Raw genomic sequence first — 72,089 nt, forward strand, 5'->3', positions numbered from 1 at the left:
TTACCTCTCCTCGACCCGTTATTGCCGAGGCCAAATGAGCCAAAGCCATGCCACTCTGCCTCAGATCACTCCATCAAAGACCGATCATTTGACAACCGCTCCGCTAGGTAGAGTCTCCCTTTTATGCCTGAAACTTCTCTGCTGTTTACCTTACGATTTTTGTTCCGGTTAGAGCTGCTGATAGGCCAGATACAATAATCTAACGATCTCGAAGCTCTTTTTTTTCTTTTCAATAACCGCCGTCGAACCGCGAGAAATTGCTCTTGGAAAAGCTTTCTTGACGCACTGCTAGGCCACGTACAATGCACTAACATACTCGAAGCTCCCTTTGTTTCAAATAACTGCAGCCGACCTGAGAAAAATCCCTCTTGATAAAGCTGCCTTGACGCCACTGATAGGCCACTTCCCTTTCGGCGTCCTTTCTGCACTTATGGGTGCGCATTTTGTTCATCAACGTGAGTACTGATTAGTGCGAGTTTAATAATGTGATAATATGATATGTGTTTTTAAACAAACATTCGGATGATCTTTTTCGCTCCTTTCCTGATTTTTCTTTGCCGTTTTGCAACAGTTTTGCTTTATTTTTAGGAATTTTACGAAAACTGTTGTAAGGTAGTAATACTTACAGAAGGCGTTAAGTATTTTTTTAAATATGTGTTTGTCAATATTATCGGTGCCAGGACGATTACAGGTGTGAGTATTTTTTATTTTTATATAAGCGTTTTTTTTTACATCAGATATTTGCATATCTTCAATTTTATGTGTGTTGAGTACCTGCCTAATCAAGCATGTCTCTTGATCATGAGGCCTGTTACCGGTCCAGATTTTAAACATGGAGTACACAATCTCTGTGTTGGTGAGTAATGCATTGCTCCGGTTGCTAGCGTGTTGATGATTAGAATTTTGTACCAACGTCCAGTATAAATACGTTGATGGAGATTGTCAGTAACCTTACTCATTTTATTTCAAGCAGGAGAAAAGAATGGCAACTGGACTTGCTGCATTGTCCAGAAATGTTTTCGCCACTTATTAGAGAGGCTTCTTCAGTTCATCCCATGGCCTGTAGATTTCAACGTTATGTGTGTTCGTCCACTGTCGACGTCGATGAGGACCTCAACACCATTATGATGGCGTCGAGCCTAGCGCGTCATTTGGATTTCAGTGAGGGAGAGTTGTGTAGCGTCAGCCTTGCTCTATCTTCCCAATTCCCATCTGGATCCAGTGGCGAGACAGAGTCGCGGAGGCTGGAGATGGGATTAGGCGCAGTGGATCACCAGGACCTGATCTGTGTCTTCTCCTGCTCTACACGTACACGACTCTTGCAGAGACCGCCTTTTTTACCGTTGGGCCTTCCATTAGTCTCGTTCGCTCAGTCCGCCAGAGTCTGCCTTCGCATGCTAGAAAAGACAGCTCCCAATCTCACCGAGGGTTTGAGAGCCGTCGGCTACCCTCACTTGGTTTAGCCGACATGGCGAAGCCGTTGGCCGTGGTGTGGCCGCTGTCGCATGCAAACAACTACGGGGAGCCACAGGTCAGAAATGAGTGCCAGTTGGGGACCAAATGTGGACGAACCGCCTTGAAAAGGACGTGACCTGTTTCCGCACCAGAGGTGTTATCCCTCCCTGTCACCCCATTACCTCAGATTTCAACGATATAAAGCTATAACAATCACATGAGCATTGCTAAGAATCTCGAACGTGATGAGAGGGTCATTAATCTCATTAATCTTTCGATGAATAGGCATGTTTCCATGCTGTGCAGATTTCGGGGAGAAGATTTAGGACGGCATTGTAAATAGCTGAAAGGTGATATCGAACCTTAGTTTGACGAATATGACTGATTTAACCCCTCTTTCAAACCACCTGCCGTCCCTGTCCCAATTATGGACATTGCTATCATTAAAGATTGTGTTCAGGCAGGACAACTGGTTACAAAGCCATTTTGCCATCTTTGTCAAATTGGAAAACCCATCCTTGAACAAAGGTCGGTGTGAGGTGTAATTGTTGATCTTTCATCAACTCACAGAGTTCATAAGCGGAAGAAATACCCACCATGGATTTAATTCCTATTCTCTTCCCTCTTAACTTTTCTCCTGTCATTATCCCTTTTATAAACCATTTGGTTTCCTACGCATGCTCTTAAAGTGTTGTTATTGTTTTTTTTTTCTGAATCTATCTGCTCTTTACTGCTCTCCTTTCTTAATTCAGTGCCTCTGTCGCCACTGCATCACACTGCTGAAAAGGCTGTGCAGTAAGTTATTGTGTGATTTTGCCTAGGGCTGCAAATGTGTAATTATTCCCCTACATATTGTCATAATGTACTATTCTTCAGACGATTGACAATTTCCGCCAATGTTGATGACGTGGTGGTGTCTTTTTCAATGATCATTGTCATTTCAATCAACAATTTAGTTGATGGCATCTTGAATATTTTAATTGTTATCACTCTATGTTGTTCGGAGCTTCGTTGTGCAGTTCATTGCATGAAAGGGTATTGTTCTCTGAACTGTTAATGACTTTTTTTTTACTGTATGTTGTCATATTAACCTCGCGTTGCTTTACTCGAACAAAATAGAGGCAGAATAAACGTGCTAAGTTCTAATGAGTATTTCGTGCTTGTTTTCTTCGCTCTTAAACGCTTCAATGCTTTCAATTGCATGCGGACTTCTGCCCTGAGAAAACTTGCAATTGTCGCAGCTTGAGGTGTTGGTGAGCCACGTTGAATGCCGGCTGCATCTTTCTCCAATTTCCCGGTGACTGTTGGTCTACTCAACAGTTATCCGCGAGCAGCTTGATTACAGCTAAGCCCAGTGTTAGCCCTAGTTCTATAATAATGAGAGCATCCCGAATCACGTTTAAATACCGTTTCTGTCTCAGCGTTAATGTTTTGGTGTGCCACACTTGTTCCACGATCAGCAATACCCTGAGGTATAAGAATAACGAATATAATGTATATATTTTGAAATATATTAAATATCCTCTCATTTACTTAAACTATTTTTTTCTCATAGACACCAATTACTTCCTTCTTTGTCAGAGCCATTTCCATCCTCATTTGTCTGCATTGCCTGGAGCCTCTCTTAAATCATGTAACCAACTAATTTGCATTCCTGTGTATCGTCGCTGATGTAATTTACGTTGAGTTGTCATTTGGGTGCAGGCGAGATCACACCCCGTACATTCCTCACAGCTCAGTAGTGGATAGCAGAATCGGAGGGAGTTGATAAGCTTTTCTACGAGACGAAAATACCAGGGAAAAAGAGAGATTATTCGTTGATAAAACTTGTTTGATTTTTTTTTGTTTGTTTTTTTTTAACATTTGCAATTGGCCTCGTCTAATCGAGAAACAATTATGGAAATGTAAGAATTCCACAAAGTTACTGCCTTTTATGTTTAACTGCAGAATAAGTGGAGATTAGTAATCTGTTTGGGCTTCGTATCCAATTTTGTTCATATTATCTTGTTCGCAAGACGTATTTCTAGCTGTCTGAAAATTGGATTTATAGTCTTCTCTGTTCCCCTGTTTATTCACTAGGGTGAAATATTACCAAATGAAAGGGTTTGAAGTAAGCGAACACCTCCACGTTGAAGACAGAGAACAATCTACACAACCCTAACAAAACAGTCCACATGAATGTTTTACGTGATTATTTCACCAGACAAAATGTTGTTACGTTCTCTGTTTTATCGGAGACCAAGTTAAGATCAGGTTCATTATCACTGGCAAATGTGGTCGACATTGCGGCAGCATTGAATTTAAATATAGAGTAATAATCTTGTGAATAATTCTGTGAAATGCGTCTGTGTGTGTGTGTGTGTGTGTGTGTGTGTGTATGTGTGTTTGAGAGAGAGAGAGAGAGAGAGAGAGAGAGAAGAGCAATTACTTAGTTTTCATAGATTCATTGTCCATTCATAAATCTGATAGCGGTGTCAGGAACGTGTTCCTGACTCGGGGAATGTTTGCATTCAAGCACCTGAACTCCTTCTTGATGGCAAAACTGACAAGTATGCAAGTTCTTTCAGGGCGATGCACACCCTTAATGTTGGAAGCTGCCTTTCTGATGCATCAGTCCTGAAGATGTCCAGGGCGATGTCTGGGCCAGTGCCCGCGATGGAACTGAGTGGCTTTACAACTTTCTGCAGCTTAGATCGAGCACTTGCATTTGCTCTTCCATCGTAACAGACGCTGATGCATTTCGCTATAATGCTTCCCCGGATATCTGTAGCAATTAGAAAGTATCTTTCACAACCACGATTTCAGCAGAGCAGCAGATACGGCAATTGCGCTCGTGAATATGCAAGTGTCAGCTGATGGTTACTTCTTTGTGATAGTATTTAACTCCATTCATTATATCGTTCTATTTGCCGAGGCTTGGACACGGACACAGCAACGTTTGCAGCCTGCATTCTGCCTCGCCTGAAAAATTGTACAGTCATGTCAGCTGACTCTGAAGACTAAGGGTATTCGATTTATTCTTAGTAGTTCTTCTCTACCGCAGTGTAGCTAGTTCACCGTTTGAGACTTTTAGCTAACGGTACCGCATTGGCATGGAGTTCATTGTTTTCTTTTCCCTTTAACTCTGTTCGCATTAAAGTCTGTGAAATATCGACGTACTTCAGTGTCTTTCCCTCCGCACGTGGACCATATCCGAACTGCTTACAGTATCTTTGGAAACATACAAAATCTCCTCGACCTGTCGTCCTTTCTAAATAACTGCTTCAATATGCTGAGGCAGATTAGATCCCCAGAGATAATGACACAATGGGGCTTGCATTTAAGTCAATTTTCCAGTTGTGATTCGAAAATAACAAACTGTCTATGTTTATTCGTCTTACCCTTTCCGAAGCCCACGTTCCATTCATTCATCTTACAGACGATGAGAGCAGTTTTGTTGCTGCGACGCAACCCAACTAGCTTCTTTCATTTCAAATCTTTTTATTGTATATAGGAAAAATAACGAGTAAATCGAAGTAACAACACATAAAATGCCTCATAAAAACATAATCTTAAAGACGGAAAACAATGTTTTGTGATAAGAAAAAAAAACGTACACTGCAGAAAAGTGAGAGAAAAAAAAAAGTGAGAATCCATTAGGAGTACATTCCGGAGCTATGCGTCATACAAAAAGCTTCTAACAAAAAAAAAACAAAAACAAAAAAAAAAAAACGCCATCAAGAAAAGAAAATATACTAAAAAGGATTATAATTAGATCTTGGAAAAACTGTACCAACTCAAATGATAATAACGAGCAAATGAGTCCCATCTTTTCTCAAAAAATCAAATAAAGATTCAAAGATTCGACTTCTCATTTTCTCCTAACTAAGGCATAGCATCACTTGAGAGAACCATTGTGACAAAGTGGATGCAGAAATACCAAGAATATTTTGATGAACTGTTCCGAAAAGGACAGTTAATCTATTAGGTTGTAAATTATTTTTAAGCGTTTTAGAAATTGTTGAGAAAACCAACTTCCAGAACTGTTCCAATATGGAGCAAGACCAAAACATATGTGTCAGTGTAGCTATCTCAGTTTTACATCTATCACAATGACTATCAGCATACGGAAATGTTTTAGAAAGTCTGTCCTTTGTCAAAAGATAACGATGTACAATTTTAAATTGAATCAATGACTGGGTAGCACAAATTGAAGAAGAACTAACCAACTTCAATATCCGCATCCAATCCTCCGTCATAAAAGTCAAATTAAGTTAACTTTTCCCAATCCGGTTTAATCTTAGATAAAGGACGCTTATCCCATTGTAATAATAAATTATGAATTCTTCCAATAGAACCCTTAATCAAAGGATTCATACTCATAACAGTATCCAACCCAGCTAGCTGATATAGTGGTTGAGCCCAGGGGCTTTTCAGCAATGAGCCAGATTTCCTGAGACAGATACGGTAGAAGATCCTTTTCTGAAAAATCATCATAATATGGCCTAATTCACCCTAATCCTTGAGACTGAGAAGCACAATTCATAAGTATCAGTATTAGGTTTGAATAACAAAAAAAAATATGGAGCTATGAGAGACGGTAAAGATGTAATACAAAAGTAAGCTAAGAAATAAAATTGAATAATTAAAGCACATTTCTTCAGGTATAATAATTTTAAACGAGAGACAAGAGTGGAAAACGATGCCAGAGAGGTTGCAATGTACAACAGTGAAATGACGAACGACCTGCATAAGTATTTTGCAACAGTATTCACTATGGAAAATACTAGCAGTATGTTGGAATTTCCAGGAGTCCGTAGTCATGAAGTCTGTGAAGTTACCATTACCTCAGAGAAGCTACTTGGAAACTGAAAGATCTGAAGGTAGATGCTACTTGGAACAGAGTCTGTACACACAAGCTTTCTGAGAATGGTCGCCTCAGAGATTGTGGAGGCATTAGTAATAATATTATAAGAGTCGCTTGGCTCTGAAAAAGTTCTGCAAGACTGTAATGCAGCAAAAATCGCTGTACTCTTCTGTAACGGAGAGAGCAGCGGAAAGGATATGATAGGACATTTTGTTTGAGTTCAGGTCTGAGCCTTTCGGCGAAGATGTTGCAGAAGATTATTAAGGATTAGCTCTCAGGTTTATGGCAGTAATCTTTGCTCCTTAAGGCAAAATCTGGCAAATCTGTAGCAATTAGTTGAAGAAATAACAGGCAACATATACACAGTAGAATTGATCAGAATCGTGCGAATCAAAATGAGGTTTATTATCAGGGGCATGTGTCGTGTAAAGTGTTAACTTAGCAGCAGCAGTTCATTGGAATTCATTAGCGAAAGAATGAAAACATAATAATATAGCATTAATAATAAAAATGAAATAAGTACATTAATTTCAGTATACGTGTATTCAATAGATTAAAGTTTTTGCAAAAACAGAAAATAAACATATATATATAATGTGAGGTGATTTTCACTGTTTCAATTAGAAATAGGATGACAAAGCTGATTTTGAATCCCTGCTTTGTACCTCTGACCCAACGGAAACAGCGAGAAAACGGCATGTCCCGTGTGCTTGAGGTACTAAATAATGGACACTGCCTTTTTGAGACACCTGTTTGTGAAGGTGTCCAAGGTACATTGTAGGCACCTACCAGGGATGGAGCCGATTCAATTTACAACATTCTGCAGCATCTTTCGCTCCTGTGCAGTAGCCCCTCCATACCAGACAGGGATGAACCGGTCGGAATGCGCACCACGGTTCATTTATTTAAGTTGTTGAGTGTATGTATTGATATATCAAATCTCTTCAAACTCCTAATGTGTGGTAGTCGCTGTCTTGTCTTCTTTATAACTGCGTCGATATGTTGCGACCAGTCCACAGAGATCTTGACTGCCAGGAATTTGAAACTTATCAGTCTCTCCACTGTGATCCTTCAATGAGGATAAAAAATACAGTAGACTTTACGAGCAGTGCCCTTTCGGCAGGAAGAAGGGTCTCAGCCCGGAAAGTCGAATTATTATTTTTTTTTTTTTAGATGCTGCCTTGCCTGCTGAGTTTCTTCAGCATTGTATGTCGGTGTGTGTGTGTGAGGGGATGAAAATTTCTAAAACACTGGTGAACCTCAACTGGAATACCGCGAACAGCTGTGGACCTCTCATCTTGATGGCTCTGGCCTAATTTCAACACCTTTCAAAAACGGCGAGGGAGTGAATATGCAGAGGACGTATACTTTGTTGGCAAAGTTTAAAATCGGAGTCCGCAGCCTAATAATATATTGCCGTCCTTGAGAACGGAAATGAAGAAGTATCTCTTGATCCAGAGATTGCCTTGTCTGTGGAATTCTTTTCACAGTCTGTTGTGGAGGTCAGCTCTTCATGTGTATTTAAGTCTGGGGTTGATAGATCATTGTTTGGTTAGGGCATGAAGGGATACAGCAACAGGCAAGATATTAGAGATGAGTGGAAAAAAAAAACAGATTAACCATAATGAAATGGAAAAGCATACTCGATGAGCCAAATGGCTAAGTTGTGCTCCTAATCTTATTGTCATATGGTCGAAATCTTTCTCCTGTACGCCATACTGTCGTTTTGTGAAAATTTCCAAAAAACAGCTGTATCGTTAGCAAACTTTTAAGGACATTTAAGGTACTCCCAGTCATACAGGTATTGGGCAGAGTGCTAGAGCAGAGTATTAAGTACACATCGTTTGCATGCGGCTGCGTTTATTGTGAGCGAGGTAAATAACTTATTTCGGATTGGTACAGACTGCGTTGTTCCGGGGTGATTTTCTCTGATCCTATTGCAGGGTGAGACGCAGAAGCATAAGCTTTGGAGCTTTTTGATTAGATCTGTAGTCATGATCACGCTTAAGGTTGAGCTGTTCTGAATAATCTGCATAAATATTGGTATTATCCGGGTGATTCAAGTCCGCAAATATAACAATTAGATTGCCTCCATTCCAGGCAAATTGTATCGATAGGCAAATTACAGTTGTTCCTGGGTCTCAGAAATCGAAGACGAAAAGCCTCTGGAGGTCCGAAGCGGCGACATGCAAATTATTCGACTAATATGGCGTTGTATTTTACATTTAGCACGCACACTATATTCATCTAATGCTCATTAAGAGAAGCTGCATCAGTGCGAATTGATTTGCTATTGATGGAGGAGGGACATCGACTTGCTCTTCGGAGCTCAGATTGGTTCACGATGGACATATGTAGTAGTGACTCCTTAAAATAAACTCAGTCTGGCATTGTGTCATAGGATCGAAAAGGATGTAGACAGGGGCAATTTAGAACCCAAGTAAATAGAATAATGTTTATGTATTCCGTGGGGATTTCACCTGAGACGGAGTGCAATATCAGTAAAGACAAATTTAAAATTTTGCCTATCTCCTTCTTTGTTTCTGGTTGGCGATATTTAAGTAGCACATCATATCAGCACAGGTTCACTATTATAAAACAGAATTCGAAAAAAAAATGTCATGCCACATATTAACATAGGCTGGCGTATTTGATACCATCAGTATCGATCGAAGTGCTGTGTGATATAGGATTTGCCTTTCTAGACTAATTTTTACAGAAACACATCAAATATCTACACGGCCGACACGCCATAGCAACCGCTTCTCCCGTCGTGCTATAAATGGCAATCTGTTCTTTCTGTTTCTTGGTTACAACTGTGTTGCAGAAGAAGCCTTCCATTCCGAAGGTATCTAAAATGATTTTCTTTTCAGGAAAACATTGCTCCTCTACCAACCTTACACTGGTTGATGAAACACTCATTCGCATCTTGTCCATACATCGCAAGCAAACGACAAAACTAAGCAATTACCTTCTATTTGGGTTTCTATCTCACAGTCCCCACATCGAGAAAATCGTGTTTCTGTTATCTGCAGCTCTTTTCGCCATTTAATGTACATGCATGCATGCATCAGATTTTTTTTTAATAAACTGTGACCACTTATACTAATTTCCAAGGGGTTCCCAATAACCACAGTAATTGCAACAGCTATCCTTCATATACAAATTAGCAAATTACCTGGGACTTCCACAACCCAATATCAAGAAAATTCAATTCACCAACATCATTTAATTTGTAGCCGTGTTTTGTTCTTCTTCATTTTTTCTGCGCACAAGTGTTTCTGCACACTTGAAGGTCACTCGACACTTTTTTCCCCTTTTTTCCCCTTTCTATTACTAAATTTATTTGCCTTTCGCTGATACCAGAAAGCAATTTGTCTCTTTTCCAAATGTTCCATCTGCTCAGCCTCCATTTCTTTTCCAGAAGCCCACTCAACCTTTAAAAAAAAACGATTTACTGAACCTGCAGTTAATCATAATAATCACCTTCATGTTCCCGCGTTGTCACCAGGCTTCCTTTTGTAACGCACATCTATATTGGCTCGTGTATGTCTAGGGGAAATCCCGCCCAACACCTGCCTGAACGCTTCCCACGGAGTTGGTTGCTGTACCGCTGCCGACCGAATCAATCCCAAACATCAATCATGAGCCAGCACACACAGTACGTTTTAACAAATACACTTTATAGATATTACTAAGTCTGTGAAAATAATGAAATTCGATACAGAAAAGGAAGTAATGGGGAAAATAAAAAACGCCAGACTTATCAAAGTCCAAGTTCTTCGTGCACCAGTTCGAGCTCAGAAATTCCTGACGACCACCCAGATCCTGTCGACTGACTGCTCAGGAACACCCGGAGTGATCGACCGGAGCTTTTTCGCCCGTCCGTGGTCCTCTCCGACTCTCCGCCAAAAAACCCCGTTCCCAATCATATGAGACAGCATTATCAGCCGAAAAAAGAACATGACAGAATGATCACCCATTGGCTAATAGCACCCTGCTCTCTGTATTAACCCAAGCAAATGTCTAGCTAGAGACTTTCTCAGCATTTAGCATAACATAGAAGCCATTTTAATCCACATACGCAGAAATTTAAAAGATTAACATAACAAAGAAGTCATTTTAAATTTAATATACAAAAAGAAAGAGACCCCATACACTCTCCGCCCCACCAAATAAAAGTGATGCCCTCATGACGTTAACAGGGTTCACCAGTGCTCCCTGCAAAACACAAAACACAACCCAGATGCATAAAGCAGTGACATAACTTCCCAGGACTGTAGCGATCACACCTTGTTTTGCCGGCGCTGTACAAGTCAACCTCTCCGAGGCGGGGGACTACTCCTCTGAGACCTCTGTACTTCCTCTGCTGCCTCTTCCGGTTCAGACACCCCAGGGGACACCCCGGGCCTACCTGTCGGACCCTGACCCTCACGGCGAACCCTCAGCACCTGTGAGCCCTCTGTCTCAGGTTCTGGCTCCACCCTCTCCTCTCCCAATCCCTGGTGTATTACATGCGGCTCTGCAACACCCTCCCTCCTCTCCTAACGCAGTGAAGGAAGGGCCAGGAGCCTCTTCTCCCGGCACCGGGGAATCATCGAACGGAAACAGGTAGCACACGTCCGAATCATCGTCTTCCCATGACGTATCTATTTTCGGGGTGGGGACCGGCCCCGTCTCTTTCGCACTGGGCTCCTTCCGCTTCCCGCGCCCTCGCAGAGTCCTCGTAATAGGAGTAAACTCCCATTCCGGCTCTGGGTCCACCTTTACCTTTCGACCCAGAGGCAACAGGTGGTTCAGATGGAGTACCTTGACAGGCCCCATCCCGCCCTCTGGTCTCACCCGGTAACCAGGGAGATTTGGCAGCTGACTCTCCACCACATAGTGGGTGGCTGCCCAACGGTCCGCCTACTTGTGCTTACCCGGTAGTCCTAAATTCCGGATAAGGACTCCGTCTCCCGGCAATAGCTGGACGAACTTTACTTTCTGATAATACCTCTTCTTATTCCGCTGTTTCTGCTTGGTGGCCGCCGCCTCAGCCAACTCGTACGCCCTTTTCAACTGTCTCCTCATATTGGACACTTACTTCAGACATGGCTTCGAAGGTATTTAACCAGCTTCAGTCCCAAAATTCAGATCAATGGGCAACCTCGCTTCCCGTCCGAGCATTAGATAATAGGGCGAGTACCCCGTAGCGTCATTGCCAGTGCAATCGGAAGAGTGAACCAAATGGCCAATGTGCCGACTGTACTTACTCTTCTCTGCGATCTCCAAAGTGCCGAGCAGGTCCAGCAGCGTCCGGCTAAACCTCTCGGGCTGAGGATCACCCTGCGGGTGAAAGGGGCTGTTTCTGGATTTCTCAACCCCAAGCATACCGAGTAATTCATGGATAAGCCTGGTCTCGAAGCCCCGTCCCTGATCACTATGGATCCGCCGGAGAAGGCCATAATGCGCAACGTACAAAGTACTCTCCCACAACACCTTAGCCGCTGTAGTCGCCTTCTGGTCCTTAGTAGGAAAGGGATGCGCATATCTAGCGTAGTGCTCCGTGATGACAAAGACATTGGTGGTGTTGTTGGTGTCTGGCTCAATAGACAGGAAATCCAGACACACCATGTCCATGGGTCCCGCACTCTGCAAGTGGGACAAATGGCCCGCCTGCGCAGGCAACGTCTTCCTCCTGAGGCAACGACTACAGGTCATGCAGTATTCTTCAACCCGCCCCCCCCCCCCCACCCCATCCGTGGCCAGTAAAACTGGCCCTTGAGTAATCCATAAGTCTTTTCTACCGCTACGTGCCCGGAATCATCATGTAGTGCCTGGAGCTGAGTCGTCCGATACTTCTCAGACATGGCCAGTTTCCAGCGCCGTGGGTCGTCAAGCGGCAACGTGGTTCTTCAGCTTCAACCGAGACCACTCGTTCAGTAGTAGGGGAACGGAGGCATATTTCGCCTCTCCACCTGGGCCATATCCCCCTGTCTAACCGCGTACCAGATAGTAGCAATGCTCCGGTCATCACGCTGAGCAGTCCCCACTTCCTGGGGGCTCAACTCCGGCAGCTGCCTGTTCCTCACTGCAGTTAAATTACAGTAAACAGTGGGTATCGCGTCATCGTCTACCCCAATTGATCCACTACCCGATCCGTCCCCATCGGGGCTTCTGCTTCTCCGTCGCTCTCAACTTGACACCTGGCCTTTACTCCCGGGGCAGGGTCACTCTTCCACTCCTCAGCCGTGCCCGACTCGTCATGCACCCGACGAGATCGAGAATCTGCATCGATGTTCCGACTCTCCGGCCGGTACTCAGGCTGAACTCACAGGCAGACAAGGCCGCTAATCACCGGTGCCCTGTAGCGTCCAGCTTTGCCGCGGTCACGATATAAGTGAGGGGGTTGTTGTCAGTTCTCACCTCAAACTGGGCCCCGTATAGATAGTCACTCAACTTGTCCACCACCACCCATTTGAACGCCAAGAACTCCAGCTTGTGAGTGGGATAGATAGCGACAAGCTCCGGCTGACAAACACAACCGGCCTCAATCCGTTGCCCTGTGCCTGGTACAGCCCCCAGACCCTCGTGACTGCCATCAGTGTGCAGAACATATGGCTTCTGGGGATCAGCAAAAGCCAACACAGTGGCCTGTGTCAGCGCCCTTTTTAGAGATTGGAACGCCTCTTCACATTGAGCATCCCACCTCGTTTCAAAGGCTCCCACGGGTTCAAATATCATCCTGCCTCCGGCCTTCTGTCGCACTTCCTTTTCTTCCCCACAGGCGAATAATCACACAACAGCTGGTTCAATGGGCGACTGATTTTCGCATATCTTTTCATGAATCGCCGGTAATACCCACAAAACTCAAAAAAAACGAGCATAAGGCGCTCACCTTCTGGGGTAAATATGTATTTATCAATAAACGGGGAATATTGTATTCCTAAACTGTGCGGAGAAGTGAATATGCTACTTTGCTATGTAAGTCTAGAGCAGAGAAGGTATTTTCAATCCGTGTTTTTGTGAATCTATAACTAAGATATATAAATTAAGGCAAATGGACCAATAGTTGACGAAAAAATGTCAAGGGTTCCTTTCTGGGAGGAAACTCAAGTTTGTGCATTTAATTTTCTGCTCAGTAAATATAGTCGTCCGTATCATATTATTAGTGGACCTGTGGAGGCAAAAGATATGAAACTTAAGGAAGGATATATGGTAAGATTCAGGTCTCAACTCAGTCAATATAAGATCAGTTTTCTGATTAGACTAGTCTGACTGAACACTGTTCTTTTAACATGACTTTCGCGCAAGTGCAAGAGAAAGAATATATCTAGAAACGTTTATATCATTCATTATTTCGTTAATCTCTTTAAGTACACGTCAGTGCATGAAACCTCAGTAAAATGCAAGTACATAAACATTAGTTGAGACATATACATAAGTATGTTTAAGCGTACATCAGCATTAGGGTTACAGAAATGCAAACATTCTCACTTTAAACTTTCATTAATACAACAGACCATCATGTCCCTTTACTCTTATTATAGCATACACACAACCAAAATTACCACACCTGTTGAATATTAACAGACAAATTTCAGAGCGGACATGTTTGGAAGTATGTGCACAAGGACACCAGTCTGTTGCACAAGTCCACGTACAGATACACGTCGGTGAATAAATATAGAAACATGCATCCCTATGAAAAAAATATCAATATTCACATTAGCCTACACTGAAAGAAAATGCTTCATCGCAATTCCCGACGGATGGATTTCGGACTGAGTCTTACAGCAGATACACACACATTTGATAATATACACAACATTTCACTAACTTATATTCAGCAAAAGCATTATCCAAATAGCACTATTTTACAAATTCCCCCTAATATCTACTTTAAATCGTAATGTTTTTTTTTCAAACTTAATTCGCTCTCTATTTCTGTACATCATATTGCGTCAACGACTTCTCAGGTGTGAATTTTGAAAATTAATATTATCAAACGTAATAAACCAATGATCTATTGCGCACAACAACTTTCATATAACTCTCAGAAATAAAACGTGTTAAGTCTTACACACAATGTTATACAAATAGGACTGTTCAAGAATAAGAACTTTATAAATTTAACAACTCATTCATTTTCTGTGCAATTCAGACATCAACTTCGAATTGTTTCAGCAACTAGTGTAAATGATTACATTGATACTGACATTTCATGGGAAATTAATTATGTAAATACAACTATATCGTGTATAAAATGAGCAAAATAAGAAATAAATAACATCCTGCAGTGACAACAACGTGAATATATGTCATTTCTGCTCTCGGTAGATTTTGCTGAAGACATGCGGATTGAAGACGATGGGGAAGACATAGACAACTTATGGACAATTGCCTCCACATTCATCATCCTGTTCTTCCTGAGTATTTCCTACAGCGCTGTCCTAACGTTAGTGAAGGTGAGAACATTTAGTTCACTTATCTTTCACGGCATTTGGAGATGATGACTAAATGTTCATGACGTTAACTTCTTGCGGGGGCTGAAATCTCACAACCATTACTTCATTTGTATTTTCTCTATTTCTCTTGTTTTCACAGGTGAAGTGATAGTATGAACATAGGAAACAGTGGATTTTTCTTACTGAAGTAATCACACCTGAGTTAACATGCAAGAATGTGCCACCTTTTGAAGCTAGAAAAGCCATGGACTGATTTTCTGTTTTAAAGCTGGAACGTTCATCACTGCACATTTACAGTTATTCCTTAAAGCTTTTTAACATGCACACATACGTCGAATCTTTCCATGATTGATGTCACATGATCGTTTTCTTTTAACTTTTTTAATCACGAGTCTCTTCCTGTTTTCTGGCATCCAGTGCACTTGTGCAACAACAACAACAACAACAAATAATAATAATAATAATAATTTTCCGAAGCAGCATCTTGGATTGGTCCATTCCTTTCGCCTTCGAGGAATAACACTCAATAATCACAATTCGTTCTCAACATATTGTTTTAATTTTCGCCAAAATATAGAGAAGTATCATAGTAGTCAGTTCGTTGGCACTAACTCCGGCTGTATAGCAAAGTGGAGATGCGAGAGGAAGCAAGACTAACGGCATTAGACGATTCATTGGTTCTTAGATTAGATTCCATGAACGGTCGCGAAACTCCAGAATGATATGTTGCTCTCAGGGCTAAAGGTCGGGGATATATTGGATCGATGACACTGCATTCTTGAGGCGTGTGGGATGAGACGGACAGCATGGTATGCATCAGTAGAAACGGCATTACTTGGATAACGAATGCTGTTTTGAATTGAGAATGCAGTTAACGAGAAAGGAAGTAAGCACAGGATCTCGTGGGTAGTAATCTCCTCATTGAAATTTGTGGCATGCCCCGGTAATGGTAAGGATATAATTATAATGCAGGTAAATGTATTGCTGACCCTTTGGTTCAGGGCCCAGTGTATCAGATTTGTGGATCAGAATGTATGGCCAGAAATGTTGATGCTGTCGAAAGTAGTGAAGGGACATGAGATTTACCGTTGTGCGAAAAAGTCGGGTACTTGAAGATAACAACCTATACACTCAAGCTAGTCTCATACGGCATGCTCCCTAATCTGGGCAACATCTTTGTAAATCTCCTCTGCACCATTTCTATCGTTTCCATATCCTTCCTGTAATGAGACAACCAGAACTGCCAAAAACCTCCTTGTGGCCTCCGGGATAAGGAGGAGCAGATAAGCAGCCAAATTTTGGGAATTTGCGAAAATAGCATGGTTGATGACATTGGGACTGCAATTTCTCTACTAATTATGTTGGGTCCTCAATATCCCTAATAATTATTGACAGTTCCTTAGCACAAAAGCTGCAGATGTGGCTGATACAATGAGGGATACCCATGCTGTCGGTGACGTAGAAGATATTAATGTTATTTCCGGTTTGCTAAGCTTGCTTTCTCAATAGCAGCTGTCATTGGAAAGGGCACCAGCAGTTGTAAGTGATTTCGAGCAATATTGCTTTATTTAACATAGGGGTTTAAACAGAAGTCCGTCTTCAGTTTTTTTTTAATGTAGATAGACACATTGGCATGCAAAAGTGCGTATATATATATATAAAACAAAGACACAGACAATCAAGTTTGGAAACATCTTTTGGAAATATAGATCTTTGCGATATAATAATATTGCTGTCAAGCTAACTTTGTTGAGTACAGACACTATTCCACTGCATACAATGGCATGCAAAGGTTTGGGCACCACTGGTCAAAATTTCTGCTCCTGTGAATAGACAAGCAAGTGAAAGATGAAAACAACAGGAATTCTGCAGATGCTGGAAATTCAAGCAACATACATCAAAGTTGCTGGTGAACGCAGCAGGACAAGCAACATCTATAGGAAGAGGCGCAGTCGACGTTTCAGGCCGAGACCCTTCGTCAGGACTAACTGAAGGAAGAGTGAGTAAGGGATTTGAAAGCTGGAGGGGGATGGGGAGATGCAAAATGATAGGAGAAGACAGGAGGGGGAGGGATGGAGCCGAGAGCTGTACAGGTGATAGGCAAAAAGGGATACGAGAGGATCATGGGACAGGAGGTCCGGGAAGAAAGACGGGGTGGGGGGTGACCCAGAGGATGGGCAAGAGGTATATTCAGAGGGACAGAGGGAGAAAAAGGAGAGTGAGAGAAAGAATGTGTGCATAAAAATGAGTAACAGCTGGGGTACGAGGGGGAGGTGGGGCCTAGCGGAAGTTAGAGAAGTCAATGTTCATGCCATCAGGTTGGAGGCTACCCAGACGGAATATAAGGTGTTGTTCCTCCAACCTGAGTGTGGCTTCATCTTTACAGTAGAGGAGGCCGTGGTTAGACATGTCAGAATGGGAATGGGATGTGGAATTAAAATGTGTGGCCACTGGGAGATCCTGCTTTCTCTGGCGGACAGAGCGTAGATGTTCAGCAAAGCGGTCTCCCAGTCTGCGTCGGGTCTCACCAATATATAAAAGGCCACATCGGGAGCACCGGACGCAGTATATCACCCCAGTCGACTCACAGGTGAAGTGATGCCTCACCTGGAAGGACTGTTTGGGGCCCTGAATGGTGGTAAGGGAGGAAGTGTAAGGGCATGTGTAGCACTTGTTCCGCTTACACGGATAAGTGCCAGGAGGGAGATCAGTGGGGAGGGATGGGGGGGGGGGACGAATGGACAAGGGAGTTGTGTAGGGAGCGATCCCTGCGGAATGCAGAGAGAGGGGGGAGGGAAAGATGTGCTTAGTGGTGAGATCCCGTTGGAGGTGGCGGAAGTTACGGAGAATAATATGTTGGACCCGGAGGCTGGTGGGGTGGTAGGTGAGGACTAGGGGAACCCTATTCCTAATGGGGTGGTGGGAGGATGGAGTGAGAGCAGATGTACGTGAAATGGAGGAGATGCGTTTAAGAGCAGAGTTGATAGTGGAGGAAGGGAAGCCCCTTTCTTTAAAAAATGAAGACATCTCCCTCGTCCTAGAATGAAAAGCCTCATCCTGAGAGCAGATGCGGCGGAGACGGAGGAATTGCGAGAAGGGGATGGCGTTTTTGCAAGAGACAGGGTGAGAAGAGGAATAGTCCAGATAGCTGTGAGAGTCAGTAGGCTTATAGTAGATATCAGTGGATAAGCTGTCTCCAGAGACAGAGACAGAAAGATCTAGAAAGGGGAGGGAGGTGTCGGAAATAGACCAGGTAAACTTGAGGGCAGGGTGAAAGTTGGAGGCAAAGTTAATAAAGTGAACGAGTTCTGCATGCGTGCAGGAAACAGCGCCAATGCAGTCGTCGATATAGCGAAGGAAAAGTGGGGGACAGATACCAGAATAGGCACGGAACATAGATTGTTCCACAAACCCAACAAAAAGTCAGGCATAGCTAGGACCCACCCGTATGCCCCAAACAGTCCTTCCAGGTGAGACATCACTTCACCTGTGAGTCGACTGGGGTGATATACTGCGTCCGGTGCTCCCGATGTGGCCTTTTATATATTGGTGAGACCCGACGCAGACTGGGAGACCGCTTTGCTGAACATCTACGCTCTGTCCGCCAGAGAAAGCAGGATCTCCCAGTGGCCACACATTTTAATTCCACATCCCATTCCAATTCTGACATGTCTATCCACGGCCTCCTCTACTGTAAAGATGAAGCCACACTCAGGTTGGAGGAACAACACCTTATATTCCGTCTGAGTAGCCTCCAACCTGATGGCATGAACATTGACTTCTGTAACTTCCGCTAGGCCCCACCTCCCCCTCGTACCCCAGCTGTTACTCATTTTTATGCACACACTCCTTCTCTCACTCTCCTTTTTCTCCCTCTGTCCCTCTGAATATACCTCTTGCCCATCCTCTGGGTCACCCCGCCCCCCGTCTTTCTCCCTAGGCCTCCTGTCCCATGATCCTCTCGTATCCCCTTTTGCCTATCACCTGTCCAGCTCTCGGCTCTATCCCTCCCCCTCCTGTCTTCTCCTATCATTTTGCATCTCCCCCTCTCCCTCCAGCTTTCAAATCCCTTACTCACTCTTCCTTCAGTTAGTCCTGACGAAGGGTCTCGGCCTGAAACGTCGACTGCGCCTCTTCCTATAGATGTTACTTGTCCTGCTGCGTTCACCAGCAACTTTGATGCATGTTGCTTGAATTTCCAGCATCTGCAGAATTCCCGTTGTTAGCGTTTAAATTCACTACTGCGAAGCCTCTTCCGGTGATGCCTACACCGAAGAAGTTTAGATCCTCTCTTCGACGGGAGTTCACTGAAACCATCTCTCACTGCTCCCCATCTGTAATTTCTTCGGCTCTTCAATTTTCGACCACATTTTGACTCAGACTCGCTATCACAGCCATGTATCCTTTCTTGGAACGTGCCTCCGTCGCCAACTTACTCCAGTTGGCTTTAGGATTCGTTTCCAAGCCTCTCAATTTGGACCTTCTGAGGATCCCAGGTACTCACATTTTATTGACTCTGCCTCTCGCCGCTTCTCCCGTCAAGCTCTGAAGGCGACGCTGTCCGCCATGAGGAGGTACTTGGTGTCCCTATCCCAGACCCTTCCACACCTTCGGGGCACTTTCTTCGCCGTCTGTAATGGTCCTACCCGCTATTTCATCCTCCGTCGGATCCACGCCTGCAATCGCCGTTTTTTTGACTTTGTCATGTTAGGCAAAGATCGTAAGATCTTACATCTACGGACTCCAGAGCCTGCCGGCCCCGACGCTCGCAGGCATGAACTTTCAATTGCGGCGCCTGCCATTGATCTCGGCGGCTCCAACACCTCAGGACATATTCAAAACTCGGACTCCAGCAACGACCATGGACACATTCACAGCGATTACGCAACCACCAACTGCGACTCCAGCCTTGAACTCCAGGCCGGGTCTTTATGTGCTGCTGTTGTGACTCCCGTCTCCCCTTCCCCCACCACTACTCCGCAGCCCCGTCTTCCTCAGATCCCACCGTCAACTCCTGGGCCCTCAGAGGCTCCATCTTCCTCTCACCCCAACCCTCCCCTCTCCATTGACACACCCAGTCTCCCCCCTCACCCCTCTGATCCCAGCTCTCATCCGTGCCGGGTCTTTACCATCCCCTCCGACCTTCAACTGTAGGAGGCAGAACGCTCTGTTCCCAGTAAGGGCCTCACGTTTGTCCCCCTTCGCCCACACCTCAGCGAGTTCCGTGTTCGCCACGATGCGGAACTTTTCTTCCGCCGTCTCCGTCTCCGAGCCTACTTCTTCGGCAAGGACTCTTCCACCCCCACCGATGACCCCTTCTCCCGTCTTCAACCCTCCTCTTCTTCATGGACACCCCGCTCTGGTCTTCTGCCTGCTCTGGATCTCTTTATTGCCAACTGCCGACGGGACATCAACCGTCTCGACTTCACCGCACCTTGTTCCCATTCCAACCTCACTCCTTCGGAACGCTCTGCTCTCCACTCCCTCCGCACTAATCCTAACCTTATTATTAAACCCGCTGATAAAGGGGGTGCTGTTGTAGTCTGGCGTACTGACCTCTACCTTGCCGAGGCACAGCGACAACTCGCGGATACCTCCTCTTATTTACCCCTCGATCGTGACCCCACTAAGGAGCACCAGGCCATTGTCTCCCACACTATCAACGACTTTATCCGCTCAGGGGATCTCCCATCCACTGCTACCAACCTTATAGTTCCCACACCCCGCACTTCCCGTTTCTACCTCCTACCCAAGATCCACAAACCTGCCTGTCCTGGCCGACCTATTGTCTCAGCTTGCTCCTGCCCCACCGAACTCGTTTCTGCATACCTCGACACGGTTTTATCACCCCTTGTTCAATCCCTTCCGACCAATGTTCGTGACACTTCTCACGCTCTTAAACTTTTCGATGATTTTAAGTTCCCTGTCCCCACCGCTTTATTTTCACCATGGATGTCCAGTCCTTATATACTTCCATCCCCCATCAGGAAGGTCTCAAAGCTCTACGCTTCTTTTTGGATTCCAGACCTAATCAGTTCCCCTCTACCACCACTCTGCTCCGTCTAGCGGAATTAGTCCTTACTCTTAATAATTTCTCCTTTTGCTCCTCCCATTTCCTCCAAACTAAAGGTGTAGTTATGGGCACCCGTATGGGTCCTAGCTATGCCTGCCTTTTTGTTGGGTTTGTGGAACAATCTATGTTCCGTGCCTATTCTGGTATCTGTCCCCCACTTTTCCTTCGCTATATGGACGACTGCATTGGCGCTGCTTCCTGCACGCATGCAGAACTCGATGACTTTATTAACTTTGCCTCCAACTTTCACCCTGACCTCAAGTTTACCTGGTCTATTTCCGACACCTCCCTCCCCTTTCTAGATCTTTCTGTCTCTGTCTCTGGAGACAGCTTATCCACTGATATCTACTATAAGCCTACTGACTCTCACAGCTATCTGGACTATTCCTCTTCTCACCCTGTCTCTTGCAAAAACGCCATCCCCTTCTCGCAATTCCTCCGTCTCCGCCGCATCTGCTCTCAGGATGAGGCTTTTCATTCTAGGACGAGGGAGATGTCTTCATTTTTTAAAGAAAGGGGCTTCCCTTCCTCCACTATCAACTCTGCTCTTAAACGCATCTCCTCCATTTCACGTACATCTGCTCTCACTCCATCCTCCCACCACCCCACTAGGAATAGGGTTCACCTGGTCCTCACCTACCACCCCACCAGCCTCCGGGTCCAACATATTATTCTCCGTAACTTCCGCCACCTCCAAAGGGATCCCACCACTAAGCACATCTTTCCCTCCCCCCCCCCCTCTCTCTGCATTCCGCAGGGATCGCTCCCTACACAACTCCCTTGTCCATTCGTCCCCCCCCCATCCCTCCCCACTGATCTCCCTCCTGGCACTTATCCGTGTAAGCGGAACAAGTGCTACACATGCCCTTACACTTCCTCCCTTACCACCATTCAGGGCCCCAAACAGTCCTTCCAGGTGAGGCATCACTTCACCTGTGAGTCGACTGGGGTGATATACTGCGTCCGGTGCTCCCGATGTGGCCTTTTATATATTGGTGAGACCCGACGCAGACTGGGAGACCGCTTTGCTGAACATCTACGCTCTGTCCGCCAGAGAAAGCAGGATCTCCCAGTGGCCACACATTTTAATTCCACATCCCATTCCCATTCTGACATGTCTATCCACGGCCTCCGCTACTGTAAAGATGAAGCCACACTCAGGTTGGAGGAACAACACCTTATATTCCGTCTGGGTAGCCTCCAACCTGATGGCATGAACATTGACTTCTCTAACTGCCGCTAGGCCCCACCTCCCCCTCGTACCCCAGCTGTTACTCATTTTTATGCACACATTCTTTCTCTCACTCTCCTTTTTCTCCCTCTGTCCCTCTGAATATACCACTTGCCCATCCTCTGGGTCACCCCCCCCCCGTCTTTCTTCCCGGACCTCCTGTCCCATGATCCTCTCGTATCCCCTTTTGCCTATCACCTGTCCAGCTCTCGGCTCTATCCCTCCCCCTCCTGTCTTCTCCTATCATTTTGCATCTTCCCATCCCCCTCCAGCTTTCAAATCCCTTACTCACTCTTCCTTCAGTTAGTCCTGACGAAGGGTCTCGGCCTGAAACGTCGACTGCGCCTCTTCCTATAGATGCTGCTTGGCCTGCTGCGTTCACCAGCAACTTTGATGTATGTCAAGTGAAAGATGAACTGATTCCCAAAAGGCATGAAGCTGAAGATGACAACTTTCTTTAATATTTTAAGCAGGAAGCTGTTTTTATTTATTTATTTATTTATTTATGTATTTCTAAATAATGTGAAAAATAACAAAAAAGTAAAAGGGCCCCGAGGAAAAAGTTGGGCAACCTGCATGACAGTACTTAGTAACACCTCCTTTGGCAAGTATCACAGCTTGTGAACGCTTTTTGTAGCCAGATAAGAGTGTATCAATTCCTGTTTGGGGGTTTCTGCCCATTCTTCCTTGCAAAAGGCTTCCAGTTCTGTGAGATTTTTGGGCTGTCTTGCATGCACTGCTCTTTTGAGATCTATCCACGGATTTCCGATCATGTTCAGGTCAGGGGAATGTGAGGGCCATTGCAAAACCTTCAACTTACGCCTCTTGAGATAGTCCATTGTGGATTTTCAGGTGTGGTTAGGTTTACTATCCTCTTGTAGAAGCCATCCTATTTTTATCTTCGGCTTTTGTTTTATACTCAGTGTGATGTTTGCTTACAGAATTTGTTGGTATTTAATTGAATTCATTCTTCCCTCTACCAGTAATTGTTCGCCGTGCCACTGGTTGCAACGCAAGCCCAAAGAATGATCGATCCATCCCCATGCATAACAGCTGAAGAGGGGTTATTTTCATGAAATTCTGCACCTTTTTTCGCCAAACATATCTTTGCTCATTGCGGCCAAAAAGCTATATTTTAACTTCATATGTCCACAGAATGTGTTTCCAACATACATCAAGATTGTTTAGATTTCCCTTTGAACCTTTTGAATCAAACTTCTTGGCAGCAATTTTGAAAATTGTGTTTGTTTTTTTTTCAATCTACTTTATCCTTTGTGTACTAGAATCATGAAAACACAGACAGTTAGGAAACCTACAGCACAATACAAGCCCTTCATCCCACAAAGCCTTGCGGAACATGTCCTTACCTTAGAACTACCTAGACTTACACATAGCCCTGTATTTTTCTCGGCTCCATGGATCTATCCAGGAGTCTCTTGAAAGACGTTATTGTTTGCGCCTCGGCCAACGCCGCCGGCAACCCATTCCACGGAATCACCACTCTCTGCGGAAAAAAAAAAAAATCGTATCCGTGATATCTGCTCCGTTCCTACTTCCAAGCTCCGTAATCGTTTGCTCTCTAATTTTACCGATTTTAGCCCTGGGTAAAAGCTTCTGACGATCCATGCGATTAATGCATCTCGTCCTCCACACCCCTATCGGGTTACCTGTCATTCTCCGTCGCTCCGAGGAGAAAAAGAGCGTATTTTCTCAACGTATTCTCACAAGGTATGCACCCCAAACCAGGTAACATACTTGTAACTCTCCACTGCACCTTTTCTGTAGTTTTCACATCCTTCCTGGGCTGAGAAGTAACTGATCTGAGCCCAGTACGCGCAGTGGAGTCTGACCGATGCCCTATAGAGCTGAAACATTACCTCTCGGCTGTTAAATTCAATCCTATCGTTGTTGAAGGCCAATGCATCGTATGCCTTCTTAACCACAGAGTCAACATAAGCAGCAGCTTTGAGTGTCCAATGTACTGTTGCCCCAAGATTCCACTGATCTTCCACACTGCCAAGAGCCTTACCATTAATGCTGTACTCTGCCATCAGGTTTGACCAACCAAAATTAACCAGCTCAAACTTCTCCTGGTTAAGCTCTATCTGCCACTTCTCAGCCTAGTTTTGCATCCTATCAAGGTCCCGCAGTAAATTCTGACAGCCCTCCGCATTCTCCACAACACCCCCAACATTTCTGTCATTAACAAATTTACTAATCCATCCCTCCACTTTCTTATTCAGGTCACTTACAAAAATCACGAGAAGCAGTGGTTCCAGAATAGATACTTGAGGCACATCACTGGTCACCGAGCTCTATGCAGAATATGACCTACCTGCAACCACTCATAGCCTTCTGTGGCTAGCCAGTTCTGTATCGACAAAGCAATGTTCCCTTGGATCCCATGCCTCCTTATTTTCTCACTAAGCTTTGCATAGGCTACCTTATCAAATGGCTTTCTGAAATCCATATACACTACATCTACGGCTCTACCTTCATCAATTCTTTTAGTCACATCCACACAAATGTCAATATAGCTCGTAAGGCACGACCTCCCTTTGATAAAGTCATGTTGTCTATTTCTAATCATATTATGCCTCTCTAAATGTTAATTAATCTTGCACCTCACGATATTATCCATCAACTTAACAGCACTGAAGTAAAACTCACTAGCTCTATAATTTCCTGGGCTATCTCGACTCTCTTTCTTGAATAAGGAAACAACATGCTGAACCCCCCAATGCTCCGGAACCTCTTCCGTCCTTATTGATGATGCAAAGATCATCGCCAGAGTCTCAGCAATCCCCTACCTCGTTTCTCATAGTACGCTTGGTTACATCCTGTCTGGTCGCAGTGAAATCCAACCTGATGCGTTCCAAAAGCTCTAGCTCATGCTCTTCCTTAATATCTACATGCTCAAGCTATTCGGTCTGCTGCAAGTCATCCCTACAATCGCCAAGATCTTTTTTTTTTTCCATATTGAAAATTGAAAGAAATTATCCATTCAGTACCTCTGCTATCTCCTCCCGTTCAATACGCACTTTTCCATTGTCACTCTAATTGTTCCTATTCTCTCAAATTTTATCCTCTTGCTCTTGAGACCCTTGTGGAATGCATTGGGGTTTTCTTTAATCCAGTCCACAAATAGCTGCTCATGACACCTTCTGGTTCTCCTAATTGCATTCCAAAGCTCCTTCCTGCTCGCCCTCTAATCTTTTAGATCTCTATTATTACCCATTTTTAACCTTTCCTCGCCTCTTCTTTTCTTCTGGACTAGATTTACAACAGCCTCTTTGCACCACAATTCCTGTATCCTACCATCCTATTCCTACTTTCTTGGACGTACCTATGCCGAAGCCCATGTAAATATCCCCAGAATATCTGACATATTGTTTCCTGACGTTTCGCTGAGAACATCTGTTTCCAATTTAGGCTTCTAAGTCCCTGCCCGATAACCTCATATTTCCCCTTACTGCGTATAAACATGTCCGTAACTTCTCTGTTCCTATCGCTCTCCAATGTTATGTTAAAGGACATAGAATTGTGATCACAATCTCCAAAATGCTCTCCCACTAAGTGACTTGACACATAGAAGGTTTAACTTCCCAAAACCAGGTCAAGTACAGCCTTTCCTCTTGTAGGCTATAAATGTATTGTGTAAACAAAAAAAAACTTCCTGATTACAGCTAGCAAACTCCACCCCATCTAAACACCTCACTCGATGATGATGCCAATTATTATTTGGGAAATTCATGTCTCCAACCAGAACAATCCTGTTAACATTGCACCTTTGCAGAATCTGTCTCCCTTTCTGCTCCTCGATGTCACTGTTACTATTGGATGGTCTATAAAAAATACACTCAGTACAGTTATTGATCCCTTCCTGTTCCTAACTGTCTCCCACAGAGACTCCCTACACAGCCCTTCCATGATTTCCTCCCTTTCTGAAGCCATGATACTATCCCTGATCAACAGTGCTACGCCCCCAACTGTTTTGCCTCCTTCCCTGTCCTTTCTAAAACATCTAAAGCCTGGTAGTTGAATTAGTCATTCCTGTCCTTGAACCATCCAAGTCTCTGTAATGGCCACAGCATCATAGCTCCAAGTGCGGACTCACGCGCTGAGCTCATCTGCTTTGTTCATAATTGTCCTTGAATTAAAACAGACACATTTCAAACTATCGGTCTCGGCGTGTCCCTTCCAAATCACCCGCCTTTTCGCAATGTCTTCAAGCTTTTTCTATTTGTGAGCCAAAGCACCTTTCTTCCGTCACTTCAGTTTCGTTCTCACCCCTCCTCCCCCAGTAATTGTAGTTTGAACTCTCTCCAATAGCCTTAGCAAACCTCCCCGCCAGGGTATTGGTCCCCTGGGATTCAGTGGCGACCCGTCCTTTTTTGTACAGGTCACATCTGCACCAAAATAAATCCCAATGATCCAGAAATCTGATCCCTGCCGCCGCTCCAATCACTCAGCCACGCATTTATCCTCCACCTCCCTCTATTACTAGACTCATTGTCACATGATACAAGCAGTAATCCCGAGGTTACTACTAACTTTGAGGTCCTTCCTTCCTGTAGTCTGTTTTCAGGAGCTCCTTGCTTTTCCTACCTATGTCGTTGGTACCACAATGTACTACTACCTCTGCATGTTCTCCTTTCCACTTCAAGATATCATGGACATGATCAGATCAGCCCGGACCCTGGCAACTTTTTTCTTTTCTTTCCTGCGTCCACGGAATTGCCTGTCTCACTATAGGGTCCCATGTCATTGCTGGCATCCTCTTCCTTTCCCGACCATTCTGTTCTGCAGGGCCAACTCTGTGCCTCAGGCCGGACCACTGTTTCTTCCTCTAGGTAGGCCGTCCCGCCTCCCAACAGTATTCAAGCAGGAAACTTATTGACAGGGTGTGTTCATGGTGTGCACAGTGGTGCTCTCTACCCTCTGACTTCTGTTCTTCCCTCTCCTGACTGTTAGCCACTTATTTGTCTGCTTAGGCCCCGGAGTGACTCCGTGCCTATAGCTCCGCTCTATCAAATCCTCACTTTGATTGACCGGACAAAATTCATCGAGCTGCATCTCTAGTTCCCTAGCGCGGTCACTAAGGAAATGCAGCTGACGCCACTGGTGCCGATCAGTACGCTTGGAAGGCTGGGTGTCTCCAAGACCTCCCACGTCTGACACCGAGCGCAGAAAACCGGCCACACACATACGTCCTGTCTGAATTCTACACAGATCAGCTACATCGCGTCGACCCTTTATTGTCGAAGCCCCGTTGAGCCAAAGCCTTCCTACTCTGTCTCCCTCTACTCAGTCGTCCGCTGTTCCGACGCCCGCTGTTTAAATATGTCTCCTTTTTCAACTCTTCTTGTTGTTCTCACTGGATTACTTGAGAAACGTGAGAACCCCCAAAGTCCCCCAGCTGCCCCCTCCAGCGCGTAAGCGGCAGCAACCAACAATCTCCCTCACCCCAGAAGCGAAAACAAAAAAAAACACACGCATCTGCACTACAACCAAGCCAAGCGTGTGCTAAGCAATACCAAAGACACTGACCAAAGTTATCACAAAGTCTTTGCATTTAATCCCAAATTCGACAACCAACAGGCTGTGTCTCTCCCTGGCAAGGGAAAGAGAGGTTTCCTCCATGTTCACAGCGATGGGGAGACATAACAACTCGTTTTGAAAAGGACGCATAGTCGGTTTTCCCTAGCTCTATGTCGAAAGATCGCAAAGACTTAGGGCCTTCGGGACCACAGCGAAAATATTTTCGGCATCCACGATGGCACAGGTGTCTCCTGCCATGAGACCGACCCTAGATCCACCCGTCTCCAGAGCCCCAAGATCTTATACCATAACACCATAAAGTTTATCTGTAAAATTAGTGCATTCGGCCCATCGAGACTGTTCCTCAATTCAATCATGGACTGATCCACTTCACCAGTGATCCCCAGACCCCTGCTTTCACCTTACACCTTTTTATGTTCTGGTAATCAAGAGACTATCTATCGCTGCCTCAAATACGCACGGTGTCTTGTCATCTATAGCCGCTCGTGGCAACAAATTCCACAGATTTACCACCCTCTGACTAAAGTAATTTTAGGCTTTTGAACACGATCCAGATTCTCAGGCCAAAGCCTTAGCATGTCCAATAGTGAGCAGTTCTGGAACTCAGACAGCGAGTCCCATTCCCACAAAAGAACCGAAGCCTTCGTGTAACTCCACGTCAGGGTCTTCACAGAACCCTGAAAGGGAACAATAGAGATATTGAAGATAGAAATAGAGTTGTGATATTATATAAATTCCCTATCAGTTTTAAATGTAGTTCCATATGCTCTTTGGATTGACGCGTCTATCACTGAAGAAAAAAAAAGAACACTGTGTTTTTACCTACCTTGTTAGACTGAAGTATCTTCTGCATGGTGAAGAGAGACGCATTGATCCAATAGTGTTCAGTAGCAGCAAAACTTATTGTGGCGAAAAATAAAATGAGGAAAGTAAGCAAGCCGTTGTCTTTGGGGGTTGCGTAGATATGTTATTATCTCCTTTCAGCTAGTATACCAGTGGTTACTTTAATTCGATCTAGGTTAAAATCCTCGATTGTCTTTAGCACTTTGAGATCAGCATTCCCAATACCACCAATTAGCAGTAGTCCAAAACAGAGAGATTTCAACATCTACGACGACTCAACAACCAGAAATATAAATTGTTTCACTTCGGGGTTTCCAACAGTTCGGCAAGGACATGCTCATGAAGTAGCAGGAATGTGGGGCATTATCCAAATGTCACGCATCTAATCTAGATTAAGAGTTTATCAATCAGGTCAAATATTGTAATAAAGAGATGGAACATAGTGTAAAATGCATGCATTTTGATATGCCAAACTTCGTATTGTTGTCAAAATATTGCACTGACTTGTTGTTACAGTAACCGTCATTACAACAAATGCTGTGGGGATTGACTCTTTCAAATGGATAGATGATGCATTGAGCTGACCAATGGACTTTGGTCACACTTACTTTCTAACTCACTTTCTAAAGGTGAAATAAAGTGTTTCGGAAATTATCATTAAAAAAATGTTCTCGTAGGAAAGAAAGTAATCCTGGCTTAGCAGTGATCATCAATTCTGCAAGGCTTACAAAACACTTTGGGCCTTTTGAATTGTGAGTTATCTTTCAGACCTGTCTGTAGACAGTTGGTAAAATTAGAAAACGACAGATGTAGATCAGCAATAAAATCCTTTTTTCGCCAAAAATAACATGAGAGCACAACGTGATTTGATTAATACCTTTTAACAAGTGGATACTGCAGTGATCGCATTGATTTATTTTCACACGTGGGCAGCTCCTGTAATGAAATTACTGGAAAAAATAACGTGGCTTGGAATGGAAATCAGAGCACACCCACGCTATTACAGCCCCGAAGCAAGCATTAAGCACTGCACCTGCTCTGAAACCCCCAACTCTGAATGAATCATTCGCATTGGATTTGGCCACAACTTATACCACACTGGTCAGGAGATAGATACAAAATTAAGAGCTCAGCATATGTTTCATACTTGCTCCCGCCAGTAGACCTGAGGTACACTGTATGTTAAAAAACAAACAAAAAAATAAAATCAAACTCCTTGATTGAGTCGTAGAACGTGGTTTGCCACCGACAATATTTTCCACCTGGATAAGCCAAGCTCACTGACCGTATGCATGTTTGTCATAGCCTTACAGAACACTTACTACTGAGGAAAGCACTAAGGTTTGTTTTATCAGATGGACACTTTTCTAATAATCCAGAGTGTTGCGGTATATATTTGAAGAAGCAAAGGGGAAAAATATGGAGTCATAATGGTAAAACCCCACTCAAAATTGCACTGTGAAAGGAATAAGAAGGTAGTTGATTTTGCGAAACAAGGTGCTTTTAGCGGGTGTACACGGCAGCCGCAAATTGGGAAGATAGGAAGACAGAAGAAACAATAGTTTAAGATTATGCATTTAAGAAAGGAGAAGAAGAACTGTAACGAATCCAAACAATTAGTTAACGGAGGCAGGGTAACTTTTGTTTAAAGAACACACGGCTACACAATATAAGGGTGGAGTAGTCCTGTATGAAGTGAAGATTTTGATCCCAGGCAAACGATTAAATCAGTCGACCCACTGGTACGTGATCTTTTCGGAAACCAATAAACCAAGGCACCTGGGGAGATATAAAGGCCGTAAGTTGCTGTCTTAAGAGCAAGGGCAAAAAAAGAAGAACACCCTGTCAAGAAATGGTTGATCTGTAGATAAAATAATCCTGAGATAAATGCATAAAAAACGATCCCTTGGAAATACCAGACTTTTGGAAGGCCTCTGAAATAATTCGCAGATACATTATGATGCACTGTTGCCACCTAGTCAAGTACGGCAAAAGCTTTTCAGCCTGAGACTAACACGGCCAAAGCAACGGGAGAATTTGATACTGTGGAGCAATGATGCCAGCATCATCAGGTAATTTTTAATTGAACTGAAGTAATGGTGCTTGAAAGTTGCTCAACTACTACATTATTAACTTACCTTCTTGGGAGACAGCTAAGCGGGAGTGACTTTAAGCCTGTCATAAATTAAAGGACGTGAGAAATACCAAAATACGTGGGAACAGATTACGTATCAGTATTACCAACGGGCAATACCTTCGATGTCGTAACATTAGAAAATCAGATTCATTGTCTTCAGCTGAAAACGTTAGATAATACTCTCGGGATCAGATACAGACAAGTAAAATTGGTAAGTGTGGATCACAGCTAACGCTGGATTCACATCAATTGCTGAAGCCACTTCAGGTTACAACAAATTCGATAACTGACAGCCTTGACCTCATATCTAAAGGAACAGATAGAGCTGTGAAACAGAAACGATTTGGTTCGTTTAACATGGTTGTTGCGACTGCTTACAATAAGATACACACCCAGTACCGAATCTAGTACCAAATGAACAAATAGGAGAATGGGTTAGATAAAGGATTATCTTGTGTCATTTCAGAAGCCCTACGCAAGCCAATAGAGTGCTGATGACTTGTCAAGTCAAGTCAATTCATGTTTATGGTCATTTCCGCCATAACTGGTGGTATAGTGCACAGTAAAAACGAGAAAACATTTTTTTTTTCCCGAGCATGGTGCTGCATGAAACAATACAAAAACTACACACAGCAACACACATCAAAGTTGCTGGTGAACGCAGCAGGCCAGGCAGCATCTCTAGGAAGAGTTACAATCGACGCTTCGGGCCGAGACTCTTCGTTAGGACTAACTGAAGGAAGAGCTAGTAAGAGATTTGAACGTGGGAGGTGGAGGGAGAGATCCAAAATAATAGGAGAAGACCGGAGGGAGAGGGATGGAGCCAAGAGCTGGACAGGTGATTGGCAAAAGGGATATGAGAGGATCATGGGACAGGAGGCCCAGGGAGAAGGAAAAGGGGGAGGGGGGAGAAACTCAGAGGATGGGCAACGGATATAGTCAGAGGGACAGAGGGAGAAAAATGACAGAGAGAGAGAGAGAGAGAGAGAGAGAGAGAGAGAGAGAGAGATAATGTGTGTATATAAATAAATAACGGATGGGTACGAGGGGGAGGTGGGCATTAGCGGAAGTTAAAGAAGTCAGTGTTCATGCCATCAGGTTGGAGGCTACCCAGACGGAATATAAGGTGTTGTTCCTTCAACCTGAGTTAAGAAAGCTTTTAATTGGTGTAAGAGGAAATATGAGGTCATCGGGCAGGAACTTGGAAATATAAAGTGGGAAATGATGTTCGGAGGGAAATGTGCGGCTGAAATGTGGGAAATGTTCAGGTGATATTTGTGTGTCTTTCTGCATAGGAATGTTCCAATGAGAGAGGAAAGGAAGGTCGCGCACTGGAACCGTCGAGTGCAAAGACTGTTTGAAATCTCGTCAAGAAGAAAAGAAGAGATCAGGACATGTTAAAAAAGCTAGATAATGAGAGAGATCGAGAGGATTATAAAGCTGGTAGGAAAGAGGTTAAAAATGAAATTGGGAGAGCAGAAGGGGCCATGAGAAATCTATGGCGGCAGGATGAATGAAAATCGCAAGACGTTCTACAAGTATGTGATGAACAGGAGGATAAGACCTGAGAGAATAGGGCCAATCGAGTGTCACAATGGAAAAGTGTGTATGGAACCGGTGGAGATAGCAGAGATACTTAATGCTTACTTTGTTTCAGTATTCACTACCGAAAATGATTTTGACGATTTCAGGCATGACCATAGAAACTACAGCACAGAAACAGGCCTTTTGGCCCTTCTTGGCTGTACCGAACCATTTTCTGCCTAGTTCTACTGACCTACACACGGACCATATCTCTCCATACATCTCTCATCCAGGTATCTGTCCAATTTATTCTTAAATTTTAAAAAAGAAACCGCATTTAACACCTCGTCTGGCAGCTCATTCCATAATCCCACCGCTCTTTGTGTGAGGAAGCCCCCCCGCCCCGCCTAATGTTCCCTTTAACTTTTCCCCCCTCAACCTAAACCCATGTCCTCTGTTTTTTTTTCTCCCCTTGCCTCAGTGAAAAAAGCCTGCTTGCATTCATTCTATCTATACCCATCATAATTTTATATACCTCTATCAAATCTCCTCTCATTCTTCCACGCTCCAGGGAATAAAGTCCTAACCTATTCAACCTTTCTCTGTAACTGAGTTTCTCAAGTCCCGGCAACATCCTTGTAAACCTTCTCTGCACTCTTTCAACCTTATTTATATCCTTCCTGTAATTTGGTGACCAAAACTGAACACAATACTCCATATTCGGCCTGAACAATGCCTTATACAAACACATCAAATCATTCCAGCTCCGATACTCAATACTTTGATTAATAAAGGCCAATGTTCCAAAAGCTCCCTTTACGACCCTATCCACCTGTGACGCCACTTTTAGGGAATTTCGTATCTGTATTCCCAGATCCCTCTGTTCCACTGCGCTCCTCAGCGCCTTAACATTAACCCTGTATGATCTACGGTGGTTTGTCCTTCCAACGTACAATACCTCGCTCTTGTCAGTATTAAAATCCATCTGACATTTTCAGCCCATTTTTACAGATGGTCCAAGTCCCTCTGCAGGCTCTGAAAACATTCCTCACTGTCTACTACACCTGCAACCTTTGTATCATCAGCAAACTTCCTGATCCAATTTACCACATTATCATCCAGATCATTGACATAGATGACAAATAACAATGGACCCAGCACTGATCCCTGTGGCACAGCACTAGTCACAGGCCTCCACTCAGAGAAGCAATTCTCTACCACCACTCTCTGGCTTCTTCCATCGAGCCAACGTCTAATCCAATTTTCCACCTCTGCATATATGCCTAGCGACTGAATTTTCCTAACTAATCTCCCATGCGGACCTTGTCAAAGGCTTTACTGAAGTCCATGTAGATAATATCCACTGCCTTCCCTTCATCCACTTTCCTGGTAACCTCCTCGAAAAACTGCAATAGATTGGGGAAACATGACCTACCATGCACAAAGCCATGTTGACTCTCCCTAATAAGCCCCTGTCTATCCAAATGCTTGTAGATTCTGTGTCTCAGTACTCCCTCCAATAATTTACCTAGTCCCGCCGTTAAACTTACTGGCCTATAATTTCCCGGATTACTTTTCGATCCGGTTTTAAACAACCGAGCAACATGAGTCATTCTCCAATCCTCCGGCACCTCACCTGTAGACAGCGACATTTTAAATATATCAGCCAGGGCCCCTGCAATTTCAGCACTGGTCTCCTTCAACGTCCCAGGGAACATCCTCTCAGGTCCCGGGGATTTATCCACTTTAATTTTCCTCAAGATAGCAAGTACCTCCTCCTCTTCGATCTGTACAGTTTACATGATGTCACTACTTGTTTCCCTTAAATACATAGACTTCATGCCAATTTCCTTAGTAAATACAGACGCAAAAAAAAAAGAAGAAAAAAAAAACTATTTAAGATCTCCCCCATTTCCTTGGGTTCCGCACATTGCCGAAAATTATGATCTTCAAGAGGACCAATTGTATCCCTTAAATTCCTTTTGCTCGTAATATACCTGTAAATGCTCTTTGGATTATCCTTCTCTTTTACTGCCAAGGCAACCTCATGTCTTCTTTTAGCACTCCTGTTTTCTTCCTTAAGTGTTTTCTTGCACTTCTTATACTCCTCAAGCACCTTATTTACTTCCTGCTTCCTATACACGTCATACAACTCCCTCTTCTTCTTTATCAGAGTTGCAATATCCCTTGAGAACCAAGGTTCCTTATTGCTATTCACCTTGCCTTTAATCCTGACAGGAACATACAAATTCTGCACGCTCAAAAATTCTGCTTTGAAGGCTTCCCACCAACCGATCACATCCATGCCAGAGAACAACCTGTCCCAATCCACACTTTTTGGATCCTTTCTCATTTCTTCAAATTTGATCTTCTTCCAGTTAAGAACCTCAACCCTAGGACCAGAGCTATCCTTGTCCATGATCAAGTTGAAACTAATGGTGTTATCATCACTGGAACCAAAGTGCTCCCCTAGACAGACTTCTGTCACTTGTCCTAATTCGTTTTCGAACAGTAAATACAATATTGCATCCCCTCTAGGTGGTCCCTCCAGATATTGATTTAGAAAACTTTCCTGAACACATTTTACAAACTCTAAACCACCTAAACCCCTAACCGTATGGGAGACCCAATCAATATAAGGAAAATTAAAATGCCCTACCACCATAACGTTATGTTTCCTGCAGTTGCCTGCTGTCTCTCTGCAGATTTGCACTTACAATTCTCGTTGACTATTGGGTGGTCTGTAATACAATCCCACTAAACCTTTCCTGTTTCTCAGCTTCACCTACAAGGACTCCGTAGACAAGCCCTCTAATGTGTCCTGTCTGAGCACTGCTGTAATATTTTCCCTAACAAGCAATGCCACTCCCCCACCTTTCATTCCTCTGCCTCGATCACATTTGAAACATCGGAACCCACGACAATCTTGCGTTCAATATCATTAAGACCTAATGGCCTACTCCTGCACCTATTTTCTATGTTTCTATGTTTCTATGTTTCTAAGACCAATGGACCATTTCAGGACGAAAATAGACGTAACAAACCTGTCATTACCAAGGGGTCAACTTTTGTACTGGTGAGCAGTTCCAAGTCGCAGAGTGTCAAAATATCTAAAGATCTATCTACAAACCAACATATTGATGCAATTACATGAACGGTCTGACAACTCGCTATATATAATTAAAAGCTTAGAGAAGAATTGAAGTGCTACCAAAGACACACGGCAATTTCAACAGAGTCATATGAACAGCGTTCTAATAGGTAGCATGGCAGTCTCGACTCCGGAGGCCGTTGCATAGTTTATGGAAAAGCTGCAGAAATACTGCAACACAGTCAGTTCCATCATGTGCTTTAAAATCCAGGACATCGAGGAAAAGTAACCTTTCAAAAGTGATACTTCAAAAAAGAAGGCATAGATTATTAAAGACCCTCGTCACCCAGGACATGCACTCTTCTGAACGTTAACATTACGGAAGACGGACAGGAGGTTTAATACACGAACTCAACGTTTCAAGGACAACTCCTTTCCCTCGGTAATCTAATTTACGATGGTCAATGAAAACGTTCATGCTATTTGACAATATGTTCTCTATTTTGCATTACGTTATTTAAGACTCATTTAAATATACTTGCAAATAGTATTTTTTCAGATTTTTAATTATTATCTATTTCAAAATACTGTTGGCACACAAACAAACAAAAAAAAACTATATATGCCAGTGATATTAAACTTCTTGCTCGGTGTAATTTGTACAAAATGTAGACTCTGTGACGTATAATGAGCGCCTAAGCAGAAACTATACCGACCTGGGTAGAAAGCTGTAGTGCTTGACTTTTACATTTTGCTATCTCTAGACCACTCTGCCCGTGCTAGGCACCATTGAAGATAATAGCGGTATAACTTGGCAATTGAATGATAGCCGAACATTCGTCGGAGTGGATGTATTTTGTGATTTCTGATTAGTACGATCTTTTCAGGATAAGCAATGTCGTTTCTGATAGGAACGGGTAGCAATTGAAGTGGTGGGATCAATCGTTTTCTTGAGAATAGTAGACTTTGTCAATAACTTAACCTTCTGCGTAATAATGGGGCAGGGAACCTCCATAACCCACATTTCCAATACCATCTTATTGATTACAACACCTGACCTCGAAAGGATTTGTACAGGCATTGCCGCTGGGGTTCAACTACTTTTCAAATTACATGTACGTAATATTGGATAATTTTCGCAATGAATAAATGAACAAGTATGTTGTGTTTTGTGTTTGGGACTTACATGAAGATCTGATCACATTTATGTCTAATGACGCAGAAATAGTGAAATTCTGCAGAGTTCACAAGCTCACTCGCACCACTCTATCTATAATGATATCAGACCTTAATCAGGCTCATTCTTTGTTTACTATAAACGAGACGTTAATTAGCTATCAGGTGAGGCTGAAGTAAATTCCTACGATAGTTGACCTAAACTTGCTTCAAATTGCTTTCGGGCGTGTTACAATAGACCAATACTCTTAACATCCGAAAAGTCTATATATACATTTAACAGAGGAAAATAGGAATTAGCCACTGCAATTCCACGTTAATGGCTGGAAGCTTGTGGTAAAGACACCGAAACAAACAGCAGCTGTGCCTCAAACACCGTTCTGCAGTTTTTGTACGAGGATAGAATCTGTTTCCACCACTGTGAGTAACAGCACAATAATAAGTTGCCATATCATACAACCGCATCGCCGGAATTGTCAAACGATACTCCATTTGGCTCTCCTGGACAACATCAGCGAACCGGCCTTTGGCAAAATCCGCCTGAATGTCGTTGTCACCACGTGTGTTTCGCCGAGCCACAAACTCGATCTGTTCACCAAGGTTTTGGCGATACCAAAATAAGTAATTAGCATCACTGGTGTAGGTGCACGTGAAGGTAATGCGTTCGCCCTCAGTCCCGGTGAGTGAGGATTCCCGCTGAGTCACTGAAACGCCATCACTCAGATCTAGAAACAGAGAGAATTAGTATTTCATATTCAAAACCAATTAGCTACACACAGCGTGGTTGTTAACATAAAATAATATCAACATAGTAGAGAATTGTACGGTGTGTTGTCTGCCTACTGAAACTTTCACGACACTTCTTCTCTTCAAATTTAGATCCCTCAAGTTCTTGTTTTCATTTATTCTTGTAATTCTCATCCAGTACTTCCGATGATGCAGCATATGCATCTGTATCATTATTAGATGACGAAATGTCAACTGTCAACTTTGAATCAGCAATGAACATAAATCTAATGTTTTAGTTTATCTGGAGTCAGCCATACAAATATAGATGCAGTCTTTCGAACTCTATTCTTTTTTGAATAGAAAACGAATATAGACTCTACTTTCTACTTTCTTATGAAGAAATATGCAAACCGAAGTCCCCGTGCTGACCGTTAAAATCTCAAGCATTCAGTTTATACATGCATTATCTTAATTTCATGTATGACTCTAAAAGTCTAAAACCGTTCGATTCGATGCATCCGAATAATTTAGTTACCATTAAACACGGTTTTTCTGCTTACCAATGATCAATGAAACCCACAACGCAACGAGTGAATGGTGTCGCATTTTCTACGACAAAAATGGCGACACTTCTGAGCTTTAGGGGCCAGTGTGACATGGATGAAATAGAGAGGGAAGCGCCGACTGGGTACTAATGCGTCATTTCCTGAAGAGCTGAGAGCTGTACTTATTTTTATAACTTGGTTTGTTGCGGCATGTGTGCCGACGCGATAGCGAAACTTATTCTGATTTCATCGACTTCAAACAGTAGGTTGGTGTTTTAAAATGCAAAATGTCAAAAGAAAGCACGAAATGTTTGTGTTAGATATCTGAGAATACCAGAAATCCAGAAATGGCTTCGATTTTTCTGCTTTTTTAATTGACACTTAGATATATATTATTTTATTTTAAATTAATACCATTCTTATGAAAAAAATAGAATAATTATTGTAATGATTATACATAAATATGGCTGATCTGGGATCCCACTCAATCCCACACACCAGACTTGTCTCCGTATTAGGTTATACCCTGGCCAATCAGGAAACTGCCAATTTCCGATTTAAATATGTCCACAGTCTTCACCACCACAGTCTGTAGCAGAGATTTCCGAAGATTCAGTACCGTGTGGGCAAAAAAAAAAATCTTCCTTTCTTGTACCCCAAAAGGCCACCCTTAATTCTGAGGCAAGTTAGTAAACATGCACTCCACAGCCATCTTATTAGTCTATTCAATATACCATATCGGTTTAAATTATAATTTGTGGCAATCTGACTCTAACACTGGATGAGGCTTGAACTTATAGAGAGGTATAACTTATTTCATGGGTTTTTATTTTAGAGCATGATTTTGGTAAAGTATATTTGAGATTTGATTGTGTCGATGCACGCCGTCAGTTTTGATTTATATTGCAGCAGATTTCTGTAATGTATTGGTTTGTTCTTTCCCTAAGCATTTTCTACATGTTTATATATGTATATATATTCCGAGATAATCAATATATGTCAATTTCACCATACAGGAAGGCACACCAGGAGAACCGGATAGAGTGACCCCAATATGCTCACTGTTCAAGTGTCGCCTAACCTGGAAGGATTGTTTGGGGCACTGAATAATTGAAAGGGAGGAAGCATAAAGGCAAATGTAACACTTGCTCCACCTCTGCCAATAAATGCCAGAAGCTAGGCCAGTTGGGGGCGGGTGGGTTGTTACTAATGCGCAAGTGAATTACTTTGGGAGTGATCCATACGGAAAGCAGTAAGCGAGGAGGGGTGGGAGATGTGATGTGTTTGATGGTGGGGTCCCGTTGAAGATGGCATAAGTTCCGGATAATTCCGGAGAACAGAAAAAGAGCTATTATAATATGAAGCAGAACAGCACGATGTGTAGAAGTGATGGGTGAATATGATACATAAACGTATCTGAAATACCTGCAAGTAAGGATCACAGAATATAGTCCGACAAAGGAAAAGCTATTGGCAGAATTTACTTCAAGGCATAAGAAAAAAAAAACTATTATACAGGGCTCAATAGTACAGCATTATTTCAAACGAAGTAAATACTCAAGCTATCCGTATTGACGTATTATTTTGGCATCATATCTTTATCAAAAAGCAAATTATAAAACTAACAAAAGAAAAGAGAACTGAAGTTGCATATGTCAGAAAACAATATGTGCGCTGCAACGCACTAAGATTAACACGACAAAAAGAAAAAAAAAACAGAAGGCGGAAGTGGAATAACAGATGTTCTAATTCTATGCCAGAGTCACATAAAACAGTATATATTTTCATTAAAGAAAACAGGATTTAGCATACCGTTCGAGTGCATGCAATTCTGAATATAGGCCACAGCACTAAATTCAACTGAGAGATTAAAAATTCAAAGATGAAAGAATACCATCCAGCTGATAAGAATTATCTTCCAAGAAAGACATCGCCATAGCCCGAACACACTAGATGTCAATGAGAAAGCGTCAAACACCAGGTGCAAACTTGAAGATCTCTTCTCCAAAAAAGAAGGCTTCCTTATGGCAATAGAGGACCAGCTGTTGACCACACACAGTCATATATAAGTAGAATGTAGAAACTGCTAAATGAAAGAACAACGCAACACATTAGGAGCATAGAAATATAGAAAACCTACTGCGCAATACAGGCACATCTGCCCTTAAAGCTGTACCGAACATGTCCTTACCTGAGAAATTGCCTCGGTTTACCCTGGTGCCAGGGTCCGGGATAGTTTTGATCGCGTCCAATATATCCTGAAGTGGGAGGGTGTAGAGCCAGAGGTCGTGGTACCTATAGGTACCAATAACATAGGTAGAAAAAGGGAAGATGTCCTGAAAGGAGAATATAGAGTGTTAAGAAGAGAGTTGCGAAAAAAGACCGCAAAGGTAGTATTCTCGGGATTACTGCCTGTGCCACGCGACAGTGAGAGTAGGAATGCAATGAGGTGGAGGATAAATGCGCGGCTGAGGGATTGGAGCAGGGGGCAGGGATTCAAGTTTTTTTGGATCATTGGGACCTCTTTTGGCGCAGGTACGACCAGTTCAAAAAGGACCGGTTACAATTAATTCCGAGGGGGGGCAATACACTGGCGGGGAGATTTGCGATTGCTACTGAGGTGACTTTAAACTAGAATGGTTCTGGGGGGGATCAAATTAAAGAGACTAGGAGAGAGCAGGTTAGTTCACAGCAGGGGGATGGGAACAAGTACAGAGAGACAGAGGGATGTAAAATGAGGGTAGAAACAAAAAGTAGTGAGATGAAAAGTAAAAGTGGCAGGCCGGCAAATCCAGGGTAAAAATCAAAAAGGGCCACTTTTCAACATAATTGTATAAGGGCTAAGAGTGTTGTAAAAGCGAGCTGAATGCTTTGTGTGTCAATGCAAGGAATGTTCGTAACAAGGTGGATGAATTAAAAGTGCAGATTGTTATTAATGAATATGATATAGTTGGGATCACAGAGACATGGCTCCAGGGGGACCAGGGATGGGAGCTCAACATTCAGGGATATTCAATATTCGGGACGGATGGACATGAAAGAAACGGAGGTGGGGTAGCATTGCTGGTTAGAGAGGAGATTAATGCAATAGAAAGGAAGGACATTAGCCGGGACGATGTGGAGTCGATATGGGTAGAACTGCATAACACTAAGGGGCAGAAAACGCTGGTTAAAGTTGTGTACAGGCCACCTAACAGTAGTAGTGAGGTTGGGGATGGTATTAAACAGGAAATTAGAAATGTTTTCAATAAAGGAACAGCAGTTATAATGGGTGACTTCAATCTGCATATAGATTGGGTGAACAACATTGGTAAGGGTGCTGAGGAAGAGGATTTCTTGGAACTGTATACGTGATATTTTTTTTTAAACAACTTGTCGAGGAACCAACTAGAGAGCAGGCTATTCTAGACTGGGTATTGAGCAATGAGGAAGAGTTAATTAGCAATCTTGTTGTGAGAGGCCCCTTGGGTAAGAGTGACCATAATATGGTGGAATTATTTATTAATAAGGAGAGTGACATAGGTAATTCAGAAACAAAGGTTCTGAACTTAAAGAAGGGTAACTTTGAAGGCATGAGACGTGAATTAGCTAAGATAGACTGACAAATGACACTTAAAGGCTTGACGGTGGATATGCAATGGCAAGCATTTAAAGATCGCATGGATGGACTACAACAATTATTCATGCCAGTTTGGCAAACGAATAAATCACGGAAGGTAGTGCACCCGTGGCTGACAAGGAAAATTAGGGATAGTATCAATTCCAAAGAAACAGCATGCAAATTAGCCATAAAAAAAGTGGCTCACCTGAGGACTGGGAGAAAATCAGAGTCCAGCAGAGGAGGAGAAAGGGCTTAATTAGGAAGGGGAAAAATATGAGACAAAACTGGCAGGGAACAAAAAAAAAAAGACTATAAAAGCTTTTATAGATATGTGAAAAGAAAAAGATTGGTTAAGACAAATGTAGGTCCCCTACAGACAGAAACAGGTGAATTGATTATGGGGCGCAAGGACATGGAAGACCAATTGAATAACTACTTTGGTTCTATTTTCACTAAGTAGGACATAAATAATCTTCCGGAAATAGTAGGAGACAGAGGGTCCAGTGAGGTGGAGGAACTGTGGGAAATACTTGTGAGCAGGGAAGTGGTGTTAGGTAAATTAAACGGATTAAAGGCAGATAAATCCCCAGGGCCAGATGGTCTGCATCCCAGAGTGCTTAAGGAAGTAGCCCAAGAAATAATGGATGCATTAGTGATATTCATTCAAAACTCTTTAGATTCTGGAGTAGTTTCTGAGGATTGGAGGGTGGCTAATGTAACCCCACTTTTTAAAACTGAGGGAGAGAAAAACCGGGGAATTATAGACCGGTTAGCCCGACAGCAGTGGTAGGGAAATGCTAAAGTCAGTTATCAAAGATGTGAAAACAGCACAATTGGAAAGCGGTGAAATCATCAAACAAGCCAGCATGGATTTGTGAAAGGAATATCACGTCTGAGGAATCCCATATAATTTTTTGAGGATGTAACTAGTAGACTGGATAGATGGAGAACCAGTGGATGTGGTATATATTTGGATTTTCAAAAGGGTTTTGACAAGGTCCCACTCAGGAGATTAGTGTGTAAACTTAAAGCACACGGTATTGGGGCTACGGTATTGATGTGGATAGAGAATTGGTTGGCAGACAGGAAGCAAAGAGTGGGAATAAACGGGACCTTTCCAGAATGGCAGGCAGTGACTAGTGGGGTACCTCAAGGCTCAGTGCTGGGACCCCAGTTGTTTACAATATATATTTATTACCTAGATGAGGGATTTAAATGCAGCATCTCCATGTTTACGAATGACACAAAGCAGGGCAGCAGTGTTAGCTGTGAAGAGGATGCTAAGAGTATGCAGGGTGACTTGTATAGGTTAGGTGAGTGGGCAAATTCATGACAGATGAAATTTAATGTGGATAAGTGTGAAGTTATCCACTTTGGTGGCAAACATAGGAAAACAGATTATTATCTGAATGGTGGCCGATTAGGAAAAGAGGAGGTGCAACGAGACCTGGGTGTCATTATACACCAGTCATTGAAAGTGGGTATGCAGGTACAGCAGGCGGTGAAAAAGGCGAATGGTATGCTGGCATTCATAGCAAGAGGATTCGAGTACAGGAGCAGGGAGGTACTACTGCAGTTATGAAAGGCCTTGGTGAGACCACACCTGGAGATTGTGCGCAGTTTTGGTCCCCTAATATGAGGAGAAACATCCTTGCCATAGAGAGAGTACAAAGAAGGTTCACCATATTGATTTCTGGGATGTCAGGACTTTCATATGATGAAAGACTGGATCGACTAGGCTTATACACGTTAGAATTTAGAAGATTGCGGGGAATCTTATTGAAACATACAAAATCCTAAAAGGATTGAACAGGCTAGATGCACGAAGATTGTTCCTGATGTTGGGGAAGTCCAGCACGAGGAGTCACAGTTTGAGAATAAAGGGGAAGCCTTTTAGGACCAAGATTAGGAAAAATTTCTTCACACATGGAGTGGTCAATCTGTGGAATTCTTTGCCACAGGAAACAGTTGAGACTAGTTCATCGGCTATATTTAAGAGGGAGTTAGATATGGCCCTTGTGGCTAAAAGGATCGGGGGTTATGGGTGTAAGGCTGGTTCAGGGTTCTGAGTTGGATGATCAGCCATGATCGTACTGAATGGTGGTGCAGGCTCGAAGGGCCGAATGGCCTACTCCTGCACCTATTTTCTATGTTTCTACGTTTACCCATAGCCCTCTATTTTTCTCAGCTCAAAATACCGGTCCAGGAGTATCTTAAATGACCCAATCGTATCTGCCTCCACCACCAGCGCCACCAGCCCATTCCACGTACTCACCACTCTTTGGGTATTAAACGTACCACTGATATCTCCTCTGTACTTACATCCAAGTACCTTAAAATTTTGCACTTTCGTGCTAGCCATTTCAGCTCTGGGCAAAAGCCATTGTCTATCCACCGATAATTACCTTTCATCATCTTATACACATCTATCAGGTCAGTTCTCATGCTCCGTTGCTCCTAGGGGAAAAAAAAAAGGCCGACCTCACTCAAATTATTCTCATAAACCATGCACCCTAATCAGGCCACATCCCTGCAAATCTCCTCTGCACATTTTTTCCGGCTTCCACGTCCTTCCTATGCAGAGGTCAACAGAACTGAGCGTAGTACCGTTAGTGAGCTCTGCAGAGGGTTCTATACAGCTCCAACATTGCCTCTTGGCTACTAAACTTGACCCCACGATTGATGAAGGCCAATGCACCGCATGCTTTCTTAACCACATCGTTAACTGCGCAACAGCCTTGAATGTCCTATGGACCAGCACCAAGAGATACCTCTGATCTTCCACACAGCTAAGACTGATATTATTGATACTGTATTCTGTCATCGTATTTCAGCTATCAAAATGAATCATTTCACACTTCTCTGGGTTGAACTCCAGCTGCCTCTTTCAGCACATTTATGCATCCTATCAATGTCCTACTGTAACAACTGACAACCCTCCACACTATCTACAGCACTTCCATCCTTTGTGTCACCAGCGCATTTACTAGCCCATCCCTACACTTCTTCATCCAGATCATTTGTAAAAATCACGAAGAGTAGCGGTCCCAGAAAAGAGCCTTGAGGCACACCGCTGGTGACCGAATTACGTACCAAATATACCCTGTTTACAACTATACTTTGCCTTCTGTGGGCAAGCCAGTTCTGGATGCACTAAGCATTTCCCCTTGGATATCATGCCTCCTTAGATCTTCATTAAGCCTTGCATGGGGTACCTTCTGAAATGCCTCGCTGAAATCCATATACACTACATTTACCGGTCTTATCCTCAACTAATTCAATCAGAACGAAAGGCATAAGCTGCATTTCACACAGCCATGCTGACTAATCCAAATGCTATTATGCCTCTCCAAATGTACATCAATTCTGACTTTCAGGATCTTCTCCATCAACTTAACAACTACAGAATTAAGACTCACTGTTCTATAATTTCCACGGCTATTCTACTCCCGTTCCCGAGTAACTGAACGACATTCGCTGGCGTCCAATTCTACGGAACCTCTCCCGTCCCCACTAATGATGCAAAGATCATCGTCAGATGCTCAGCAATCTCCTCTATCGCCTCCCACATTAGCCTGTGGTACACTTCATCCGGTCCCCTGACTTATCACACTTGATTCTTTCCAAAAGCTCCAGTACATTGTCCTTCCTAATATCTACATGCTCAAGCTTTTTAGTCCGCTCCAAGTTATCCCAACAATCGTGAATAGAAAAAAAAACATAGAAAACCATAGAAACTACAGCACAGAAACAGGCCTTTTGGCCCTTCTTGGCTGTGCCGAACCATTTTCTGCCTAGTCCCAATGACCTGTGCACGGACCATATCCCTCCATACACCTCCCATCCATGTATCTGTCCAATCTACCTGTGACGCCACTTTAAGGGAATTTCGTATCTATATTCCCAGATCCCTCTGTTCTACTGCACTCCTCAGTGCCTTACCATTAACCCTGTATGTTCTACTTTGGTTTGTCCTTCCAACGTGCAATACCTCACACTTGTGAGTATTAAACTCCATCTGCCATTTTTCAGCCCATTTTTCCAGCTGGTCCATGCCCCTCTGCAGGCTCTGAAAACGTTCCTCACTGTCTACTACACCTCCAATCTTTGTATCATCAGCAACCTTGCTGATCCAATTTACCATATTATCATCCAGATCATTGATATAGATGACAAACAACAGTGGACCCAGCACTGATCCCTGTGGCACACCACTAGTCACAGGCCTCCACTCAGAGAAGCAATTCTGTACCACCACGTTCTGGCTTTTCCCATCGAGCCAATGTCTAATCCAATTTATCACCTCTCCAGGTATACCTAGCGACTGAATTTTCCTAACTAACCTCTCATGCAGGACCTTGTCAAAGGCCTTACTGAAGTCCATGTAGACAATATCCACTGCCCTCCCTTCATCCACTTTTTGGTAACCTCCTCGAAAACTCCAATAGATTGGTCAAACATGACCTACCACGCACAAAGCCATGTTGACTATCCCTAATAAGTTCCTGTCTATCCAAATGCTTGTAGATTCTGTCTCTTAGTACTCCCTCCAACAACTTCCCTACTACCGACGTTAAACTTACTGGCCTATAATTTCCCGGATTACTTTTCGATCCTTTTTTAAACAATGGAACAACATGAGCCACTCTCCAATCCTCCGGCACCTCACCTGTAGACAGCGAAATTTTAAATATTTCAGCCAGGGCCCCTGCAATTTCAACACTGGTCTCCTTCAAGGTCCGAGGGAACACCCTGTCGGGTCCCGGGGATGTATCCACTTTAATGTTCCTCAAGACAGCAAGGACATCCTCCTTTTCTATCTGTACAGTTCCCATGATTTTACTACTTGTTTCCCTTAATTCCATAGACTTCATTCCAGTTTCCTTAGTAAAAACAGACGCAAAAAAAATATAATAGAAAAAAAAACTATTTATGATCTCACCCATTTCCTTTGGTTCCGCTCATAGCCGACCACTCTGATCTTCAAGAGGACCAATTTTATCCCTTACAATCCTTTTGCTCTTAATATACCTGTAAAAGCTCTTTAGATTATTCTTCACTTTGACTGCCAAGGCAACCTCACGTCTTCTTTTAGCCCTCCTGATTTCTTTCTTAAGTATTTTCTTGCACTTCTTATACCTCTCAAGCACCTTATTTACTCCCTGCTTCTTATACACGTAATACAATTCCCTTTCCTTCTTTATCAGAGTTGCAATATCCCTTTAGAACCTCGGTTCCTTATTCCTATTCACCTTGCCTTTAATCCTGACAGGAACATACAAATTCTGCACTCTCAAAATTTCTGCTTTGAAGTCTTTCCACCTACCGATCACATCCATGCCAGAGAACAGCCTGTCCCAATCCACGCTTTTTAGATTATTTCTCATTTCTTCAAATCTGGCCTTCTTCCACTTAAGAACCTCAACCCTAGGACCAGATCTATATTTGTCCATGATCAAGTTGAAACTAATGGTGTTATGATCACTGGAACCAACGTGCTCCCCTACACAGACTTCTGTCACTTGTCCTAACTCGTTTCCTAACAGGATATCCAATATTGCATCTCCTCTGGTTGGTCCCTCTATATATTGATTTAGAAAACGTTCCTGAAATCATTTTACAAACTCTAAACCATCTAGACCCCTAACAGTATGGAGACCCAATCAATATATGGGTAATTAACATCCCCTACCACCACAACTTTATGTTTCCTGCAGTTGCTGCTATCTCTCTGAGATTTGCATTTCCAATTCTCTTTCACTGTTGGCTGGTCTGTAACATAATCCCACTAATGTGGCCATACCTTTCCTGTTTCTCAGCTCCACCCACAAGGACTCATTAGACAAGCCCTCTAATGTGTCCTGTCTGAGCACTGCTGTAATATTTTCCCTAACAAGCAATGCCACTCCCCCAGCTTTCATTCCTCTGCCTCGATCGCATCTGAAACATCGGAACCCTGGAATATTAAGCTGCCGGTCCTGCCCCTCCTGTAGCCAAGTTTCACTAATTGCTACAACGTCATAATTGCACGTGTTAATCCACGCACTGAACTCATCCGCCTTCCCCGCAATACTCCTAGCATTGAAATATATACACTTCAGAAGATTTTTACCACCACTCACAACTTTTCTATTAGCGTATTTGCTTGAACTTTTAACATCATTTATTTTCACCCCAGCCACACGGTCAGCTCTGGCACTTTGGTTCCCATCCCCCTGCAAATCTAGTTTAAAGCTCCCTCCCCCCAACAGCGTTAACAAACCTGCACTGAAGCAAAGTACTCAGAAGTACCTCTGCTCCCGTCTCTGTTTCCATACAGACGTTTTAATTGACACTCTTTATTGGCCCTATTCTCTCACGTCTTTTCATCTTACTCTTCGCATGCTTGCATAATGCCTTGGGGTTTTCCTTAATCCTGTCCTTAATCATGGCCCCTACTGGCTCTCCTAATTTCTTTCTGGAGATCCTTCTTGCAAGCCTTATAACCTTCTGGCTCTCTATAGATACCTCCCTTTTTTGAATCTTTCATAAGCTCTTCCTTTCTTCCTGAATAGATTTACAAAAGCTTTTGTACACCACTGTTCCTGTACCCTACCATCCTTTGCCTGTCTCATTGGAACGTACATATGCAGAATTCCACGCAAATATCCCATGAATCTTTGCCAGATTTCTTCCGTCCATTTCCCTGAGAACTTCTGTTTCCATTTTTTTCTCCAATTTTGCGCCTGATAGCCTCATATTTCCCCTTACTCCAATTAAACACTTTCCAAACTTGTCTGTTCGGATTACCCCTCCACTGCTATGGTAAAGGAGATAGAGCTGTGATCACTATCTCCAAACTGCTCCTTCACTCAGAGATATGACACCTGACCAGGTACATTTTCCAATACCAGATCAAGCACAGCCTTGCCTTCTGCAGGCGTATTTAAATATGGTGTCCACAAACCCCCCTGAACACACCTAACAAACTCCACCCCATCCAAACCCCGCGCTCATGCCGATCGATATATGGGAAATTAAAATCTCCCACCAATAAACCTCTGTTTTTATTACAACTTTCCAGAATCTGTCTCCCTATCTGCTCCTGGATGCCCATGCTGCTGCTGGGTGGTCTATAAAAACACCGAGCCAGGCTTTCGAAGTTTCCATGCCTCCCCCTGCGTCATCGAACTCTCCGTTATGGCCACAACACCTTTGCTCCAAGTGCTGATCGACGCCCTAAGCTCATGCGCATTGTTTCTAATACTCCTTGCATTAAAATGGACACACCTCAAACCATCCGTCTGAGCGCAACCCTTCTCTATCACCTGCCTATCCTCCTCTCGCATTGTCTACAAATTATCTCTATTTGTAAGCGAACCGGCTCTTCCTCCGTCTCTGCAGTTTGGCTCTCAACCCCTATTTGAAGGTCATCGAGCTGCATCTCCAGTTCCCTAACACAGTCCTTAAGGAGCTGCAGCTCGACGCACCTGCCGCAAGGGTGGCCGTCCGGGAGACGGAGAGTCTCCCGGGCCTTCCACATCTGACACAAAGCACAGAAATCAAACACATTATAGGATCCTACAGCAATATAACTCAATGTGGCTACTTGCATAGACACCATCAAATGCCAGACATCATTCATCAAAGACTAGCTTTAAAATAATAACTCATAAAAAATCATACCTTACTATAAATGCAAGTCTCATCCAGTTTTACAGTCGTAATTCCACAAGTTTTTTTTGATCAATCGGTTATGTTGAATAGGCCAGATAGTTTATATATATACATATATCCTGTCCAGTGACTTACCAAACTTCGCTGAACAGCTTACTACAGCCCCACTTACTGATCAATTTATGATCGGCACTATAAGCGACTGGTAGATGCTGATTTAATTCCTACGGGAATGGGACCATCCTTGCCATGGGACCGGTTGCTTTGGAAGCAGTTACTGTTCAGACATATTCTATTCCACAAAGCCGGAATGAGAATTTATATATTGCCTCCGTGAGCAATAGAAAACTTAAAGGCACAAGGAAACCTAACAAAAAAATGACATTCCATAATTAGTTAATTTATTATTAAATACTATGAATTATACGCAGATATAAGCACTCTTGACAGGACTAGAATCCTGTTCTTTTAAACACATTCACAGTCTTAAGAAATCTGTTCCTTTCAAGATAAGAGTTTGTGTATCATGCCGGTGTCTGAACTATTGTCAAATATAGATTGGAAACGGCAACAGCTGCTCCCCAGACACTGTCAGTTAATCCATTAAGATGTAGCCTGCTCCGATAACAGTAAAAGTGAACAAGCAAATATATTGCGGTGTAAGACAGGTGCAAACGTGAATGGTAATTCATACTCTCTTTCTGAGAACTGCACGACATCAGGATATTGGCCTTGCAGGAAATCGGCCTGAAGTTTATAGCGACCTGTTCTGACTCCTCGGATCGTAAATATCTGCTTTTCCTTTGGACTAGTGCAGTACCAGGGGAAAAGAATTGATTCAAAGCTATTTGATAAGGTAAAGGTGTCGCGCTTCCTTCTGTCCATCCCATCGCTGTGCAACCTAGAAACTGTCCCTGCTGTGTGGAAAACATCACGTGTAGCCCCAGGACTCAGAAACAGACAACCAAAAATCTGGAATGATTACTGTCTAGTGGCCCTGACCTCAAAGATCATGGAGACCACAGAAAGGCTGGTCCAGGCTTAGCTCAGACCCCTGGTCAGATCAACACTCGATCCCAAAGAGATTGACTACCAGAAGCATAATGGAGACGACGATGTTATCATCCAGCCTCTGAACAGAGCCTGCTTACCTTTAACTAAACAGCGCATCACTCTGACGATGATATATTTTTTGATTTAATAATTGCCTTCAAGACAATAAGCATTGCTTGGGTAAAGGCACTGTTTAATATCGATTAGTCTGTTATTTTGTTGCTACGGGCGGCAGTGGAGGTCACGACATTGTGTTTATTTAAGGCAGAGATTGATATGTATCTGAGTAGCTAGGGCATCAACGTTTATGGTGAGAAGGCGGGGGATTGCGACCAAACGGGAGAAAAGATCAACTCTTGATAAAATGGCGAAGCAGACTCGATGGTCCGAATGGACGACTTCTGCTTCGTTGTCTTATGGTCTATCCCCGAGAATGGACAATCTGACAGGCAGACCACAGATGTGCGGCTTCGGAGCTATGTGTCAGAAATGGTTATAAGCATCACTGGAAACCATCCACCAATCCCCTCCCCCCCCCCCCCCCCGCCACCCCGGTGGATTGTATTGGATTCATTCCTGTTTACCCTCCAGGTGTCGGACTTTAAATACAATACTGAGCCGTATCATGTACAGAAATTCACTGAGGACTAGACAATACTTGAGTGTATAAATCGAAACCGATATAATGAATGCAGTGCACTGGTGGAGGACTTTGACTAATGGTGCAAGATGAGTAATCTGCAGTTTCAAATTAGTAATTATAATGCTAATTCTGCTTTGCTCATGTTACTATTGATTCTGAGGACGTAGATGTGATGAGGACGAGTACAACACCGATACAGAGACAGTGTACAAGAAGGGTTATTGCGGCCTAAAAATGCTGAATAGACTAAAGTCCTTTACGGTATTAAGGCATCTCCTTCGCAAGCTTTAGCAGCCTTTGTCGCCAGTTCAATTTTCCATGCAGTGCTGTGCTGGATCAGTGATATCAACACGGGTATTGCTCACATTACGAAGAATACACCTTCACGCGGACTGATACCAACACATCTATCTGCAAGCTTGCTTACCATGGAAATTCTTGAAAACTTGCTAATACAAAATTGTGATGGTAATTCAAAGCTATCAAAGACGGGTAGTTTGAAATTAAGATTCAACATGATATTGAGGACGTACATGATGTGCGTATCAATCTTAATTCCTAAATTTGCCAGTAAGACTGACTGGACACATAAGCCAAGTGCAAAAGAAAGTGAATGCTTCGGTACACGATGTAAATGAGTTTTTGAAGAAGCCAGGTGTATTTTTATATGTGTCTGGGTCCGAGTCAGAGATGAATATTTGCTCTCAGCCTGAGTATTCCGGGAATTGTTACGTTCGATCTCAAAACCTGAAGCTCCAGTATTCCCCAGCTAATAGTTGCTGTGAGCGGACTGAACGTTCTGCAATTCATAACTGTTTAAGGAGCCGCTGAAAAAAAACACCCTGATCGAAAAGAGCAGGTTGGGAAATAAGGAATGGTTTGCCTGATGTAGTGTCTGTATCTTTGATTGTCTTAAATTCGCAAGCTGTCTGCAATATTATGAAAACTGAAAGGGAAGTTATTTAATTTTCTATCGAGAACCAGATTTTTTATTTCATTCTTCTTTTCAATACTTTCTGCAGAGAGTCATTATTCTCATTAATTTTATGTAATCAGGGTATTCTTGCCACATTAGTCCTTTACAATTAATTTCAGTTCCAGTAATCGCTGTTTACATGAAAAAGCTGTTCATTACATATGTATTCAACTCTGAAACTATATATGTTAAGTCTAATGGCGTACAAATTGACAGAAGTTTTTTTTTCTGCGATGTTGAATAAACGTTTCTAGAAGTATTAATTGCGCCATCTTGCACCAACTTATGCGTGAATAAGGAAGCTCGGAATTGCAGTGCACTTCACCGAGCAATTCCATTCACGTGCAAGTTGTTTTGAGATTAGACGTTCACCGCACTTTCATTGGTTTGACTGCTTAATTCTTAATGTTCTACGTAATACACTCCCGTCCACGGTACTCATTGTCTTTTTTTTTGTCTTCGTTTTTGCACTTTATTGGCATACTACTGGAAGAATGCTTCTGCAGAAGTGGCTGCGGAAGTTGTGAGCAGAAGCGCCCTCTAGCAATTATCAAACATATCCAGTTTGAATATTTCGCATATTTAATGCTTGGCGAAAACTTCACTTTTCAACTTGCCGCAGTTTTCTCTGACCCCCTCCATTCGAAAAAGTAAGTGGCATCGCAGTTTGGAGATTAACTATTAAGAGGACAGTCTTCCACGATACAGCTTACTTTATTCTCCTATGTACTTCTCTTCTTCAGAAGGTGGTTGCGATTTTGTTCGGCTGCATTATCCACATTTAATATACGTTTCTTCGCAAGTAGTTGGTTTCTGGTCCGACTGTGCTGCAGGCAATTCCTCATCTCTGGGAACGGCCATCAAAGCGTAAATCCTTGAGTCTGGGGGATCGGAGATCCCTTTGCACCTCGTGAAAGACCTGCTTCGCCGGAGATTCGACGTCCTACGCGCAGTGGGACAAAGAAACATTGATAATGAAACACAGAGACAGCAGGACCTGTGTTTGCCTATCACCCGCTGCTCTCAAAATATGGCCCCTGTACTGGAGCCATCCCTCCTTCTTTTAAAGTAGAGTGAGACCCTGTAGTCCTTGTATCGCGGCGTTTGCGGTAGGGACACGGAAGCTTGCAAAATTGGAACGGCGCCAGCTTGTCCCGCTCTCGTTGCTGCAGGACCTACCACACTCTCCGTCGCTGGAGAGAGAGAGATGCTCCCTGGCTTACGGATATTTTGGGTTTTGGCAAGTACTAATGGACGCTGGATAACTATCGTGGTGGATGTGGAGTTGTAGAGTTTAGGTGCTTCTCCAGCCGCGAGTGTGTTGCTGATGCTTTGCTGCTGCTGTTGAAAGGGAAAGTGAGGGGACTTAGGGGCTTTAAAGTCTATATAATTCATTCTATGGGCTGTCTAGTTTAGTGGATGCCTCTGAAGAGTAAGAATTTCATATTGTACACGGCATGCATTTGCTGCAGGGATGTGGCTGGGAATGAACACAAGAGCAGGACACAGGGACGAAGTAGAAGTCGTGAGGTGTCAGTGCAGCCGCGAACGTGGAACGGGTATTCAAAAGAGTCTTTGCATGGAGACAAGTTTTAAGTAGTTCTTTTATTTATTTATTTATTTTTTTCCCAGTGAATGCTGAGCGGCTCAGAACTGACAGACGTATGGAGTCAGGAAACGAGGTTTGCAACACCAGAATAAACAAACGAACTGGAGAAGTATGAGAGCAACGCCAGGGTTCTTAACCTCAGTTCACCGCTGTAAAGCAGTTGTGTTGTAATTAATGGACAGTGGGAGCAGTTAGAAAGCAGACGATGGGATTAAGACCTAATCAAGTAGATAATAGCAAAATGGGGCATTACCGGACAGGACCATTACAGACAACAGCCCCCCCGCCCCACGCAATAATGGGAGCCTCCAGGCCAATCGCCTAGGCTTGTCTGGTTGGTCCCGATAGAAATTCTGGATGACGAAGAGGTCCAGGATGAAGGCGGGGTGGGCGGGTGGAACCCAGGAACGCTCCACAGTACTAATCAGAGAGTTGTGGGTGGCATTGGAGACCCCTGCACTGAGGGCGCACATCTTGTAGCCGCCGGACGGTGTATGCCGGATGGCCGCCGATGCTCCGGGATGGTTGTTGATGATTTTTTCGACCTCGAAATGTTCCAGGAAGCCAGGGGCGAGTTTCGTAGGCTCGTTTTTGAGAGGGGTGTCTTTGCATAAGAGCCACACCTTCTGCCCAGGTCGATATTCAGGCGCAGGAGTCTGGTGTCGATCGGCAGTCCCCTTATTGCGATCGGCTGATCTGACAAGGGTCGTGCGTTTGTCCTCCCAAACCTTGAGGCGCCGATCGATATGGGGCGGAACAGACGGCACCGCAATCTCCTCTTCTCGCGCGGGGAGCAGCGGAGGCTGGTACCTAAGGGAGCACTGGAAGGGAGATCTTCCGGTGGCAGTACTAACCAGAGAGTTGTGGGTGGTCTCAACCCACGCGAGGTGGTCGCTTCAGATAAACGGTTTGTTGGTTGTTTTACAACGTACTGTCGCCTCTAAATGCTGGTTGACCCGTTCTGTTTGCACGTTCGTCTGAGCGTGGAAGCCGGAAGGCAGGCTGACCAATGCACCCAAGGCTTTGCAGAAGGCCTTCCATGCCTGCGAGACGAATTGGGGACGTTGATCGGAGACTATATCCGTGGGAATTCCGTGGACGAGAAGGTCTGTGGTTTATGGACAGAAGGGCGTCCAGGGAGGTATACAAAGTGCACCGTCTTGGAGAACCGGCCCACCACGGTGAGGACAGTGGTGTTTCAATGTGAAGGGTGTAGACCAGTGACAAAATCGAGGGGGATTTCGGAACAAGCACGACCACAGACAGGGAGGGAAAGTAGTCATCCCCTTAGGCTTCCTTTACTATGGACTCAATCTCCCAAGTGAGGGATGCCACCACTAAGGATTGTGGGAGGATTGTCTCTGGGCTGGAAGTGTTCTCCTTGGAATTATATTGGCGGGAGAGCGCTCCAGGTTTCCAGTTCTTTTACTCTGGACGGTTTGGGAGAGAAAACGTGAATCGTCCAAAAAATAATGCCCAAATGGCCGGGCAGGGTTTCAAACGTTTGGCGGTCTGAATATAACCCAAATTCTTATGATCAGTCCAAGCAATAAACCGGTGTTCCGCCCCCTGCAGCCAGTGCCCCCACTCCTCCAATGCTAGCTTGACCGCCAGTAGTTCCCGATTCCCCACGCCGTAAATTCGCTCGGCGGGGGCAGCCGCGAGAAAACAAGACACAGGGATGACACCTCTGCTCCGGACATGATCGTTCGAAGAGGACTGCTCCCACCCCGGAGTGGGAGGCGTTAACCTCAACAATGAATTGGCGTGAGCGGTCTGGTTAGACCACGACGAGTGCGGTCGTGAGACATCTCTGTTAGTTCCGTGAAAGCTGAATCGGCCTCGAAGTCCCAAAGACAAGTTGTTTGGGCGACGTCAGTCGAGTGAGGGGCGCCGCCACCAGACTGTAATCGCTTATAAATCGGCGGTAATAATTTGCAAAACACCAAAACCGCTGAGATCGTTTGCGGGTCGTGGGTGTGGGCATTCTTCCACCGCCAGGATCTTCATTGGCTATGCCCTCACTTGCACTCTCTCCATGATGTAGCCCAGGAAGCTGACCGAGGGAACCTGGAACTCACACTTCTCCACCTTCACAAATAAATGTTCTCCCACAGTTTCTGGAGGACTGGACAGACATGGTGAATGTGTTTCTGGAGGCTTCTAGAACATATGAAGATATCATCCAGGTTAGCGAACACGAATCGGTTAATAAAGTCCAACAGCACATCATTGATCAGGGCCTGAGAAACGGCGGGGGCATTGGTGAGGACAAACGGCATGACCAAGTATTCGAAGTGGTCCAATGGTGTTTTAAAGGCCGTCTTCCACTCGTCTTCCTCCCTCATCTTGACGAGATGGTATGTGCTACGAATGTCAAAATTCGAGGATATGGTGGCTCCATGAAGCGGTTCAAATGCAGAGGTAATGAGGGACAGCGGGTACTTACATTTAACTGTTATATTAAATAGGCCTCGGTAATCAATATAGGGACGAAGGGACCCATCCTTCTTCTCTACAAAGTAGAAACCTTCGGCCATCGGGGAGGGTGAGGGTCGAATATTAACCGCCGCGAGGGAATCACTAATCATTTTCTCCATGTCCTCCCCAACCGGTCGGGGCATGTTATAAAGACGACTGGTGTGTAACGATGCCCCGGGGGAAAGTTCGATAGCGCAATCGATAGCGGAGGCAGGGAAAGAGACCATTGTTTGCTGAATACCTGTCCCAGGACATGATGTTCTGCGGGGATTCCGGGCAAGTCGAGGGGTTTCAAGAATGGCGAGGTCGCAGAAGCCTCCCTAGGGAATAGAGCCGACCGCGGACAGGTGCCGTGGCAAAACGGACTCCAACTGGCTATCCTCCCGGTAGACCAGTCGATTTACGTGTTGTGGTGCTTCAGTCAGGGATATTCTCGAACTACAAGAGCTTGAGAAGAATGGATGAGATTAAATCGTACCTCCGCACGATGTTTTCCAGACAGAATCAAGGTCCGGGTGACGGACAGTGGGTAACTCGAGCCAGCAGTTTTCTGTCCAGCGCCCGGGCCTCCGGAGGGGTACTTAACGGTTCCCGAGGTATTTCGGACCGGGAGGCTACGTCCTCGTCCAGCAGATTTCCCTCGGCATTGGAATCCACCAAGGCATATAGGGACAGGGACTATTGTTGAGAGTTCACGGTAGCCGGGATCTGCATCCTGGTCTGGGGTCTGAAAGGGCTGTCGTCCGGCTCACCATGCTCTCCCTTTCTACTGGTGAGACATCCTTTTGGCCGCAGAGGAGACGTATTCCTGAAATGTCTGGGTTGGCCGCAATAATAATAATCCCAAGCTTGCCGTCTCAAAGGTCGTTCGGCAGAGGAGAGACGCTTCCGTCCCAGCTGCATCGGTTTGTCCCCTAGGGTAGTATGGACGTTCGGAGCAGGAGCGATACTTAGAGAGCCCGGGGAAAATAGCCTGGCTGAAGATGGTAAGATGAGCCGTTGCATGACCCGAGTAGCGGGGCGACTGGTCTTTCCTCTCAGACGCTTTGAAGTTGAATATCTAGTCTGGTGGCTAGAAAGATCAGAGTGTACAGGTTGTCCGCGTCATGCCTCTTGTCAATTGAACTGTTGTCTTATCTGAGAGGCCCTGCCGAAACACCTAGAGTTGACCGCTAATTGTCGGAAATCGATGGAGTGTTTTGGTACGCTTTGCGAACACTGACATCGAGATAGCAAGCGCTTAGGAACGTCCTTACCGCGCGTGGGCTGTTCAACAACCTTCAACATGTCAGGTACGGAATAGGAGAAGGAGAAACAGCCCTCCGCTCAGTTATCCCAGATCGTTGTGTTCCATACTTGGACATCCCCTCGTAGCAGTGACATGATATACGCAATGATTGAGCTATCCGATGTGCACTTACGTGGCTGTCGCGCGAAAAACAAAGAGCATTGTAATAAGACGGCCCAGCAGTTCCCTAGGTCCCCAGCGTAAGGTTCCGGTTCGGTTACGTACGGCTCTCGAGCGGATTGTGTTGCCGACCCAAGGGGCGTTGCCGTCCCAAGCTGTGCGGTTTGATTAGACGGGGTTGTTGGGAGGGACGAGGTAAGGGAAGCGGATACCCGGTCATACTGCTCACTGACCTTCCTTACAGTCGTGAACAGCGCAGAAAGGTTTTCGTGACCTCTCTGAGCAGCTGGTCGTGGGCCCCCAGTAGGTAGCCCTGGCTGGCAAGGCCCTGTTGCACGGGGTCCCTGTCCGCTCTGTTCATTCTGGCCAGTTCGTTCATTTGCAAGGATGTGATTGGGGACGAACCCAACAGCAGGACACAGACACGGAGAAAGGGTCGTGAGGCGTTCTTGCAGCCGTGAACGTGGAACAGGTATTCAGGAGTATCTTTACACGGAGACAAGGTTTACATAGACCATCGAGGAAGTGGTGCGGCGCTTAGCACTGTCCGTCATAAGGAATCAGGAAACGAGGTTTACACACATTCGAATAGACCAAAGAACTGGTGCAGCATGACAGTGACGCCAGGGTTCTTATCCTCAGTTGGCTGATGGAAAGCAGGTCTGCTGTAATTAATGAAAACTGGAAACAATTGGCAATCATACGAAGGGCATAACACCTAAGCCAGGAGATAATATCAAGATGGGGCATTGCCGGACGGGACCATAACAGCATTCCCTGATATTAAATAAACCTTTGAACATTTGATGTGCAGCTTGGCCTTTGCAGTTAAAAAAAAAGGTATTTTTCCACAATTTACATCCATTGCCTTTTTTTGCCCTTATATTTTATTTCCTAGATATCTACATATGGAACCCTGTTGGTGTCAGAACACAGCTCCAAGATTTTAACTGTTCCAACACAGAACAGTCACCCTCACAATGGAAAGAAAACGCAATGTATCAGTGGATGCTGTCTGGGCTGCTGTGCTCCCCCAGCAGATTTCCGGCAGATCATGTGATTGTGACTCTTTCTGATTGGTTTTGCACAGGAACTACCGATGTTCAACCCAGCCAGAGTTTTCTGTGATTTCATAATTTTACCTATCGCTGTTCCGTGATAGACATTAGACAGGGTGGCGGAGGCAGTCGAAATGGATCTGCTTACGCTCATTGGGTTCTGCCTGACGTTTAGTTTCGGTACGAAGTCTCAAACATATCGAGTGGTTTAGTTTCGATAAGAATAGAAATCAAATTAGAAGAAGTGTTGTTCAGTTTTCCCAATACCTTTACCGTGTCTGACTTGTGTGTTGGTAATAGAAGGGGTTCGGCATTTTAGAGGCATAACGGGTAGTAAACAATGTGAAAAAACTATAAAATTTTGGAAATCAGCATACGGGTAATTATTCTATGTTTGTACAAGGTAGCCTCATTTTCTTCGGAAAAATTACTCCGCCTACTCATTTCAGGTTGTCTGGGTTTTAGGACAGTAAATGTGGAGGGAATCCTGGTCTTATGTCTCTGCAATGGAGATTAGATTAGGAATATACGAAGTGAATGTTATTCGTTGTGCTACAGAATATTTGACAGCGTAATTAGTTGGAATTGCAATCGTCCATGCAACCCTGCTATGTGCGTGAAGGACAAAGGAATAGGGACAACCTGACAGAACGAAGTGAGAAGCTGCAGGAGACATTGCTGTGGGATACGCAGGGCTCTTTGGGATACATTAGACTCAGTCCTAACCTGTCCTTGAAATTGCGTTATTCATATAAAATTCTTTGAAAGTGTTCTCGAATATTACGTTTCAATTAACAGTCTGTATATATTCTCTGCTTCCGTTAAGCAGGCTTGGCTGACCCCAATGGCATAAAACATCGAGAATCATCCCTCACACGGACAAAGTGGGATGTCGTTACTTTGACCTGCACTTACACCAAGGGGGCCTATTATTTGTCTTGGTACCGCAAATACCCAGGACGGCAGCCGGAATTTGCCGTCGGGAGAAGTACTCAGGGCAGCATTTCAATCAAGGCCAATTTCGCCGAAGGCCGTTTCCTTGACACAGTACAAGATTCATTAAAGGAATTCCAACTAACTATCCGAGGTGTCTGGCTGTCTGACACAGCTACATATTATTGTGCAGAGCAGCCCATGGTTAGCACAATGCTGAGATAGAGCTGGTACCTCATACAATAACTACCGCACATTTCTTGAAAACAGATGTTGTCTGTTGTGGTCTCTTTCAAACTGCCGTACATCTTCTAACGCCGTAACATATCTACTGGATGCGCGATGATATAATTAACCTGATACAACAGGATTCTGATCAGTCATATACACTTGTTCATGACTGCCGATTTAGATTTTTTTTTTTCTGGTTTCAAGCTAACTGAGGAATGCTCCATTTTCCAAATATAAAAGAAAAAAAAAAGTTAAGTAAGCAAAGGGCTGCCCTATCTGTTCCTCTAAACCCATGGGATTTTATGCAAATTATAATGCAATGAATATAACACATATGTTATTTTTTTACTGACTTACTGGTTTATTTGTTGTATTGTAGGAATGCCACCGACGAGATTATGGATATTCGGAAATAATAAGTAAAAAACTTTTGAGTGACTGAAGCCAACACTTCTATTGATGATATCGTAATGAACAAGAAGATAAAGTGGTTATTGAGCATTATAGGAACCAATGGCGAAACGTTGTGTACAATAGGTAGGGGGCACTTGATCATCAAATAAATGGCGTTTATTACTTTCAGTAACACCACCCAATATATAGCTATGGGAGCGGTTAAATGCCTCTCAGACAGTCTGCCTTTGCTAATGCCTTGATCCTTCAGTCCAAACTGTAACTCAGAGAGGTACACCTTCACACCAGCTGGACAAAGTCATTCTAATGCTTTCTAAATCTCGTTGCTGAGGGTAGCTCTATTTATCCTTCGATTAAGTCTACCACCACGGCATAACATAACACCCAAAATATAGATACTGATATTATAAAGTAAATATGTAACTTCAAGACACAGAGGTAAAATAAATTCCGTAACGTGCTTCGTGTGATTGTGTCATTAGGCAAATAATACGCAACAGACACTTCCAAGCCCCATCAACATCAGTCGAGAAACATGAAAACATGCATGTAAAGTTAATAACACCATACGACGTAGAAGCGAACTTTTGATATTTGATCCATCAAGTCTGCTCAGGCTTTCAATCGTTTCTGATCCTTACCCCCACTTCTCTCAGCCCCACTCCTCGATGTTCTCCCTGTATTCTTTTATGCCTTGGCTAAACAAGAAGCTATCAATTTCCTCTTCAGATGCACCAAGCGACCTGACCTCAACCGCTTAATGGGATGTCAAATTTCACAAAAATCACCTCGCTTTTGCGAATAAATTTCCCCGCATCTCTGTTTTACATATTCGTCACTCTTGACCTGGACTACGAACCCCCGCCAGCCACCCCAAATGAAATCATATTTCCAGATTTACACTGTCTATGTCTTTCAGCACCTGAAATCTTTCAGTGAGATAAAAAACTTATCCATTTAACTTCGATCAAGTACAGGGCCATGTGGTATCTCTTTTCTTCACCGTGTGATGTCACTTTCATTGCTGGAATATCCTAGTGAACCTCTTCTGAAATCTCATAAATGGCAATAATTCATTCCATAGTCAGGAAAAACAAAGCCGTTCAGAATAATCAAGGTGTGACCGTTGATGTGCCGTATTAGGCAACATAACATTCCTGCTCGTATATTCTAAACATCTTGAAATGAACTCTAAAATTGCATCTCCCTTACTCACCAACCACACAACTTGCAAATTAACGTTTGGGGTTTACTGCACAAGGATTATCGGATTAGTTTACATCTCTTTTCTTTTTGAGTTTTCTCTCTGTTTAGAAATTATTATGCACATTTATTTAATCCACGAAACAGCATTGCCATGAATATTCCAATGTGTTCTTTCATTTGTCACTTCCTTGCCCATTCTCCTAATCTCTACGTACTTCTTCCTGTGTCCTCAAGACTACCTGTCCCTCCACCAATTTTGGCATCGTCTGCCTACCTGCCTCACAGAGATCTATTGCATTCTCAAAATCATTTCTATACAACATTAAAACACGGTGCTAACACAAACAACTGCGTAACACCACCAGCCTCTGGCAGCCAACCTGTAAGTGATCCTATTTATTCCCACTAGTTTCCTTCTACCAAGCAGTAAATGTTCTAACTATTGCAAGAAGAAGGGGTGATTGATAAGTTCGTGGCCTAAAGTAGACTGAGGTGAGTCATACAGCTCTCGTTACATGCACGTGCAGCTCAACTCTTTGAGTGAAAATGTTGCAAGTTTAAAGTTAATAAATCATCTCCGTCTAACCTAGGCCACGAACATATCAATCACCGCTGCTGTGGACCACCTCTGGAGGTCCATGAATCCGACTTCTACAAAGATGGTATCGGTCTGCTCCTCGACCGCTGGACTAAGTGTGTAAATGTAGGAACAATAAACGTGGCTAGGTTTTCTAAATTTGACTCCCTCTACCTTAGGCAGCCAACCTATCAATCACCCCTCGAAAATTCCCTGTAATACCATAGACTCTTAACTTGGGAAGCAGCCTCATTTGCGGCATCATATGAGCCCGTTTATCAATTCGTATTTGTAATTGGCTCAAAGGACGAAACCATGCGGACTCTGTCCTATGCTGTCTGTGTTAATAAGTACACCGGAATCTCATCATTAACAATTAACTACAGTAACATCCCAACCTCTAAGGTCAGTGTAGCTCGTTTATAATTTTTGTGACTGTCGCCTCTCTCCTTCCATAAAGAGTGGAGTGACAAATGCAAGATTGTAGTCCTTCGAAACCTTCCATAGCCCAATGATTCACTGAAAGATTATTACTAATGTCTCTAATGTCTGTTACGGTATCACTGGCGGATCCATGGTCTGCATTTCATGTAGTCAGTGTTACTATTACACATTGAAGTCTTTCAGCTGTTTGAGCATCCTCTCCCTTGTCTTAGTAACTGCACTAACTTTTCTTTCCTCATACTCTTGAAAACATACATTCTGCTGCTCTATTCCGCAGTGACGACTGATTCATAAATACTTATATGATACACATTCTCACAAGACAGTCATAAGATCTCCTTGAGGTATGTAACACATCCCTCCAAAAAAAAGTGGTTTCTTATGGAATAAATGTTTAACAATTGGGAATTTACACAGAAAGAAAATACAAAGGTAAACAATTTACACATACACGCTGCACACAGTATTATCTTTCAGCACTTTACAAACTAATATACAGAGGGTATGCTGCAAATGTGAAAATACCACTCCAAAAAATGTAAATTTAACATCTAGTTAGACAATCAGCGATCACATTATCTTCACCTTTAATATGAGTGATCAAAATATTATATTCCTGTAACATTAAACTCCAATTTAATAATCTCCTTTTTTTTTGTTTTTCATCTTACCCAATAACCCGAACGGATTATGATCGGTACAAACTGTGAGTGGTTTATGAGTAGTACTAACATACACTTCAAAATCTTCTAAAGCCAGAACAAGTGATAATAATTCCTTTTTTATTGTTGCATAATTTCTTTGATGGGCATTGAATTTCTTAGGAAAATAAGCTACCGGACAATCAACTTCATCACCATCATCTCTTTGAAGTAACACTGCTCTTGCAGCTTCATCAGTAGCATCTGCACCTACCAAAATGGTTTCTCAAAGTCAGGAGATTTGAGTACATGTTAACTACACATTATAGTTTTCAATTTATCAAATATTCCCTGCCAAGATTCTGTCCAAACAAACTTTTCATTTTTCTCCAAGAGTTTAGTTAATGGAAAAGCAATGTTTACAAAATTCTTACAACATTTTCTGTAATATCCTACCTACCCAGGAATCTTCTGAGAGTTTTCGTACCAGTTGGAGTGGGTACTTCTAAAATTGCCTGAACTTTTGCTTGAACAGGAGGTAATTTTTCTTGACCCACAACGTAGTCAAGGTAAGTCACTGTGGCATGACCAAATTCACTTTTAACTATGTTAATAGTTAAGTTAGCTTTTGAAGGTCTCTAAATTAGTTTCTCCACCGCAGTAATATGTGCTTTCCACGTATTATTTCCTGTAACTAAATCATCAAAATAGGCATCTGTATCTTTCAATCCATGAATCACACTATTAATCAGCCTCTGAAAAGTACCTGGTGCATTCTCCATTTCAAATGGAAGAACATCATGTTCATATAACCCAGATGTGGTTACAAATGCTGAAATCCCTCTACCTCTATCCGTCAATGGAATACACCAATAACTTTTTAACAAATCAATCTTTCTAAGGAATTTGGCTTGTCCAATTTTATCAACACAATCTTCTACCCGAGGAATGTTATATGCATCAGTTCTTTGTCATAGCATTCACTTTCCTGTAATCTAAACAAAACCCAGTACTATTGTCTGGCTTAGGCACCATGACACACGAAGAACTCCAATTCGAATTAGAATATCTGAAATTATCATTCTCTAACATATAGTTTATTTCTTGTTCGACAAGTTCTCATGTTTCCCTGTTCATTCAATACGGACACTGTTTTAGGGGTTTTCCATCTCCAACATCTGCATCATGTGTAGCAACGGTGCTCCTTCTATGAACGTCTGGAAATAAATCTTTATAAAAAAAACAACAACAAAAAAAAACTGTTTTATCTGCTCCTTCTGCTCTGTCTGCAAATTAGCTAATTTCTCAACAATATTTTTTTTAGAATTCTTGAACGTAGCAGAAATAATGTTGGGTTTAAAAGGAGTTTCGGATGATTCATCAGTTACGTTTTTTAGAAAGATCAGACTAATTATTGATCACAACAGTCATAGCGTCAGCTTCTCTCTCATAATGCGGTTGTATCATATTTATATGACACAACTGTGTTGGCTTTCTTCGATCTGGGTTTTTTTTATCGCATAATCCACATCATTTACCTTAGAATTAACCTTATAAGGACCATGAAATGTTGTTACAATGGCGGGGGCTTTGCAGCAAGTGTGGACCCAAATGCAAGGCTCATCTTGTGAGGTACTTAAATTTAATTTATTGTTCGAAACCAGGATAGCAAGGCAGGAGTAGGAACAGCGAACTGAACAAGGACTGAGGACTACGACTAGGCTGGGACCAAGGTCTGGGCTAGGAATCGGAATCGGCTCCCAGAATTAGAGGAGACATGAAGAGGGAAGGGTATGGACTCAGAGCCAGAGGCTGGGCAAGGACCCCGTACCTGGGTCTCCCCTCGGGCTCGGACCCCAGAACCAGGCAAGGGCATGACATGGGACAGGGAGAGGAGGAACATGGGAACACAGAGCCTCGACCTCGGGGAGCAGGTACATGGAACCATGGAGACATGCACAGAACACAGAGTCAGGACCCCTCATTGGGTACAGGACATAGGAACGGGACTCACACACATAACAGAGAGCCAGCACCCCTCCTTAGATACAGGACGTAGGGCCGGGACTCATGACCTTCGCGGGGTAACGGCAAGACGGCCTGACTTACCCAACGGAGGCGAGGGCAAGACAAGACACGACATGACTCCCCGCGGAGCAACGGCAAGACGGCCAGACTTACCCCCAAGGAGGCGAGGACAAGACAAGTCAAGACCAACACGAATGAACACCAGGCAGTACCTATCTAGCTCCGGCGATGGAATTAGACCGGCGTGCAGGCGGGGGCTGCATACGAGGGCTAGAGGCGAGAGGGGCACAGAAGGGATTCAGACAAGTTGGTAGGACAGGAATCACAGACCGCCACCGCCAGGACTTGATTCAGAACTGGGAAGCCACCAGGGCCAGGACTTCACTTGGTACTTGAATGCCGCCAGGATACCGACTTGACTTAGTACTGGAACGCCACCAGGGACAGGACTTGACTTGCTACTTGACTGGCGGCAGGGCCAGGACTTGACTTGCTACTTGACTGGCGGCAGGGCAAGGACTTGACTTGATACTTGAATGCCGCCAGGGAGAGGACTTGACTTGGTACCTGAATGCCGCCAGGGCCAGGAATTGTCTTGGTACTTGTAGGCAGCCAGGACCAGAACTTGACCTAGTACTTGAATGCCGCCAGCGACAGGACTTGCCATGGTGGTTGACAGCTGCCAGGGAGAGGTCTTGACTTGGTACTTGAGTGCCGCCAGGACCAGAACTTGACCTGGTACTTGAATGCTGCCAGGGTCAGGACCTGACTTAATGGTTGAATGCCGCCAGGATAGGGACTTGACTTGTTGCTTGAATGCCGCCGGAGCTAGGCCTTGACTTGGAAACTCCGGGTAGTGGCGAGCTCTAGACTCGGCCCGGGAACAGTAGACAGCGGTTCTTGATTCCCTCCGGCGGGTTAACTGACGGACCCACCTCGGTGAGGAAACTTTGCAGGCTCGCTTTGGCGAGGTAACTAGACAGGGTTGCTCCGTGAGGAAGGGCGGCTTACCAGCACACGCTTCGGCAGAGACCAGACTTGCTCCGGCCAGATGGCATCGGCACACCGTGCCTTTGATAACTTTGCAGACACTCCCGCGCCGATAGGCTGAAAGACGGAGACTATAAACTACCGGTTTAGCCGAGTATTAATTGCCTCTAAACACCAACGTCGAGGGACATGGGAAAACAGGGAATCAACGGTCCGGATTGGAACATAAACAAGGTAAATTTAAAGGGACCCCGATCCGGACCATGACAAATTTAGCTTGTAATGGGTTTGATTGCACCGGGTTAAGAACCAGCTCCTTATCTCCAGGCTTAAACAACTTCATTCTATCTACCTTATCATGCCAAATCTTCATTTTCTCTTGAAAAATTTTAACTTTTCCTTTGCCAAGCTACAAACTATATATAATCTTTCTTTCAATGTCAGTATATAATCTAGCAAATTAGTTTGTACATCTTTATTAATCCACTGTTCTTTCAACAAGGCCAAATGTCCTCCAACTCTAAGCCCAAACAGGAGTTTAAAAAGACGAAAACCTTATGATTCTCGTACCTTCTCCGTTACTGCAAAAAGTACTAAATGTATGCCTTCATTCCAATCCTTTCCATTTCCTGCACAATATGTCGTAATCATAGTTTTTTTTTAAGGTAGGATGGAAACTCTCCAAGGCTCCTTGCGATTCCGGATGGTACGCTGATGAGACAATCTGTTTTTCTCCGAGTTTATAATTTATCTGCTGAAACAATCCGGACATAAAATTAGTACCTTTTCAGATTGTATTTCCTTAGGCAACCCAAAATAAGTAAAGAATTTTATGGGAACCTTTGTCACAGTTTTGGCTGTTATTTCCAAATAGGCATTGCCTCTGGAAACCTAGACGCTGTGCGCATAATAATTAACAAATAATGATGTCCAGGTTATTTTTTGGGCAAATGACCTACATAGTCTGCAACGGATTTTGAGAACGGACAATAGCGAGACCGACAGCAGAACAACAGTGGCTGGAGTTTATGCGTGAAGTGAAGAAGGTTGAAGACAAATACATTCAAAAATAGGAAAAAAAAATCGAATGGAGAAAGGATGCAACCATAGATGGCAGGAGAAATAACGCCAAATTTAAAGTAAAGGAGAGGTCATACAAGGAAGCAAAAAGAAAAAAAAAAGAAAACAATTGGTATGGCAGAGGATTGGGAAGTTTTTAAATGCTTTCAAAATGAATCTACGAAGGTCCTTAAAAGGGAACAGATGAACTATGAAAGAAAGATAGAAGATAATATCAAAGAGGATACAAAAAAAGTTTTTTTTAAGAATGTGAAGCGTAAGAGTAGATATAGGACCGATAGAAAATTATACCGGAGAAATTGTCATGGGAAACAAGAAGATGGTGAAGGAACTGAAAGTATTCTGCATCAGTCTTCACTTAGGAAGACATCAGCAGTATACCGGTCACTCAAAGGTGTCAGGGAAGAGAATTGTGAGCAGTCACATTTACGACAGAGAAAGTACCGAAGAACTGAGCAGTCTAAGGGTAGATAAATATTCCGGTCCGGATGGAATGCACACTCGTGTTCTGAAGGAAGTAGCTGTGGAGATTGCAGAGACATCTTCAATGATCTTTCAAAAGTCAATAGATTCTAGCATGGTTCCGTAGGACTGGAAGATTGCAAATGTCACTCCACTATTTAAGAAGGGGTAAAGGAAGCACAAAGGAAATTATTGATCTGTTAGCTTGATATCGGCGGTTGGGAAGCTGTTGGAGTCGATTGTGAAAGATGAGGTTACGTTGTACCTAGAGGCATATGACTCGGTAGGCAGAACTCAGCATGGTTTCCTTAAAGGAAAATCCTGCTTGACAAACTTATGGAAATTTTCCGAGGAAATTAGAAGAAGGCTAAACAAGAGAGGTGCAGTGGATATTGTATATTTGGATCTTCAGAAGGCCTTTGACAAGGGACCGCACATGAGCCTGCTAAGCAAGATAAGAGCTCATGGAATAGGGGAAAGTTACATACGTGGAATGAGCGTTGGCTGATTGGCAGGAACCAGAGAGTGGCAATAAAGGGATCCCATGCTGCTTGCCTGTCGGTTACCAGTGGTGTTCCACAGGAGTCTGTGTTTGGGGCCACTTCTTTTAAGTCGTACCTCACCGATTTGGGTTATGGAATAGATGGCTTTGGGGCTAAGTTTGCTGATGATACGAAGATAGGTCGAGGGACCTATAGTGCCGAGGAAACAGAGAGTCTGCAGACAGACTTGGTTAGATTGGGAGAATAGGCAAAGAACTGGCAAATGAAATACAATGTTGGAAAGTGTATGGTCATGCAGATTGACAGATGAAATAAACGGGCAAACTATTATTTAAATGGGGAAAAATATTGAAAATTCTGCGATGCAACGGAACTTGGGAGTCCTTCTGCAGGATACCGTTAAGGTTAACCTCCAGGCTGAGTCGGTGGTGAAGAAGGCGAATACAATGTTGGCATTCATTTCTGGAGGAATAATGTATAGGAGGAGGGATCTGATGTTGAATCTCTATAAGGCACTGGTAAGACCACGCTTGGAGTACTGTGGGCAGCATTGGGCTCAGGATTAAAGAAGGGATGTGCTGACGTTGGAGAGGGTTCACAGAAGTTTAACTGGAACTATTCCGGGAATGAGAGGATTAACATTTGAGGAACGTTTGTCCGCTCTTAGACTGTATTCCTTGGAGTTTAGAAGAATGAACAGGGACCTCGTAGAGACATTTCTAATGTTGAAAGGCATGGACAGAGTGGATGTTGGAAAATTGTTTCCCATGGTGGGGGTCAAGTATGAGAGGGCATGACTTAAGGATTGAAGGGCGCCCATTCAGAATAGAGATGAGAACACCATTCAGAATACAGATGAGAAGATTTTTTTTTTTCCAGAGGGCGGTGAATATGTAGAATTTGTTGCCGTGGCGGCAGTGGAGGCCAAGTCATTCTGTGTATTTAAGGCGGAGATTGATAGGTATCTGAGTAGCCAAGTTATCAAAGGTTATATTGAGAAGGCGGGGCAGTGGGACTAAATGGGAGAATGGATCAGCTTATATAAAATGGCGGAGCAGACTTCTGCCCCTTTGTCTTATGGCCTTCTGGTCTTCTGGTCTTCTGTTTTCTTGACGAGATTTACAACAACATTTGTACACCACGGTTTCTGTACGCTTTCACCCTTTCCCTGTCTTATTCGAAAGTACCTATGCAAAACACACGCAGATATCCCCTGATCATTTGTCACATTTCTTCCATCAATTTCCCTAGAACATTTTCTTCCAAATTAAGCTTCCAAGTTCCTGCCTGATATCCTCATATTTCCCTTTACACCAAGTAAACGCTTTCCTAACTTGTCTGTTCTTATCCCTCTCCAGTGCCATGGTAAAGGAGATAGAATTCTGATTACTACCTCGAAATGCTCTCCCACTGAGAGATCTGACAGCTGATCAGGTTCATTTCCCAATACCAAATCAAGTACAGCATCTCCTCATGTAGGGTTATACACATATTGTGTCAAAATACCTCCCAGAACACACCTAACAAACTCCACATAATCGAAACACCTCGCTCGAAGAAGATGCAAATCGAAATTTTGGAAATTAAAATCTGCCATCAGCACAACCCTGTTATTATCACACCTTTCTAGAGTCTGTCTTCCTATCTGTTGCTCGATTTCCCTGATACGATTGGGTGGTTTATAAAAACAGCCATTTAGGTTATTGACCCCTTCCTGGTCGTAACTTCCACCGACAGAAGCTCCGTAGATGATCCATCCATAACTTCCTCCATTTCTGCCGCCATGACATTATCTGATCCTCCCAGCCTGTGCTTTTTGAAACATCTAAATCCTGGCACAATATTTAACCAAACCTGCCCCTGAGCCATCCAGGTCTCCGTAATGGCCACAGTATCGTATCTCCAGGTTTAAATCCACGCTCTATGCTCATCCACTTTGTTCATCATATTCCCTGCATAAAAATAGACACATCTCAAACAATCGGTCTGAGCGTCATCCCTTCTCTATATCCAGCCTATCCTCCCTCTAGCACTGTCCCAAAGCTTTCTCTATTTGTGAGCAACTGCCTCTTGCTCCGTTACTTCAGTTAGGTACCCAACCCCCAGCAGTTCTAGTTTCAACTCTCCACAATAGCGTTGTCAAATGTCCCTGCCAGGATATTGGTCGCATTGAGATTCCAGTGGAACCGGTCTTTTTTATACATGTCACACCTGCCCCCAAAGAGATCCCAATGAATCATAAATCTGAGTCCCTGCACTCTGCTACAATCTTGAAGCCACGAGTTAATCCTCCACCTCATTCCCCTCCTATGTTCACTGTCATGTGGCACAGGCAGTAATCCCGAAATTACTATTTTTGAGGTACTGCTTCTCAAATTCCTTTCTTAAAACACTGTAGTCTGCTTTCGGGCCCTCCCCTTTTTCCTACCTAATTTGTTGGTACCAATATGTACTCCTACCTCCAGCTGTTTCCAAAATGCCGCAGCCAGGCTCCTGGCAGGTGCCCGGAAGAGGGACCATATTACTCCTACCCTGGCCTCCATCCGTGGCTTAGGCTGCCAGTACGTTTCAGAATTGATTTTAAGATTCTCCTGTTCGTTTATAAAGCCCCAAACTGGCTACCCCGCCACCCATATATCACAGACCTGCTAACCCCTTATTCTACTTCAATATCCCTCCGGTCGGGTGACTTGGGGCTCCTGGCTGTCCCGCTATCTAAACATAAGCTCAGGGGTGACCGGGCCTTTGCTATTGTAGTCCCTAGACTGTGTAGACGCATACCCCACTCTTTCAGATCTGCCCCCTCCAGTGACTCTTTTAAATACACGCTCAAAACTTACTTTTATTCACTAGCGTTTGATTTCTCCTGATGTGGATAATTTTTGGCTTGTGCCTAGGCCCTTGTGTGGTTTCCTTTGTACCTATAACCTGCTCGCCTTGTTGGTAATATAAGTGTATCTTGTATTCGTAATTTTAACTATCTGCTCCGATCTGGACAGTATTTTAGTCAACGCGGGTTGTTTTTAAATGCGCTATATAAATAAATTTCACTTGACTTGACTTGTTTTGTCATTCCCACTTCAGGATATCGTGGACGTGATCAGAAACATCTCCGATCCTGCCACCTGGGAGGCAAACTACCATTCCTATTTCTTTCCTGCGCCCACACATTCGGCAGTCTAACGCTATAACTAAATCGTCCACTATCACTGCTGCTATCCTCTTCTTTCCCTACCCTTCTAAGCTATAGGGCCAAACTCTGCGGCAAAGGCGCGACTACTGTAGCTCTCATTAGGAAGGCTTTCCCATTCAACAATACTCAAACATGAGTGCTTATTGTTAAGGGGGACAGCCAGTGCGGTACTTTCTAGCATCTGTCACTTGCCCTTAAATGGGTAATCACACAGGTTCCAGTATATATTTTAAATAAATAAATAAATAGATAGATAGATAGATAGATAGATAGATAGATAGATAGATAAATACATAAACGTAAAGCCAGACGAGCCTCGATGAACATAGATCATAAAATTCATTCTAAAGCTCTGACTCCTGCACTGATCAGCAGACAATACGTATGGGGTGGGGGGTTGGGTGGTAGTAGATGTAGGGATCCTCTGCATTGTTTGTGAATATAACTTTGCTTCATTTAACAAAAATAATCAGAATTCGTTACTGCAGCAAATGTCTGAAACATACAACGCATGTCTTATTTAATTTAGACAGGCCGTAAGATAAATTCAAATACCACTCGCACTCCATTTAACGAGTAAAATGTAACTGGTAATTAGTGAAATAACTTGTAGAAAAAAGGAATGAAATTCAATACAGAGATGTGTAGATATTAGCCTTACTTTGTTGAGATCCATTGAGTTCCAACATCAGACTGGACGGAAAGAAAAGGGGGATTAAAACCGACAAAAAAGGGCGCTGTCTATTGTTTCTGCTATTATACATTAAAATGATTGTTAGAAGTTATTTGTAACTTGAAATTAAGACAATCAATGCGAATATTTTTGAAAGTTCAGTCACAGTAAAATGTAGCCAACACAAAAGTTCCTATTATGTTGGGAAACAGCGTTAAGATTAATTGAAATAAAATTTAACTCTGTCTATAGATATATTACTCAAAGAGAGACAGGTTAAAGTGCATATACACGGGATCGAAAGCAATGCATGGACCCATGTGTTAATATGAATACGATAGTCGGACGAAGTCATAAGGTCACAGAACAGTACAGCACAGAAGCAGGCACTTTAGACCATCTGGTCAATGTTGAGGTTATTTAAACGGCCTATTCCAATTGAACTGCAACTGGACCATTGCGTCCATAACACTCCCATCTATGTACCAGACCAAGCTTTGAATAAACTCTGAAATAGAACTGTCATGCACTAGTTGCGCTGACAACTAATTCCACATTCATTCGAAG

General features: G+C 43.6%; 1 gene segment (V, D, J or C); it reads right to left on the reverse strand.

The window, feature by feature from the left end:
- Positions 1–23,439: 23,439 nt before the first annotated feature.
- LOC134352445 (T cell receptor alpha variable 19-like) lies at positions 23,440–37,815 on the reverse strand. The segment is given in 3 exon segments: positions 23,440–23,559; positions 36,836–37,113; positions 37,678–37,815. Coding segments are annotated over 3 exon segments (444 nt in total).
- Positions 37,816–72,089: the final 34,274 nt, after the last annotated feature.

This window comes from Mobula hypostoma, chromosome 10 (assembly GCF_963921235.1).
Source record: "Mobula hypostoma chromosome 10, sMobHyp1.1, whole genome shotgun sequence".
Taxonomy (NCBI): domain Eukaryota; kingdom Metazoa; phylum Chordata; class Chondrichthyes; order Myliobatiformes; family Myliobatidae; genus Mobula; species Mobula hypostoma.